This window comes from Theobroma cacao, chromosome 9 (assembly GCF_053813885.1).
Source record: "Theobroma cacao isolate CCN51 chromosome 9, ASM5381388v1, whole genome shotgun sequence".
Classification (NCBI taxonomy): domain Eukaryota; kingdom Viridiplantae; phylum Streptophyta; class Magnoliopsida; order Malvales; family Malvaceae; genus Theobroma; species Theobroma cacao.
Window position 1 is genome coordinate 37,103,386 of NC_142647.1, and position 72,089 is coordinate 37,175,474.

Here is a 72,089-nt window from a genome sequence, read left to right on the forward strand (position 1 = left end):
AAAGGAATAATGTTTGAAAGCTCAACCAAATGAGAGGTAGCCTTGCAACTTTGATAGTGGCTACTCAAGGCACATAACCAAAAATAAAGATTTGTTTGTCAAGCTTGATAGAAAGAAAAGCAGTAACATTTCTTTTAGTGATGACTCCAAAGGCATTGTCTAACAAATTAGAATAATTGGTAACACTTCTTAAACTCAAATCAAGCATGTTTTAATTGTTAATTGTCTAAAGCATAACTTGTAAAGCATTAGTCAACTTTGTGACAAAAGATTTAGAGTTTGCTTTGATTCCCATGGATATCAGGTAATTGATATCGACACTAACAAAGTTGCATTCATTGGCTTAAGAGTTGAAAACATGTATGTGATTTATCTTGATAAAGTTGAATTTCATAATGAATCTTGTCTTATGGCCAATGATGTTTGTGATAGCTGATTGTGGCATAGAAGGTTAGGAAATGCAAGCATGCACACCATTTTAAAACTTTTAAGAAAGGACTTTGTCATTGGACTTCCAAAGATCTTTTTTTTAAATGAAAAAGTTTGTGATGCATGTCATTTTGGGAAACAAGTAAAAAGTTCTTTTAAATCAAAGAATGTAACTTCAACTTCTAGACCACTTGAACTATTACAGATGGACTTGTTTGGACTTATTGATGTCACTAGTTTAGGAGGCAAGTCATATGGCTTTGTTATTGATTGATGATTATTCTAGATATACTTGGGTATACCTTATTGCTCACGAAGCTTATGCATTACCTATTCTTGTTAAATATTGTAAGAAAGTGCATTTCTAAATGGTTTTATTCAAGAAGAACTATATGTTGAGCAACCTTTTAGTTTTCAAGATTTTGAAAAGATTGATTATGTTGATAAATTGCATAAAGCATTATACGCATTAAAGCAAATTCCTAGGGCTTGGAAAGAAAGGCTTTCAAAATTTTTGATTGAAAAAGGATTTTTTAGGAGGAGTGTAGATATTACACTCTTTATTAAGAAAAGTAAAAGTGATTTACTTCTTGTTCAAATATATGTGGATGGTATCGTCTTCGATGCTACTAATGAAAAATTTTGTGAGAATTTTGCTAAGAAAATGCAGGGTAAGTTTGAAATGATTATGATGGGAGAATTAAATTTTTTTCCTTAATCTACAAATCAAGCAATGTGAGGATGGGATTTTCATCAGCCAAGCAAAATACACTAAGGAAATATTGAAGAAGTTTAGTGTGATGATTGTAAAATCAATTGAAACACCATTGCATCTTTCTACAAAGCTTGATAGAGATGAAAAAGGAAAAGGATTTGGACCAAAAGCTCTATAAAAGCATAATGGTTCACTTCTTTATTTAACACAAGTAGACTTAATATACTGTTTAATGTGTGCTTATGTGCAAGATTTCAATCATGTTGTTAAAGTTGAATACATTCAGTAGGTAATTGTACACAAATCTTATGGATTAGGCAACAATTGAATGACTTTGGCATGTTCATGCATAATGTTCCTATGTTTTGTGGCAATACAAGTGCTATTAACACATCAAAGAATCATATTCAAAATTTCAGAACTAAGCACATTGAAATTAGACATCATTTCATTAGATATCATGTGCTTAAGGGAGATGTTAAAATTGAATTTATGGATACCTTGCATCAATTAGCTGATATCTTCATAAAACCATTAAGTGAGGACCAATTTTGTAGAATTAGAAGAAAACTAGGAATGCTTGATGTGCATGAACTTGAATTGAGCTGAATTGAATACGTTTTTAATTATGTATTATGTGATATCTGGCTTTAATTCTTACTTTAGTTGGTTAAAAGGCATGTTCTAATTAGTTAAAGAAATCCTTAAAGTAAGATAGGACATGCATTGATCAGTTAAGAGTTTCTTTAACAAATTAGAATAACTTTGTGTGCCTAATGTAAACCAAAACCAGCAGTGTTTTAGTCAGTTAAAAACTTTCTTAACTGGTTTAAACAGTTCTATCTAGCTAGAGATTATGAAGTTAGTAAAACTTTAATCAGTTAATCAGTTAAAGTAGATTAGTTAATGTTTACTTTAACTGATTAAAATAGTTCTGTTCTCCTAAACTAAAGCACATCTTTTCAAGTCATTAGCATTTTAATTGATTAAGGCTTACTTTAACCAATTAAAGCACGAAAGTTAGGAGAAAAACCAACACTCATATTGATGTTATTAATTCTTTTGTGCTTTATTGAACAAATTGCATTGCTTTGAGCTTATGATTTTGCACAATGCATGTTTAACTTAAATCTTGCATGTTTCAAGTGCAAAATTTTCAAAAAGAAAGATCAAATCTTAATCAAATTATTTTCTTGCAAAACTTCTTGTTTCATTTGATTGAAATTGATCTTTTGACTTTGCTCAAATTTCATTCTTCTTCATATTTCTCTCATGACTTATGAATTTGAGTGAAAGTATTTTTTTAAGCATAATCTTAGATGTGATAGTTTGATGGCATTTTGAAACTTGTCATTCTTGAGGGTGTAATAACTTGAACAAGTATGCCTTCTGTTGAAAAATGTTGAGAATATTAGGTTAATTGCTTGTCATGCTTACCATTACCCAACATGCTTGTTGAACATTTCATACATCATATTTATGCTTCACAATGAAAATTGAGCATAGCTGCACATATTAGAAACATGATTCTTCAAATGAGCCTTCAAACTATTAGCACTTGTGAACAATGAGCAATAAAAGTCAAATTTTTGGTTCACATGTCTTCTTTGAATAATCTTAAGCTATACATGCTCAAAATGATGTTCTAAACATCGTCACTTTAAAAATTCATTTCATGTATACATAAATCCATGATTTGGAACCATTGCAATATAGCAAACATTGTCTACACTTTTTCTAGTTTTATGGTGGAGAAATTAAACATAGTTGACCCTTAAAGTTTTATAGTTGACTTCTAAGTGCTCTGAAGTTAAAATGGATAGTTTTTTAACTTTAAAATGTCTTCTTATGTCACTTTTTGTCCATTGCAGTAAATGTTTTCCTGAATATCTTTCAATGACGAGTTTTTATTCTTGAAAACATGCATTGTGAACACTCTCACGATCATTTGATGCAAATACATACTTTCCTTGTGTTTACAATGTTAAAATAAAAAATGGGGAATTATTCATGAGTGCTTGAACTTATGTACTTACATAAATAATATCATCACTTGAGAATGAAATGTTCATGTGCTTACATTGAAATATCATGTCTTGAGAATTTAAATGTTCCAATGCTTAAGTCTAAGAATAATTCTTGAAATATGTTTCATGTTTGTACTTAAATAATTTTTTCCAAATTGAATAATTGTTTAAGCTCATAAATTGATTAAGATGAAATCATTAAACTGAAAGAAATTTTTTTGTTCATCTATTGTTTTGGTCAAGTCAAATGCTTACATAACTTTTAATCTTACTTGAGCTTAATGATTGATGTCTATAACTTGACTTAAGTGATAGAATTGCTTATAGTGCTTAATTTCATAACTCAAGTCAAATTTGATCATGACATATATTGTGAGTTAACATAGTTGAAATTTATTTTGAATATGCATTTAAATGTTAACTATGTCTTCATTGAGCCTTAATGTTTACATGATCTAAAGATTTTGTGTGCATCAAACTTTAGCTTATAGGTTGCCTTGAATAACTTGACATGTCAAATGAAAATTGGCTTATAGCTTTAGTTAGCAATGAATGCCTAACGTGATTTGATTAAATATCTCTTTCTTGAATCTTAACAATTAGTATTCATTGATGATTGAATGTTCAATTTTGACATATTCATGAGTTAGAGTGCTTTATTTTCAATATTCCACACTCATGAATTATGAGAATTATTGAGAAATAGCATGTACCGCATTGAAGTTCAATGCTTGCATATTTTTGAATGGGTATATGTTTCTTCTTATAAAATTGAAATCGTGTTTGCATTTCGTTAAACAAATTAAATTCATGATTAATGAAGATAGCCAGTTTATTTCTTGTAATCATGCTTGTGTTTACTTGATCATAATATTTTCCTACATGATTGCAGTAAGTGCAAAATGCTTTGGTAATGCTTCATTAATAATGATATTTTCTTGATGTAAAAATTCTCCCTAAATTGATAGTTTCATTCATGATTTAGAGAATATGTCTTGGATTGCTTGCTAAAGAAATATTTGATGGTAATTACAAATGCTTATTGATGATATTTTTTTTCCTTGAGTTGCTATTTTCATATATGAATTAAAATTTTTTTGATAATATCTTATGATTATTGAGAATGATGCTTGATGACTAACGATACCTTAGACATGCCTAGGAACTACTTTTGAAAAATTTCTTGAAAATATGAGTATTTGATGCATATATTGAACATCTATTTAAATGTTCATACTTGTCTAGTTCCATAAATACTTGAGTATTAGATGAACTTGTTGAATATCTACTTAAATACTTATTTATTTTAGGCTCATGATTTCTCTCCTAACAATTAGTGTTTTAACAATTGAAAACTTATTGGTTTCATAATTTGTCTAAAGGGGAAGCATTTGAATTAACCTTGTTATACTCTAAACCCCTCTTTTGTTAATGACTAAAAAGGGGAGAAAGAACAAAGAATTGTTGTGTTTGTTATTGTGTTTGATGCAAAGAACTGCTGTACTTGAATGCTTAATTTTCTTAAAATGCAGCTTATAATTGTCTTGAAATGCTTATGATACTTGTGCTCATAAAATTTACTTGCATCACACTCATTAAAGGGAAGTTTTTAATATATTTTTTAATGATGACCAAAAAAAAAAAGAAGATAGGAGAAGAAATCGGATGTAATGTTATGTGTTTGTTTTTTGAACAAATTGCTGGATTGGTCATGTTATATCTATTGCTGATGATTGTTAATAAATCTCTGCACATATGTGATTAATGTTATATTTTGGTTGAGAAATCTTAAAATTTTTGTTATGTATGCACATATTAAGGGGGAGTAATCCCTTAACTGTACATACATATAGAGAATACATAGATATTACACTCTTAATCTAGGAGTGTTTTGTCATCATTAAAAAGGGAGAAAATGTTGACTCCATATGTTTTTGATGATAACAAAACATTCACATTCATTGATGTCTAATTACTTTCATTAAGTGTACTGGACAAAGTTTAAAACCCTTAATATATTTGTTGTTTGGAAGCAAGTCAAGAAGCTTGCTTAATTACATAATGAGTTAATTAGTTAAAAAAGCGAAGGATAAAAGGCTTAGTGAAAACAGAATGTTGTTAACTGATTAATGTGGAGCCTTAACCAATTAAGGCAAAACTGGGCACTATACAAAAGCAAGACAATAAAGCTTTAATCAGTTAGCATAAGGCTTAACTAATTAAGAAGGTGCTAGAAGCTAAAAACAAAGGCATGCTAATCAGTTGAGGAATTGGGATAATCGATTAGAGCACAAGACTTTAGTACCTTCAAACGCCAAAATCGAAAGTTGAAAGAAGGTTGATTGTTGAAGGGAGTTGAAATGGAGAAGTTCAAAATTTGAAGATTATTTAATTAACTAAAGCTGATTTTAATCGGTTAAAGTTGAAGAAATTGAAGTCTCAATTAGTTAAAGGAAGAGCTAATCAATTAAAGGAAGACTATTGTGTAGAGGAAAATGAAAACAAAAAGTTTATAATCGGTTGGAGTTTCCTCTAATTGATTAACACAATGTACATAACTACAAGACAATGCAAGGTAGAGAAGTTGTAATTGGTTAGAGCTATTTGTAACCAATCAACGAAATATTGTTTGCTTATTTGAAAAGAGCTGCTTAAAGACAAAATAATGGCTAAAAACTATCTCTAACGGCTAGAATCAGTCTCTTAAGTATTTAAAGGCTCTTTAATAGTCAAAAATTATATAAAGAAGCTACCAAGAATGATTTTGAGCTAAACACATCAAAAAAATCTTCTCTTAACACTTGTATTCCACTCTTATCTTTGTAAAAGTGTTTGTGTTGAATCTTGTACAACTTAGATCAGTAAGGTGATCATTTGTACATCCTTTTATCTTCTCTTTCTTGTTTACTTAGAGTGTGCAAGACACTCTAAGGGATAGTCTAAGTTAGGGTAAGCTTAGGACTTGTTGTAAAAGGGATAGAGCTTGGGTTAGAAGCTCACATTGTAAAAGCTTGGTGGAAGCTATTAATTCCACTAGTTTTAGTGAAGTTAGCTTGAAAATTCTTGATCAGGAAGATCAAGGTAGTAGATGTAGGTTCAATGGACCAAACCACTATAAATATTGTGTTTTGTCCACTTCTCTTAACCTCTCTTTTCTTGGTGTTTGCTAACCTTAATAAGGTTTCAAACTATCTATTTAAATCTTCCAAACGGATTTTAAATTTCAAGAGCTACCCTTAAAAATATTTTTAAGTATTATTTACCCCATTCTAGCAGTCTTTTTGGGACCAATAACAACTTCATAAATCTTTCTTGAATAATGAAGTGTGCTTCGATGAAAAGTTACAAAAAGGAAAGTATAGTAAAAATAAAAAGACAAGAGAAGAGAAAGAGAAATAGAGGGAGAAAAAGGTGTAGAGAAACTTAAATTAAGGTAAAGTTGAGTAGCATATGTGGGGTCATTTTATTATTTTTATTTATATTAATTATTAAATAAAAAATCATTTTGAGGGGGCCATTAAAAAAATATAATATATAAAAAATTTAAAAATTTTGGAAGGAATCCTTAAAAATATATATTGTCACGACCCGAAACTCCCCATCGAGCCCGTGATAACCGCCGCGAGGCCTCGACAGACATTCTTCACCCCGAATGCCGATCGAAACCCTGCAAGGTTTAGCATCAACTTCCGCATCTCCTCGGTGAGTAACAATTATTAAATCTCGCATTTAAAAAAATCATAAGTCATTTTCAAATAAGAACAGTAAAATATTATTTTCTGGCTCATAAGGGCATTTTCGTAATTTTTCGTCAAAAATCTCAAAACTTGTTAAAAATGTAGTAGGTAAGCAGAAAATATATATTTAATGATTTAAAAACAAAATAAGTATCTAAAACGTTCATTTGAAAGCAAATTCTTAACAACTAGTACTATTCAAAAATAATCAATAAAATATTCTATTTTCTCATAAAATAAATTTTTATAGAAATATTCGTAAATAATTTTTCGCACATGAAAGTAAAGTAAAAATTGTATGAATAGAAATACAAATAACCAAAATATAAGTTTTGATATGCAATGACACTTGGGCTCCAATTGACCAAGAAAATGTAAGACTGTGAACTCTTACTTTCTATAATGCAGTTCCGAGCTTAGTTCTCGTCCTACTCGACTATCTACAAACTGTCCTGAGCCTGAAAAATGTATAGGAAGAAGGGGTGAGATTTTATAATCTCGGTGAATAAACAGATACCATCTAAAGTATCTAAAGCCGAGTAAATGGAGACAATTAAAATAAGTCATCATATTGTAATTTCATTACTTTTCAGTTCATTTCAACCAAATAAAATCAATCCATATAAATCGAGTAATCAACTTGGCTTATGAATTTCTTAAAACTTTGGCTCGTGCCAAAACTTATACTCGGTAATACCTTGCGCAGGGCATCCAACCGAGTCCGCCAAGGCTGTTAAAATTTTGTATACACTTAAAATATATTTTTAGTTTGAGAAAAATACAACCGTTCCTTGGCGTTGGCTGAGTTCCCCTTCACGTGGTGGTTTGGCGTGAAGTGAACCCTAAGCTTTACCGTAGGAGATATCCTACGCGCCTTTCTGTTCGAGGCAATAATATAATGGAGTTTACCGTGCCCCTCTAATAGGCTGGTCCATGGAACTCCCTCTACAGTAAATAATTAATATATACTTCACCAATTCAATAAAATTCATTCTAGCATGGCATGGCAATTTATCGCAATCTAGCCTCTCAAGGCTGAATATACAATACAAATAATTCTGACATCAAAATCAGTTTAGCCATTCATGCTCATATATTGTCATAAGGCATTCGATTTAAAACCATAAATTTACAATACAAGCAGGCAGTCTCCAATTACTCTATTTTCAAAACCAGTATTCGATTTTTCAGAAAATTTATAAAATCATTTTATAAAATCACAATTTCTCTTAAAACATAGCAATTTACCATTTAAACCCATTTTCCATAAAATCACATAGTTGTATAAAACTACTCTAGATAATTAAGATGATAATAAGTTTACTCACAGTATTAGGAGTAGAAATACTCCTATCTTCTACCCTCGGGTGCAATCTCTTACCCAAAACAATTGACTCACCACCTATCCATAATCCATGACACAAAATTCAATAAATTGTGTCAATTTATCATAAATTATTTCAGGCTCTTATCTATGCGTATGCAGTAGATAGGATTTGAAATGTCTAGACAATCGCTTAATTGCGGTGTTCGACCTAACTCGCCTATACACGGTGTAAATTCCTAAAATCCCCAATTCGACTCCAATTCCATCCATTTCAATTTCAATTATCTAATTATATCCACAATACCTCAATGACTGTGAATGAGATTCAATTTATCAGTCTCGGTAGCAAATTACGAAAATACCCCTAGTGGGTAAAAAATCATATTTTTGCTCCGAAAATTTCTATTATTTTTCTAGGCTCATAATTCATCATTTCTTAACCAATTCTCCTAGAATGAAAATCAAATTTATCCTCACTCAACACATGGTAAATTCAGCCATTAATGATTGTGGGAGAAAATAAGTTCTTTTCTTGTTGTTTTGTTTCTAAATATGCTAAACTAACTTAAAACACTAACATAACTTAAAATCAAATTAATCTAACAAGTTTCTCTCTCCTAACCCATTTTTTCAGAATTGAATTCATCATGAAAACATGTAATTTCATCATGGAAAATAAAGAGAAATGCTTGGGAATAAGAAAACTCAAGCTTAATAGAAAAAATCTCACCTTTTTCACTTAATTTCCTTGAAAATTCACACTTTTTCTTTGATTTTCTCTCTCTAGGGTTTTGTTTTTGTTTTCTCTCTCTTCTTGCTGGTTTGGCCGGCCATGGGGTGGAAGATGGGCTGATTTTGTGCCTTTTAAAAAGGAAAATAATAAATTAATAAAGGCATGACATGTGGCATCATGTCATTGGCCCGTTTTTAAAACTTTAAAAATTTTGATCCTTTTTATCTCCACCACACAATTAATCAATGGTCAAAATGAGGATAAAGGAAGACCAACTGCTGGAAAAATGTCCTAGTGGTGGAAAATTACAATTTTGCCCCTGGGGTGGCAAAATTACCATTTTACCCTTTTACTCTAAATTATACCGAAATTAAAATTTTTCACTTCTAAACCTCAAATCTTACTCCAATGAGTCAAATTATACTCCAATAAGTCAAATGGGGCCAAAAAAATCTTTTCTAAAATTCTCATTTTGTCCCTAGGTGGCAAATGACCATTTTGCCTCTAGATAGCGAAAATTTCGGTTTGAATCCAAATTGATCCTCGAACTCCGAATCACCATATTAAACCATTCTGGGACTTTAAAATTCTTAATTTCATCATAAATTCTCCATTTGATCTAGTTCGAGACTTAAATCAACTTTATTGTACCTCTAGGTATAATACCGACTTTTGTAAATTTTTTGGGACTCTCCTAGCATGCAAACATGCTATCCATCACATGTATGTCATGATAAATATTTTTATAGTGTCACGACCCGGTACTCCCCTCGAGCCCGTGACAACCGCCTCGGTGTCCCGGTAGACACTTATTGTCCGGAATGTCAACCCGAAACCCCGCAAGGCTTTACTATCAGTTTCTCTATTCCCTTGTGAGCAACCATTGTCAAATATCGTGTTCTAAAATATTTTAAGCTGTTTCCAACTTTAAACAAATAAAATATTAATTTTTCATCTCACAAGGGTATTTTGGTTATTTTTTTCAAAAATTTTAAAACTGGCTAAAACGTAATATACAAGTACAAAACACACAATTCATATTCAAAATGAGTTTAAAAGTCTAAAATCTTCATTTAAAACGAACTTATGGTTATTTGAATATAATAAGAAAATAAAAAAAAATATTAAGTAAAATATTCTATTTTCTTATAAAACAATATTTATAGAGTTATACGTGAATAATTTTTATAACGTAAAAGTTAAATAAATTTATACATACTTAAATACAGTAAGCCAAAATATTTAATTTAATTTACAATAACAAGAGTGCCCCCGAATAAACAAAAGTAAAGAGGACTGTGAACCTACGGTTTGGAAAATGCAGATCCCACTGTAGTCCTCGATGAGATAAGCTATCTACAGTCTATACTGAACCTGAAATGGGTGGAAAGGAGGGTGGTGAGATTATAAAATCCCAATGAGTAAACAACATCATCATAAACATCTAGAGTTGAGTACATGGAGACAATAAAGTAAATCATCATAAACTGGGTTATAGCCTTAGAACACATTTTGTTCAAAACACGTAAAGAGGCTTATGAATCTCATAAAAATCTAGGCTTGTGCCATAAATCCATTCTCGGGGACACCTTGGCCGAGGCATCCTACCGAGACCGCCAAGGCTATTAAAATTCACATTTCACATAAATCATGTTTTTTGTTTTGAAAACATAGCCGTTCCTTGGCGTTGGCTGAGTTCCCCCTCACGTGGTGGTTTAGCGTGAAGTGAACCCTAAACTTTACCCCAGGAGATACCCTACGCGCCTCTCCGTTCGAGGTAAGAATATAATGGGGTTTACCGTGCCCCTCTAAAAGGCTGGTCCACAGAAACCCCCTACTGCAGTGATTAATTAATATATAATCCACCATATAATAAAACTCAATAACATGATATGGCAATTTTGTAATTCGTAGTTTTTCAAGGTAACCAAACAATTCGCATTTCAATACAATTGCCAACTAGCCAATCATGCTCGATTTATCATAAGCCAGTTAATTTAAACAATCAAATTGCCACAATTAACAGTCTCCGTGTACTCTATTTTTCAAAATCACTATTAATTTCAAAACAATTTATAATTTAATTTCATTGAAACTCATTTATTCATAAAACATGAAAATTTATCTTTTTAAATTCCTTTTTCCATAGAATTCATGAAAGCATTTAAAAACCACCCTAGATAATTAAAATGACAGTAAGTTTACTCACAATGTCTAGAATGCAGACTTTCGAAGCACTCTGTCTACTGGCCCTCGGATGCAATTTCCTTGCCTTTATCGGAGGACTCACCACCTTGACACAGTACAAAATCGAGAGTTTCACCAAGTTGGTACTAAATCAAAATTAAACTAATTTAGACTACCAATGCATGATATGGAATGTAAAAATGCACTGGTAACTATCTAAACCCGGTATTGGCCTAATTCGTCTTATCACCCGATTAAATTCATAACGGGTCCGTTTAAACTCCAATTTAATTCTTTTCAGTTTCTATACCTCAATTGCACCCAAATTAACTTAATGTCCCTCAGTGTGGTGCAAATTATCAGTCTCAACAGCAAATTACGAAAATACCCCTAGTGGGTAAAAATTTGTATTTTTGCTCCTAAAATTCCCATTATTTTTCTAGGCTCATAATTCATCATTCCTTAACCAATTCTCCTAGAATAAAATCAAACTCATCCTCACTCACTACGTGGTAAATTCAGCCATTAATGGTTGGGGGAGAAAATAAATTCTTTTCTTGTTGTTTTGTTTCTAAATATGCTAAACTAACTAAAAACACTAACATAAATTAAAATCAAATAAATCCAACAACTTTCTCTCTCCTAACCCATTTTTTCAGAATTTAATTCATCATGAAAACATGTAATTTAATCATGGAAAATAAAGAGCAATGCTTGGGAATAAGAAAACTCAAGCTTAATAGAAAAAACTCACCTTTTTCACTTAATTTCCTTGAAAATTCACACTTTTTCTTTGATTTTCTCTCTCTAGGGTTTTGTTTTTATTTTCTCTCTTCTTGCTGGTTTGGCCGGCCATGGGGTGGAAGATGGGCTGATTTTGTGCCTTTTAAAAAGGAAAATAATAAATTAATAAAGGCATGACACATGGCATCATGTCATTGGCCCGTTTTTAAAATTTTAAAAATTTAAACATTTTATCTCCACCACATGTTTAGTCAAGGGTCAAAGATGAAGACAAAGGAAGACCATGTGCTGGAAAAAATATCCTGGTGGTGGAAAATTACAATTTTGCCCCTGAGGTGGCAAAATTACCATTTTACCCCTATACTCCAAATTATACCGAAATTAAAATTTTTCACTTCTAAACCTCAAATCATACTTCAATAAGTCAAATTATACTCTAACAAGTCAAATGGGGTCAAAAAAATCTTTTCTAAAATTCCCATTTTGTCCCCAGGTGGCAAATGACCATTTTGCCCCTAGTTAGTGAAAATTCCGATTTGACTCCAAATTGATCCTCAAACTCCAAATTACCATTTTAAGTCATCCATGAACTGTGAAACTCTTAATCTCATCTTAAAATTCCTATTTGATCTAGTTCGAGGATTAAATAAACTTTGTTGTACCTCTAGGTACAATACCGACTTTTGTAAATTTTTCGGGACTCTCCTAGCATGCAATCATGCTATCATCACATGTATGTCATGAATAGTATTTTATAAGGTCGGGCTTTACATATAGAGTCGGGCTTGTCATCTTCTCCCCCACTTGGATCAACCATATGATCCTTCTTCTTGATTGACTTCGACATCCAGCTAAAGATTAATATTTTAATATTATTTTATTTATAAAATATTATTTTATTCTAAAAATTTTATCTTGTCTCCTTGGTACCCAAAATACCTTATTATGCCTCACTTGACTTCCAAATCGCCTTTTATGTCATAAATTCTCCTCCGATAAAATTATTATTATTTTATTATTATTTTCTCACTTGCGAAATATTTTATCCTAAACTACTCCTTTCGTCTTTTATCACTTTTAAACATTTTAATTGACCTCAATTTGCATTCGCTCAACTTTATTTATCACCATATCAAAGTATGGGGTATTTCATATATAATAAATAAAAATTTCAAAAATTTTGCCTCCAAAATTGTATTACCTTTTGCTTTTGTGAAGAGGTGTTCTTTGTGACCAATTTGGAAATTGAAAATGCGGTTGTTTGATCAAGCTTGAAATTTGTTCTACATATCGAGTAGAATTATGTGGTGTTTATTGGGGTTTGTCAATAGCGTGGGATGAAAGATGTCATAATGTGATCTTAGCTACGAACAATAAAACTGCTGCATAGGTGATTCAAATAAAAACAGATGAACCAAATGCTATTTGAAATTTGACTTTGGCTATTAAAGATCTTTTAAAAAAGGGATGGCAAGTTAGTATCATTAATGTAAATTGCAAATCCAATCATTTGGTGAATTTTCTTGCGATTCTGTTTGTATGACTGAAATACCCCATACTTTGATATGATGATAAATAAAATTGATCGAATGCATATTGAGGTCAATTAAAATGTTTAGAAGTGATAAAAGACGAAAGGAGTAGTTTAGGATAAAATGTTTCGCAAGTGAGAAAATAATAATAAAATAATAATAATTTTATCAGAGGAGAATTTGTGATATAAAAGGCGATTTGGAAGTCAAGTGAGGCATAATAAGGTATTTTGGATACCAAAGAGACAAGATAAAATTTTTAGAATAAAATAATATTTTATTAATAAAATATTATTAAAATATTAATATTTAGCAGGATGTCGAAGTTAATCAAGAAGAAAGATCATATGGTTGATCCAAGTGGGGGAGAAGATGACAAGCTCGACTCTATAAAAATATTTATCATGACATACATGTGATGGATAGTATGTTTGCATGCTAGGAGAGTTTCGAAAAATTTACAAAAGTCGGTATTGTACCTAGAGGTACAATAAAGTTGATTTAAGCCTCGAACTAGATCAAATAGAGAATTTACAATGAAATTAAGAATTTTAAAGTCCCAGAATGGGTTAATATGGTGATTCGGAGTTCGAGGATCAATTTGGAGTCAAATTGGAATTTTCGCTATCCAGGGGCAAAATGGTCATTTGCCACCTGGGGACAAAATGAAAATTTTTAGAAAAGATTTTTGGCCCCATTTGACTTATTGGAGTAAGATTTGAGGTCTAGAAGTGAAAAATTTTAATTTCGGTATAATTTGGAGTAAAAGGGTAAAATGGTAATTTTACCATTCGAAATCGAAAATTTAATTTTTTGAAAGGATTTTGATCAAATTTAATTATTTGGAGTGTGAAATGAGTATGAGGAGTGAAAATTATGCATTATGGAAAATTTTCAATTTTTGGGGTAAAAATGTAATTTTTGAAAAGTTCAGGGGCAAAAGTGTAATTTTGAAAAATTTGCTCCACCAAAACTTTGGAAAAATCTGGAAATATCACTTAAGACTTGGATAAGTCAAAGGGAATGCATGGTGAAAGAAAATAGGACAAGTGGATGGCTAGAAAAAAGAAATGAATTAATAAAATATTGAAAATATGAATAAAATAATATTATTTCATTAAACAATAAAAATGCATAAAAAAAAATCAGCCCACCCATTCTTCTTCTTCAACATTCGGCCAAGCAAGAAACAAGAGAGAGAAAGGAGAAAACAAAACCCTAGAGAGAGAAAATCAAAGAAAAAGTGTGAATTTTCAAGGAAATTAAGTGAAAAAGGTGAGATTTTTTCTATTAAGCTTGAGTTTTCTTATTCCCAAGCATTTCTCTTTATTTTCCATGATTAAATTACATGTTTTCATGATGAATTCAATTCTGAAAAAATGGGTTAGGAGAGAGAAAGTTGTTGGATTTATTTGATTTTAATTTATGTTAGTGTTTTTAGTTAGTTTAGCATATTTAGAAACAAAACAACAAGAAAAGAATTTATTTTCTCCCCCAACCATTAATGGCTGAATTTACCATGTAGTGAGTGAGGATGAGTTTGATTTTATTCTAGGAGAATTGGTTAAGGAATAATGAATTATGAGCCTAGAAAAATAATGAGAATTTTCGGAGCAAAAATACGAATTTTTACCCACTAGGGGTATTTTCGTAATTTACTATTGGGACTGATAATTTGCATCACACTGAGGGACATTAAGTTAATTTGGGTGCAATTGAGGTATAGAAACTGAAAAGAATTAAATTGGAGTTTAAACGAACCCGTTAGGAATTTAATCGGGTGATAAGACGAATTAGGCTAATACCGGATTTAGATAGTTACCAGTGCATTTTTGCATTCCATATCATGCATTGGTAGTCCAAATTAGTTTAATTTTGATTTAGTACCAACTTAGTGAATTCTCGATTTTGTACTGTGTCAAGGTGGTGAGTCCTCCAATAAAGGCAAGAAAATTACATCCGAGGACCAGTAGACAGAGTGCTTCGAAAGTCTGCATTCTAGACATTGTGAGTAAACTTATTATCGTCTTAATTATCTAGAGTAGTTTTATACAACTATGTGATTTTATGAAAAATGGGTTTAAATGGTAAATTGTTATGTTTTAAGGGAAATTGTGATTTTATAAATTTTCTGAAAAATCGAATATTGGTTTTGAAAATAGAGTAATTGGAGACTGCTAGTTTGTGTTGCAAATTTATGGTTCTGAATTGAATGGCTTATGACAATAAATGAGCATGAATGGCTAAACTGATTTTGGTGTTATAATTATGTATACTGTGTATTCAGCCTTGAGAGGCTAGGTTGTGATAAATTGCCATGACATGCTAGAATGAATTTTATTGATTGGTGGATTATATATTAATTATTTACTGCAGAGGGGGTTCCGTGGACCAGCCTATTAGAGGGGCACGGTAAACTCCATTATATTATTACCTCGAACGGAGAGGCGCGTAGGGTATCTCCTGGGGTATAGCTTAGGGTTCACTTCACGCCAAACCACCACGTGAAGGGGAACTCAGCCAACGCCAAGGAACGGCTGTATTTTTTTCAAACAAAAATATATTTTAAGTGTACACAAAATTTTAACAGCCTTGGCGGACTCGGTTAGATGCCCTGCGCAAGGTATCACCGAGTATGAGTTTTGGCACGAGCCAAAGTTTTAAGAAATTCATAAGCCAAGTTGATTTCTCGATTTTTATGGATTGATTTTATTTGGTTGAAATGAGTTGAATGGTAATGAAATTACAGTATGATGATTTATTTTAATTGTCTCCATTTACTCGACTTTAGATAGTTTAGATGGTATCTGTTTACTCACTGGGATTTTATAATCTCACCACCCTCATTTCCTCACATTTCAGGCTCAGGGAATTCCATAGTTAGCTGATTTTGACAAGGACTTTCATTTGGACTCGAATCGGTAAAAGCTGTAGGTTTCCAGCTTCCGATGCATTTTGGATAGATGTGGGCCCACGTGTCACTGTAAAAGAAATTTTATGCTTTGGTTATTTGTTTTATAGTATATATGTATATAATTATCTTTTACGCAATAAGAATTATGTATCGATAGTTTTATGAAAATTATTTTACAAGAAAATAGTTTATTTTATTGAATATTTTTATTATATTCAAATGGTCAAATTTTCACTTCAAATGAACGTTTTAGATACTTAATTTTTTTTTAAATCATTAAATATATATTTTCGGCTTACCTACTACATTTTTAGCAAGTTTCGAGGTTTTCGACAAAAATGACAAAAATGCCCCTATGAGCAAAAAAAAAATGTTATGTTATGATTTGGAAATGATTTGTAATCCTTCGTATTTTGATTATTTGATAACTATTGCTCACCGGGGAAGTGCGAAAGCTGATACGAGAGCCTTGCGAGGTTTCGATCGACATTCGGGGTGAAGAATGTTTGTCGAGGCTTCGCGGCGGTTGTCACGGGCTCGATGGGGAGTTTCGGGTCGTGACAATGACACTTTTCAAGGATCTTCCTAGGGACAGTGCTTCTATTTTACTAAGCGATGCTATTGGAATTTTATTATCACTTGTTATTTTGACATAAATTTTTTATTTTTATTTCTTTCTAAAAAAATAATTTGTTAGTTTTGAAATAGGTAAGAACTTGAGAAACATTAGGAGGAAAATTAGCAAATTAATAGGCTAGGTAGATTTTTTGAAGGTTTTAATAATTGCATCAATTCTTAAATAAATTTATTTAGTTTATCTCAAAATTGTAAATTTATCTTTTTATAATAGCAAGTGAAAAATATTGTTCCAACCTAAACTAAGTTTTAGCAAACTTAATGCAAAAGTTGTTAATATGTAAAATAAAAAATTATTTGATAATACTTTGATTTGTTTTTAATGAATAAAAAATAAAAAAACTTAATTTTATTAAACATAATTATAACTTTTCCAATGAAAGAAATAAATAACGTAATATAATTTTATATTAATTAAAATATTAAAATAAATTAAATCAGTAGAAAATTTTATGAATTATTGAAGAGTAAAATGAGAATATAGAAAAATCTTCTTAAATATTTGTTTCCACATATTAACCCTTTTCGAAAAAGTTTTGATTTGTAATATTATTAAAACAATTAAAAGGTAAAAATTTTTAAATTTTTCAAACCAAACACTTTACTTCTGGTTTTATACTAAAAAGCCTAAATGTCAAGCCCAGCTCTATAATATACTTGCCATGTCATTTATGTACTTGATAGCATGTCTTCATACTTGGATGCCTCGAAAAATTGTTAAAAGTCGATATCGTATCTAGTGGTACAATTAAGTTAATTAAAGCCTCGAACTAATCCAAATAGAGATTTTAGGATGTATTTGAGAGTTATTGAACCTTACAACGTCTTAATATGGTGATTTGAAGTTCGAGGATTGATTTGGAGTCCAATCGAGAATTTTTATAACGTAGGGGCAAAATGGTCATTTTGCCACTTGAGGGCAAAAATTGAATGTTGGAAGAGATTTTTGACCAAGTTTGACTAGTTGGAACATAATTTGAATTTGAGAAGTAAAAAATTTCAATTTCGAGCATAAGGGCAAAACGGTCATTTCACATGTCCACGAGGACGTAATTGAAATTTTTAAAATTTTACACCACCATGACACTTGTCAAGCCCATGAATTTCACCTATTATCATTTTTATATCTTGGATAATTAAGGTATTATATGTGGTGGTAAGAGAATGCTTAATTGTTAAGTTTTAAGCATGGACCAATCAAGTGGCGACACGTGTCAAGTTTGAATTTTTTATAATTTCCTTTATAAACCAGCATAAACCTTTCCCAATTCACTCTTCATTGCCGTGGAAGCAAAAGAATAAAGGGGGAAAGAATAGAAAAACTCCAAGGAGGAAAAATTGAAGAGAAATTCATTAGATTTTCCAAAAACGAAGCGATCGGAGGTAAGATTTTGCGATTTAGCTTAAGATCTATCTTATCCATGCTTTCTTTTTCATTTTCTATGGTTGAAACTCAAGTTTTCATGATGGAAGCATGCTGGCCAAATCAAGGGGGGAAGGTTTTGAGGATGGGTTTTGCTATATCTCATGTTATCTAGGTGTTTTTAGTGTTTTGTGATATTCAGTATGAAAAACAAGCAAGAAAATAACATGTTCTTCATCAAACCCTAATTGGCCGAATTTTATAGAGAATATTTTGAAGATGAATTTTGTCATATTTCATATTATCTAGCTCGTATTTAATGATTCGTGATGTCGGATATCGAAAACGGTTATCGAAAAGTATAGTTCATTTAGTAAATGACTTGAACGATAATGAGAAAATTATAGTAAATGGACTTAGAATTGATTTCTAATGAGGTATACAGACTTATTGGAGTACCGAAAGTGCAATGAATCTATTTGGAGCTTAATTGGATGTTTTGGCTAATTAAACAGTGTATAGTGCGAGTTAGGTCGAATACCATTTCAGTCCAACAACAATTGAACCTACGTAGAACACCATGTTTAAGTGATTATTCGAACACTTCTTATTCAATTTCATGCATTCATAAAGAGCCTGAAATAGTCTTATAACAGTTTGGCACAAGTGTATTGAATTACTTGTTGTGCATTGTGTATAGGTAGTGAGCCCTCTGGTAAGGGTAAGGATATCGTACCCGAGGACCAAGAGTAGGAGTACACCCGTTATTGTGAGTAAATAGATGATCATCTTTGTCAAACCCTACTTTGTAAAATAATTATGATGTTATTCACATGCTTGATAGAATGTTTGTATATTGAGGAAGCCCGGGAAATCGACAAAAGACGGTATTGCCCCTAGAGGTGCTGTGAAGTTGATTTATACCTCAAGCTAGTTCAAATGAAAAATTTAAAAGGGATTTGAGAGTTCTGAAACCCCAAAATCTACTTGAAATGGTCATTCAGAGTTTGAGGATCAATTTGGAATCAATCAGGAAATTTGACCGGTTATGGGGCAAAATGGTTATTTTACAATATGAGGACAAAATGAGAATTTTTTTTTAAAAAAAGATTTTCTTAGACCCATTTGGCATATTTGAGTATGATATGAGTATTGAAGTACAATTGGAAGATTTAGCAGTGAAAATATATGAATTTTTGATATTTTTGGAGTATAGGGGCAAAATGGTAATTTTACCACCCGAGGATGAAATTGAATTTTTTGAGAGAATTTAGATCAAATTTGATTAAATGGAGCATGATATGAGTATAAGGAGTGAAAATTATGCATTTTGGTAATTTTTCAATTTTTGGGGTAAAAATGTAATTTTTCACTTTTACAGGGGCAAAAGTGTAATTTTTAAAAATTTGCTCCACCAAAACTTTGAAAAAGTCTAGAAATTTCATGGAAGACATGGATAAGTGAAGAGGATTGAGTGGTAGAAAAAAAAAGTCAAAAAGATGGCTAGAATAAAATAAAATAATAAAATATTCAAAAGGTAAATAAAATGATAATATTTTATTAAGCCTGTTAAAAGGCCTGAAAATTCCAGAATTTTTCATTTGGAGGGTCAGCCAAAACCAGCAGGAGAGAGAGAGAAATAAGAACAAACCCTAGAGTGAGAAAATTCAAAGAAAAAGTGTGATTTTTCAAAGAATCAAGTGTTTAAAGGTATGATTTTTCAAGCTTAGCTTAAGATCTATCATTTCCATGCATTTCTCTTTATTTTCCATGGTTAAATTATGTGTTTTGATGATGGATTCAAATCTGATCATATGGGTTTAGAGAGAGAAAGTTGTTAGATTAATTTGATTTTGAACTATGTTAGTGTTTAGTGTTAGTTTAGCATGTTTATGAGTAAAACAACAAGAAAAATATTCATTTTCTCCATGAATTTCTATAGGCCGAATCTAGCCAATGGTGTGTGAGGATGAGGTTGACTTTATTTTAAGAGAATTAGATGGAAAACTGATGAATTATGAGGTTGGAAATTAAATGCGAATTTTTGGTGAAAAAAAAAATTGAAAATTTTACCCACTAGGGGTAAAAGTGTAATTTGTGGTCCGAACTGATAAATTGGACCACATTCACAGTCATTGAGGTATTGCGGATATAATTGGATAATTGAAATTGAAATGGATGGAATTGGAGTTGAATTGGAGATTTTAGAAATTTACACCGTGTATAGGCGAGTTAGGTCGACACTGTGATTAAGCAATTGTCCAAACATTTCACACCCTATCTAGTGCATACGCTTGGATAAGAGCCTGAAATAATATATATTGATTTGACACAAATTATTGAATTTTTTGTGTCATGTATTGTGGATAGGTGGTGAGCTATCTGATATAGGTAAAAGACTACACCCGAGGATCGAGAATAGGAGTATATCTACTCCTAGTACAGTGAGTAAACTTACTATCGTCTTAATTATCTAGAGTAGATTTATTTAATTGTGTGATTTTATGAAAAAAATGGTTTAATTGGAAAATTATTGTGTTTTATGGGAAAATGAGATTTTATAAAATAATTTTATAAAAGTTTTGAAAATTTAATAATGATTTCAAAAATAGAGTAATTGGAGACCTATACTATGATTGTGTTGTTTATCCATGATTTTACATTAAATGGCTTATGATAAATGTGGGTATGACTGGTTATTTTTATGATTTTAAGAATATGTGAACTGCTTTGATTTGCCTTGAATGTGTTAAGTGAGCCATGTCATACTATTGTGATTTTATTGGTTGGTGGATTATAAAGTGGGCACTGTAGTGACGGGGGTTCCGTGGGCCAACCTAATTAGAGGGGCACGGTTCCTAATTATTGAGCTTACCTCGATTGGAGAGGCGCGTAGGATAACTCTCGAGGTAGGATTTGAGTACACTTCACGCTGGCCACCACGTGAAACTGGGACTCAGCCAACGCCAAGGAATGACTGTGTTGTCAGAGGTGAAATGTGTTTATGTGTGTGACAATAAACAGTCTTGGCAGTCTCGGTAAGATGCCTCCGCGGGGTATCCCCGAGAATGGATTTTTGGCAAGGGCCAAGTTTTTGAAAAGTGCATAAGCCATGTTGAGTAATTGAATGAAATCCAATTATTTATATGGGTTGTGATGAATTATTTTAATTGTCTCTTATTACTCGGCTTTAGATTATTTTGATGATGTCTGTCTACTCACTGGGATTTTATAATCTCACCCTTTCTTCCTATACATTTTTCAGGCTCAGAATAGGTAGTAGACTGTTAATTGCATCGAGAAGTAAATTTCGGAGTTGCATCGTAGAAAGCAAGGTTATAGACTTAAACCTTCTCAGTTATTTGGGGATCCACGTGTCATTGTAATTTAAATTACATACTCCAGTTGTAAAGCCCGACCTTATAAAATACTATTCATGACATACATGTGATGATAACATGATTGCATGCTAGGAGAGTCCTGAAAAATTTACAAAAGTCGGTATTGTACCTAGAGGCACAACAAAGTTTATTTAATCCTCGAACTAGATCAAATAGGAATTTTAAGGTGAGATTAAGAGTTTCATAGTTCATGGATGACTTAAAATGGTAATTTGGAGTTTGAGGATCAATTTGGAGTCAAATCAGAATTTTCACTAACTAGGGGTAAAATGGTCATTTGCCACTTGGGGACAAAATGGGAATTTTAGAAAAGAATTTTTTGGCCCCATTTGACTTATTGGAGTATAATTTGACTTATTGGAGTATGATTTGAGTTTAGAAGTGAAAAATTTTAATTTCGGTATAATTTGGAGTATAGGGGTAAAATGGTAATTTTGACACTTCAGGGGCAAAATTGTAATTTTCCACAACCAGGATATTTTTTCCAGCACATGGTCTTCCTTTGTCTTCATCTTTGACCCTTGACTAAACATGTGGTGGAGATAAAATGTTTAAATTTTTAAAATTTTAAAAACGGACCAATGACATGATGCCACGTGTCATGCCTTTATTAATTTATTATTTTCCTTTTTAAAAGGCACAAAAATCAGTTCATCTTCCACCCCATGGCCGGCCAAACCAGCAAGAAGAGAGAGAAAACAAAAACAAAACCCTAGAGAGAGAAAATCCAAAGAAAAAGTGTGAATTTTCAAGGAAATTAAGTGAAAAAGGTGAGATTTTTCTATTAAGCTTGAGTTTTCTTATTCCCAAGCATTTCTCTTTATTTTCCATGATTAAATTACATGTTTTTAGGATGAATTCAATTCTGAAAAAATGGGTTAGGAGAGCGAAAGTTGTTGGATTTATTTGATTTTAATTTATGCTAGTGTTTTTAGTTAGTTTAGCATATTTAGAAACAAAACAACAAGAAAAGAATTTATTTTCTCCCCCAACCATTAATGGCTGAATTTACCATGTAGTGAGTGAGGATGAGTTTGATTTTATTCTAGGAGAATTGGTTAAGGAATAATGAATTATGAGCCTAGAAAAATAATGAGAATTTTCGGAGCAAAAATATGAATTTTTACCCACTAGGGGTATTTTTGTAATTTACTGTTGGGACTGATAATTTGCACCACACTGAGGGACATTAAGTTAATTTGGGTGCAATTGAGGTATAGAAACTGAAAAGAATTAAATTGGAGTTTAAACGGACCCGTTAGGAATTTAATCGGGTGATAAGAAGAATTAGGCCAATACCGGGTTTAGATAGTTACCAGTGCATTTTTGCATTCCATATCATGCATTGGTAGTCTAAATTAGTTTAATTTTGATTTAGTACAAACTTGGTGAAATTCTCGATTTTGTACTGTGTCAAGGTGGTGAGTCCTCCGATAAAGGCAAGGAAATTGCATCCGAGGACCAGTAGACAGAGTGCTTCGAAAGTCTGCATTTTAGACATTGTGAGTAAACTTACTGTCATTTTAATTATCTAGGGTGGTTTTTAGATGCTTTCATGAATTCTATGGAAAAAGGAATTTAAAAAGATAAATTTTCATGTTTTATGAATAAATGAGTTTCAATGAAATTAAATTATAAATTGTTTTGAAATTAATAGTGATTTTGAAAAATAGAGTATACGGAGACTGTTAATTGTGGCAATTTGATTGTTTAAATTAACTGGCTTATGTTAAATTGAGCATGATTGGCTAGTTGGCAATTGTATTGAAATGCGAATTGTTTGGTTACCTTGAAAAACTACGAATTACAAAATTTCCATATCATGTTATTGAGTTTTATTATATGGTGGATTATTTATTAATTAATCACTGCAGTAGGGGGTTTCTGTGGACCAGCCTTTTAGAGGGGCACGGTAAACCCCATTATATTCTTACCTCGAACGGAGAGGTGCGTAGGGTATCTCCTGGGGTAAAGTTTAGGGTTCACTTCACGCTAAACCACCACGTGAGGGGGAACTCAGCCAACGCCAAGGAACGACTATGTTTTCAAAACAAAAATATGATTTATGTGAAATGTGAATTTTAATAGCCTTGGCGGTCTCGGTAGGATGCCTCGGCCAAGGTGTCCCCGAGAATAGATTTATGGCACAAGCTTAGATTTTTGTGAGATTCATAAGCCTTTTTACGTATTTTGAACGAAATGTGTTCTAATTGTATAACCCAGTTTATGATGATTTACTTTATTGTCTCCATGTACTCAACTCTAGATGTTTATGATGATGTCTGTTTACTCATTGGGATTTTATAATCTCACCACCCTCATTTCCACCCATTTCAGGTTCAGTATAGACTGTAGATAGCTGATCTCATCGAGGACTACAGTGGGATCTGCATTTTCCAAACCGTAGGTTCACAGTCCTCTTTACTTTTGTTTCTTCGGGGGCACTCTTGTTATTGTAAATTAAATTAAATATTTTGGCTTATTGTATTTAAGTATGTATAAATTTATTTAGCTTTTACGCTATAAAAATTATTCACGTATAACTCTATAAATATTGTTTTATAAGAAAATAGGATATTTTACTTAATATTTCTTTTATTTTCTTATTATATTCAAATAACCATAATTTCGTTTTAAATGAAGATTTTAGACTTTTAAACTCATTTTGAATATGAATTATGTGTTTTGTACTTGTATATTACGTTTTAGCCAGTTTCAAAATTTGAGAAAAATGACCAAAATACCCCTGTGAGACGAAAAATTAATATTTTATTTGTTTAAAGTTGAAAACAGTTTAAAATCTTTTAGAACACGATATTTGACAATGGTTGCTCACAAGGGAACAGAGAAACTGATAGTAAAGCCTTGCGGGGTTTCGGGTTGACATTTCGGGCAATAAGTGTCTACCGGGGCACCGCGGAGGTTGTCACGGGCTCGAGGGGAGTACCGAGTCGTGACATCAGTTTTTTTATATTACAGTATGTATAAATTTATTTTGTTTTTATGTGCAGAAAATTAATTTTTGATGTTTCAAAAATATATATATATATATATTGTTTTACATTAAAATAGATTATTTTAATTAATATTTTTATTTTATTTTATTATTTTTTTTAAAAAAAGAGAGGAGTGAAAAAACTGGTACAAAAGCCTTGCGAAGTCTCGAAGGGCATTTAGGGGAAAAATGTCTGTCGAGGCTTCGCGGCGGTTGCCACGAGCTCGATGGGAGTTTCGGGTCGTGACAATCTTAACTATCTAAAGTAGTTTATACTCGTTTTTATGATTTTAAAGAATAAAAAATTTAAATTGCAAACTATTATGTTTTACAACTGAAGTATTGATTAAATGAAATAAGATTAATAATTTGGTTTGAAATTGAATCCTGGTTTTGGAAATTGAGTAAGTGGAGACTATATACTTGTGTTATATATATGTTTTGACATATGGTTTGAATTGATGGCTTATGACAATGTGATGGCATGAATGACTGGATTTGTGTTTGTGTGGAATATATAAATTGTTTTGTTTTACCTTGATAGGCTAGGTAATATCATATTAGCCATGTCATGCTGCTGAACTTTTTATTGATTTGGTGGGGTAATTGATTAGCTTATTGCAGTGGGTGGGTTTTTGTGGACCAGTCTATTAGAGGGGCATGGTAAACACCGTTATATTTTACCATAGTATGAGAGGCGCGGTGGGTATCTCCTAAGGTAGTTTAGAGTTCACTTCACGCCGAACCACCACGTGAGGGTGAAACTCAGCCAACGCCAAGGAACGATTGTGTTTTTAAATGCAAAAACATGTTTTATGTGTATATGTTATTTTAACAGCCTTGGCAGACTCAGTTGGATCCCCGGTGCAAGGTGTCACAAGTACGAGTTTTGACACGAGCCAAGTTTTAAGAGAGTCATAAGCCTTACTGATTATTTTTTATGAAATGTAATTGTTTTATATGGTTGAAATGAGTTTTAATGTTATGAATTATATTATGAAGAGATGTTTTAATTGTCTCCATTTACTCAGCTTTAGATGTTATAGATGAACTTTGCTTACTCACTAGGTTTATAAAAACTCACCCCTTTCTTTTCACCCATTTTAGGTGCAGAGCAGTCTGTAGACAGTTAATTTTGTCGAGGGTTTGCTTTTGGATTTGCGCCTTTAGTAATCGTAGGTCTACAGTCTGTTTATTTTTGTTATTTTGGGGCTCACATGTCATTGTAAAATATTTTTGTCTACCCTAGCACTGTGTGCTATTATGTATATGAATTTATTTTGTTATTACGCTACAGTATTTGTTTACGTAGAATTTTATAAATATTGTTTTATATGAAAATGAAATATTTTATCTAATATTTTTATTTAGTTCTATTAGACAAAAATTCACTTTAAATGGATGATTTAGATACCTAAATTTATTTTTAGATATGAAATGTATATTTTTCATTTATATATTATATTTTTAGCAGGTTTCGAAATTTTCAGGTAAAAATGATCAAAATACCCTTAGGCGGTAGAAATTACTTTTTGATTGTCTTTGATTTGAAAATAGTCTATATTCCTTTAAAACATAATATTTAGTAACTGTTGCTCACAGGGGAGGCAACAAATTGATGCTAGAGCCTTACGACGTTTCGATTGACATTCCGGGTAAGGTATGTCTATCGAAACATCACAGCGATTGTCACGAGCTCAAAGAGAGTACCAGGTCGTGACACTAAATGCTCAATTTGGGGTCAAAACCTTTAGGTTTTTGTTAATTTAGGACCAAATGTTTCAATTGTAACAATTAAAGGCCAAATGTTTTCGGTTCCTTACAATTAAGCGTAAAGGTGAGAGGTGTCTAATGCGTGTTCATGAGGTGGATGCTGGCTTGGATTTTTTCCTTTGACGTGGCGGGTGAATTAGATTTTTGGGAAATGATGCCATTTTGTCAAGGCAAAAATGACTTTGTTTTCCCCTATTTGATTACTCCTATCGTTTAAAACTTCCCACTATTTCGTTTTCCCACCATTGACCCAAATTACCTTTTCTCCTCTCTCATCCACCTCTCATCTCTGATCGTTTTCAGTCTCTATTGTCTCATTGTCCAACTAGGTATCTATTGCCGTCAACTTCTTAGGAGTCGCTTGTTTGTGGGTTTTCGTCACCATCATCTTTTCATCATTTGCTAAATCAGAAATAGTTAACGTAGTTTTGTTAGAAAGTCTTTTCTGTCAAGTCATAGCTATTCAAATTATGGCTTGGCATGTAACAACTAAATTTTTCAACATGACATGTACAACTAAATCTTCAACATAACATGTAACAACTACATTTTTAAATATGGTGTTTAGCAACTAAATCTTCAACATGACTTGTAACAACTAAATTTTCAACATGACGTGTAGCAATTAAATCTTCAACATAGCATGTAACAACTACATTTTTCAACATGGTGTGTGACAACTAAATTTTCAATATGGCATGCAACACCACATTTTTCAAAGCTGCCATGTCATTAGCCCATGCAATTTTTTGTCGCATATAATACATGCTCCATCCACTTGTCAACTTAGCCCTTAATTGTAAGGAATCGAAAACATTTAGCCCTTGATTGTTACAATTGAAACGCTCGGCCCTTAATTGAAACGCTTGGCCCTTAATTGAAAAGTGCCCAAACATTTGGCCCCAATTTGAGCATTTATCCTATTAAAAAGGTTTTTTAACAAGTTGAGTTAAACACCCATTAAATAACATATTTTTATTTTATATCTCATCTATAATTTATTTATATCTATACTATATCTATACGATATTAGTAAAATTTGATTGATGAAACGAATATATTTTGTCATTATATCTCTAAAATTTTATTTAAAATTTTTTATTATATATATTAAGAAGATTTATCCAATTTGTAAGTAAAAATTCTAATTGTATTAAAATATATTTCACTAAAAAATATTTTTTTTAATTCTAATAGTATTAAATAATTTTTAGATTAATATTTATAAAATTTTAATTATTTATATCCATAAATTTATACTTATAAAATATTTTATTTAAATATAGTTATTATTTAAAATTAAATAAAAAATAAGTATTCACATGCAGTGAATGTGACAACAAATATTAATATATTCAACCAAAAAAAGTATATAAAAATATAAACTCACAATATAAGTGGTAAAAGTGAATTATAAAATATCCTTCATATACTTTTCCTAAATAAATTAAATGTTGATTATTTATTGTTAAATTATTTATAAATTTAAATAGATTTAAATATGTTAAACACTTGATTCTTTTCTTTGCAAAAATTAACTTGTTGAATACTTGAATCCATTTTGGACAAAGTTTGAATTTTTCAAGTGCATGATGAAATAATCAATGAAATAAAATGAATGAAAATAGAAAAGAAAAAATAAGGTCTAGGGTGAAAACCCAAAAGGGCAGTCTAGAGTGGAAATGAGAACTTATGAAGTTACTTATGATTTTGACTGAGGTTGTAACAAGAAGCACCAGAGAGAGACCATTTCAAGGCAACTAGAATGCATTGGACACCTTTTTAAGCACTCAAGACTCTCAAACACCATTAAAGATTCAAGATTTATTAGAAAAATCAATGCTGAATTTTGAACTTTTTCTCTTTCAAAATAGTCTTGTGCAATATTAAGCTTTTAGTAACTGGTCTTGACACTTATTAAAATGCTACCCATCATGAGACTAAAAGAGTATTAGAATTGATTGTGATTTGAAATGAATCTTTTTGCAAAAAGTTGGATTCTTAAAAAAAACAAGTTTAGAAAATCATGCTTCATTTGTGAGCTTAGATGAAGAAACATTAATTCTCTTCCTTTCCCACAAAGTTGTGAAACCTTTCTTGTTAACCTAGATATTGATGCATTAAACCATCCAATCTATTTGAAAGGATAAATTGTCATTCAACTCATTTGATGTCTTTTTGAGAAGTAACCACCAATTCTCAAAGATTCAAATGTCACATGTTTTTCAAAACTTGCATATTTTACCTTTGCAACAAGGAAAGTATTGAATTGATACATTTCTATTTCAAAATTTAACTATCTTTGATTATGAAAAATAATTGTGTGGGTCAATTTTGTTATCATTTTGACAATATTCATTATGTTTCTGAAAGCAAAAGAAAAATGTTTTTCGAAAAGAAGAGTTCTTGATCTTTGTAAGGTAACTTTTGTTATCATCATATAGAGATCAAAAAAACTTTTAAATGATAAGACAAGCATTATTGTGAATCATCTTTCAAGGAAAAGTGAGAAAAATATTGTGCAAGAATAATGTTCTGGTGATCAAAAGGCTTGGAACCATTCAAACCAAATTTGAACTGATAAATGATTCTTTATTGATATCCATTTTCAAAAAATGATTTTAGAAATCTGGATCAATATGACAAGAGTGGCAAGAAGTTTTTTTTTTTTTTTTTGTGATGAAGAGATTGGCTATCGCACAAGAGCATTCCCAAAGAATGCATAAAAACAAGAAGAATGGTTTTCAAGAAGGGAATAGATCGTGCAAAACAATGGAAGTAATAAGCTTCATTTCTTCCATCATTCAACCATACATAGATGTCCAATAATACACATGATCATGCATTTTCAAAAGTCCAAACTAATGCATGAGTTTCAAGCTTAAAGAGTGAAACTCACCCAACTCAAAATTTTGAAGGTTGTGAAGCCTCAATATTGTTGAAAAAGATTTTATTTATTTGAATTTATGAACCAACCAATGAGAGAATCCAAGTGCAATCTAGTTGGCACTAAGATGATTTAAGCCTAACTAAGTTGGCATGTGAGAATTTAAGCCCAATCTAGTTGGCACCATGATGAATTTGATAGGCTTGTCTATGGATGACATGCTCAAAATACACAACGGAAAGAAAATTAAAACTTAAAACTAAACAACAAAAACATGCCTCCACCCATGGATCACCTTGGTGATATTTAACACATAAAAGAACAAAATTAGTTATTATTCAAAAAGTTACCTCGCCAAATAATTTCGTAATCACAATGGCATTTCCTGAAGTAATCCTGCAAACACCACAAGGAGCAAAAACCCTAGCCAATCAAGTGCTTGGCTTCCAATGGTAGTACACACGATTGCACATGAACCTTCAACAAAAAAAGGGAGTTTTTAACTATACTTTGTGCAAGCAAAGAGGACAACAATTATCCTTTTCTTCCTTTTCATAATGTTAGCCGAACCTCTCTTGAAAATTGCTTCAAAAGCAATTTTCTCTTTCACACAAAAAGAGTGGCGGGAAATAGAGAAAATATTTTTTCTTTTTTTACGAAAACTAGGTTTCCTTAAATTGTGAAAAACTCTCATATGTAAAATAGTTAAAAGGTGACTTATATAGTTAGGTTAGAATAACTTCAATTTTGCAATTAAACCATAAATATTATAACACATTATAATATTGGGTCCATTACTTCATTAAACTCTTTTAATTGAGTCCTTGGAAATTAAAATCAAAATTAATTTCTTTTATATTTTGCAATCAAGGCCTTTAATTATAATTATTTATAATTATGCCTAAAACTTAATTAAACTCTTTTAATGAAGTTTATAAAAGTTAATTACCTAGTATGTGATTTAAGTCTAACTTAAATCATCACTCTCCCAATTCAATTCAATTCAAATGCACTCATTGTGTGTGACCCATTAGATTCCTAACATGTTGGCAATGGAATTGATTAATGACTTATTTGATTAATATAAATTTCAATCAATTAATTTATAATCAATTTCATAGACCAAGATTGGCATCTAGCAATGCATCATTGCCACCCAATTGTTATAAGAGTCAAAGGGTCCTTTGACAACCTTTTCAGTGTATAGTCTATTAGTGTAATTCATTCATTCATCATAGATCCCAGAGATGATAAGAGTTTGGTACAGTGTCTACTCTTATTAACCTCTATATTTGTTCCCACAGTTATAGCATTAGCTCTATAGAGACTTATGAAACCATTTCATAATCTCTATGTCGTCTTGGCCAAGGATTTCAATAAGCTAATGTTAACCAAGAACTGATAGAATATTTCCTCTAAAACACTTGAGGTGATGATTCTTATCTTGACCACTCATTTGCCTTCACATGCTTCATAATATATGCAAAAGTATCCTGTTTTGGCATTTTTGGTTAAGCACCCGTAGGGATGAAATTAAAGCATAGCACTCCACATATAAAACAACATGGTGTCTCAAGTCTAGTGAGTATTTACACGACTTACACATGACAAGTGTTGCATAGACATTGGAATGTATTACTAAATGCACTTTTCATGGCGGGTCTTGTTCAGTGAACTTGCTCTCCTAGGCAAATACCTATATTCTAGTTCTAAGTATCTTTATATTTCAATATATGAGATCAATTGCTTACTTCCAAAGTAAAGAACATAGAAATATTAGTCTCTAAGCATCATTGATATCCAGTCTCAATGATACATTGACTAGGAACATTTTGAGATTATGCTTTGATGCATAAGGATCTCATAACTGCAACTTATTACAATTCATTTGCAAGGCATTTTAATATCATGGACTTTATCCAATTAAACTTATAACTCATTATAATTGATGTCTTATTGATGAAGGAAAACCTCTAATCATTCAACATAAACGATATTGTTGCATGATTGGAATCAAGCCTTAACCAATCCCAATTGGTTGCAAGGCTCATCCCAACAGAATTAAGCCAGTTAATTTGGCATGAGAGATTTCAAGCCCAATCTAGTTAGCACCAGGATGATCTAAGCCTAGCTAAGTTGGAAAATGAGCTAAGTCAAATTATTTATTTTTCAAAAGTTGCAGAGCCTTCAAAATAGAAGTTAATTATTTTTCAAATTTATTTAAAGTTGTGGAGCTTTTAAAAGAGGAGTTATTTATTTTTCAAATTTATTTAAAGTTGCAGAACCTTCAAAAGAGGAGTTTTTTTTTTTTAATTTTTGACTAGGTCAAGTACAGTGTCTACGTTTTTGCGTTATGCTTGATTCTCAAGAATGCGTAAAGAAGAGCGACTGCAAACACCTATTTTTTGTCGAGTCTCTTTTATTTTTATTTTTATTATTTTTTATTAATATCATGTATTATTAAAAAACAAAAATCAAAAAATCAGGAACAAACAAAAAAATGACCAATTGGGCAGGGTGACAAAGCCTTGCCTAGCATGAAACGCAAAAGGGTGCTAATGCACCTTGCAAGGCACAAAATTCTCATGCTTGGCAAGATGGCAACAAGCAACTAAGAGAGGCACAAATGGCTACCTTCTAGCGCTTGTGAGGACAACTATAAAAGTTGTCTTCTTTTTCCCTAACAGGAGGAAGCCATGATTGTAAAAAAAATTGAGAGGGAGGTTTTGAAAGAAAAACCCTAGAGAAGAGCATTTTCAAAGAAAAAACCTAGAGGAGCTTGCAATAGTAAAAAAAACATAAAGCATTTTCAAAAGAAACCCTAAAATCCCTAGAAATAAAAAGCCTTAAACATATTCCTAGAACTAACAACCAGTCAAATACCACAAAATCGATAGAAAACCTATTAAAAAGAATACCAAGAAAAAATAGAAAAAAAGAAAAAACTAATCCAGAGCCAAGGAGTCTCTATCGTGTTTTAGGGGATTTTGGTTTTTTGAGGCCTTGACACTAGAGAGGAAAGGAGAGTGAGGGTTTTAGCGATTCTAAGGCTACAATAATGGTGTAAGAAATGCTAAGAGGTTGTGAGGTAGTTAGGGTTTTGCTAGGTTTGAGAGAGCAAATTTTTAGAAAGAATGAGCAAGGCCTTGTGGGTAGAAAGAGAAAATGGGAAAGAAAAAAAAGGGTTGAAAGAAAAAAAAGGGCTCTTTATAGTTAAGGTGGTTGGAGGAGAATGCACCAAATGTTGCTGTTTAAGAGAAAAGAAAGAAAAGGGAAGCTAATGGTTATGAAAGTGCCAAACGATGTCATTTTAGTAGAAAATGAAAAGCCTCTCTAATTACCAAGCAGTTTGTTTATCTAAGGAAAAACTGCTGAAATGGGTTGTGTCAAGCTCACGCGAGTGCCATTGGGTTAATTCGATTTTGAACTTTTAACAGTCTAAGCTTGGTATGGATTTTCTTGGACTTTGTTGTTTAGGTCATATTATTGTGTTGGGTTGTGCTGTTTATTATATTTTGTTAGGCCATTTACCTTGTTCGTTTAGTTTTATACTAAGCTTTCATATTTCTTAGGGTAAAATACCTTTACCTCATAAGTTTTAATTATAATTTCATATGGAATGGACAATCCGCCCTAAACGTGTAAATGGGCAAACGTGAACTGTCTAAAATATACTTTTTCTTTCTCCATTCTTTTTCACTATTTTTTTTCTCAAGCCGACAAACCACGCTCCTTTACGCCGACTAGTCACCCCACGGTTGGATTTGGTAGCGAGAAGGCCAGAGGTAGAGTGGAGAGGAATTTTTTTTTAATAAAAGAGAAAAAAGTTTTAAAAATGAAAAATTATAGTTTGTATATTGTGGTAATTTTAAGAATTACTTAAAGGTAAATTTGTCTAAGAAATATTGCCACGTCATCAAACTAATGGAAACATTAACGGTTGACTAACGGCTAGATTTATGTGTCCAGTGAAAGATATTCTTTTAGGATGGATTATTCATTTCGAACATTAATGGACCTGTGTGGAATTATTATAAAAACTTAGAGAAGTCAAGGTATTTTACCCTATTTTTTATTTGTAGTTTTGGTTATAAGCTAGAGAGTAAAATGATAATCATAATATAATATTTGATTGGATCGAAGATGGAATATTTACCCAGGATGTAAAAAGTTGTAATTGTGGGTTAATTTTCTTAAGTGAGAGATTTGATCAAAACTCCACTAGTATGATGTGTGAGTTTTAATTTTAAGTCTCAATATTTCTTAATCCAAATAATATTTTAAATTAATTAAAAAAATGGAATGTTGTTGGCTTAGAATAGAAATATAAAATATTCAAGCTTAAAAAAAAGAATATTTATGCTTTAAAAAAAATACTTAATAGTATAAAACATATTATTTGGATTATATCAAAGATGGAATTTTTACTCGGGACGTAAGAAGTCACAATCCCAAGTTAATTTTCTTAAGTGAGGGATTTGATTTAAACTCTGCCAATATGATAGGATGGTTTTAATTTGAAGTCTCAATATTTTAATTCAAATAATGCTTTTTAAACTAAATATAAAAAGATATTAAGAAAATGAAAATTAATAATAATAGTAATGCTAAATATATGGCATAAAAGACAATTAAAGCCGAGTTCTCTTGAAAAATTCCCTAAATGAAGGATCACCTTTGGGTTCCATTAATATGATGGGAGGGCTTGAAGGATTTTTTTTGTTTTGAAGGTTCATAATATATTCATGATAGAGGGAAAAGTTTTCACCTCTGGAAAGAACAAGAAGATTTTGCCCTGTTATTCTTTAATTCAAGAATAACATTTCAAAATCCTTTCCAAAAATATCATCCTATTTTCTATACACAAGAAACAACTCCCAACTGTAAATAACATCCCAAACCTAGAATTAGGATGAACAAAACCCAGGCAACAGCTTTAGTAAGACTAGGGATACACCAGAAAATTTCTTGTACTTGTAAACATACTGCTCCCTGATTTTTCACTCATAACATAGTTATACAATAACAACTCGAGATAAAATCCAATCAAACACAATGTGGGCCGATCTATTAGACTTTAACTTCCACACACATCAACAGACAATCCACATCCAACAAACATATTAGGTCAACCATCTCCACATCAAGCATCAACATAGCAGCTCATTCTCACCATAACATCAATTTATGACAAGGAGAATACAATTACTCAAAAGCAAAACAAATCTTCCAAAGTACCCAACTTCCAGTGAAAACACACCCAACTAGTCATAGCCTTGATTAATGAGCACACCCAACTAACTAGCAACACATATCTCACAAAACCATTAATCAGTCCCAGGTAGCCAAGGCCACTACATCCCTATCCCTAGTTGCTTAATCCCTTTACTTGCAAAGGCCATAAGAGTAGCACCCAAACTCTTACTCTTGTTCCTGAACACTTGAAATCTCAACTAGCTGGTAGTAGCCCAAAAAACCCCACCCCACACAGACATATATTCACACTAGACTTCAAGATATCCATCAACAAGCAAGTACAGAAAAAACAAAAAATTCCAACCTTTTGCTTGCAAAAACATCCAGGAGCCATCACCGCCAAAATTTAACAAGTCAATACAAGGGTAAAAAAAGCAGCAGAAGGAGCCACAACCCCTTGACTCATTCCAAACTTGTATAAGGTCCTTATTACATTGGATTCCCTATCTCGCTAGGCCATCTACAAGTTGATTGTTTTCCTTAAAGGTATGTCTTACCTCCCACCTCTTAATATCCCTTTTCAACCTTTTAATGTGTAAAACCATTTTCTTAACCTCCATGGAACTTCAGTAGGTTGATTGACCCACTTTATAGCATTAGTTGCATCACTTCCAACAATTAAAGCATGCATCTAGCTCCATTTATAAGAGATGAACATCGGAAACATCTTTCTAATTGCTAATATCTCTACCAAATTAGAATCTCTAACCCTAATTGCCTTAAAAAAAATCATTTTAACATCACTTTTTTCGTCTTGCATTACCTTGCCTATCTTTGCCTCTCCAACGCAATCTTTAGCTGCCCCATCAACATTGAATTTCACCTCTTAGCAATTGGTACTTTCCATCCTTCAACTCTTTTGCTCTTTTTTTTTTCAATTATTAATACTACCCCTTAAAAAAGGTTTTTTATATGTATCAAGAACTACCCCATAGTCATTAAGCCATTTTGCCTTAGCCCATATTGCCACCTTTAGCTTACTTAATTCAAAAACTTGATTCCATTCCCAAGTCTTTCCCTTAAACACAATCTCATTCCTTCGTAACCATATAGACTAGGAGATGGCATAGAAAGCTATTTTTCAAACTTGTCTTTCTCCCTTCTAATAACCAACAACATTCCACAATTAAAAAAAACCCCTTAACTCTACTTAAAACAACCAATTTTGTGCCCCATTCCTCACATCATTTCATCTAGATTTTCCACAAGGGTAGCAGAAATAGATGTCTTACCGTTTCGTGTTGAATTTGGCATAATGGGCATAAAGCAAAATCTGTGTTTATCAAACCTCTACGGGTTAACTCGTATTTAATTGTAACTTTTTAAGAAGAATTTATTAGCAAAAGACCTCGACCCTATAGGGAGCAAGGTTCGACCAAGCTACCCTCTAGACACTACCATTGTTGCTCTCATTCTAATACCATTGTTTACAAAAAGATTTCACTATATACTGTCCAAACGTGGTTCTTTTTCAAATCAGTTCATCTTTCATGCCTTTGTATAAGTGGTACTCACCTATTGATGCTTGAAAAATCTACCATTGACATTTTTCCTAGCCAAATGGTTGACAGCACAATTTCACATCCTAAATCCAATTTTCACCAGCCCAACTGCCATACTTTTCAATGAGCCTTTGCTTGTTCCTTGCAAGAGCATAGATTTTAGGGAAAACCTCCTTCATGACTCTACCATCCATCCATCTACCAACCCAAAACATAATTCTGCTACCATCACTCACCGCCATTTGCATATTGGAACTAACTTGCATGAAAAATCATTAGAAAGGGATAAGGGTTTTAAAATATATTTTCACACATTAGAGTGCCTCTTATCTATGTTGACTGTCAATAATAGACTAGATGGGCTCTCACCTATCTTCTCCATTGACACCTTTTTTTATAAACTCTCCCTTTCATTACTATGCTTCCACACTTACTTGTTAAGTAAAGCATAGTTTTTTATTTCAAGATTGACAATCCCTAAACCACCATTATCTTTATAATCACATACCTTGTCTCACTCAAAGTAATGGATTTTGTGTTTCTTCTCATCCCCACCTCTAAGAAATCTCCTATCTATCTTCTCAAGCTCCCTAATAACTCCCTTTAGCATTAAAAATATAAACATATAAAATATAGAGAGGCTTGCAAGAATAAACCGTAAGAGTGTGTCTTTCTTTGCAATAGACAAGAACTTTGTCTTCCACCCTACTAGTCTAGTTTCAACCTTTTCCACCTTTGGTCTTCGCATTTGAACTAAATTAGTGTTCCTTCCCAACGACAGCCTAAAGTACACCATAGGGAAATTACCCATTCTGCAATCAATGCTTTCCACTATTTCCCTCAACATCCAATCACTTACCCTTACACCCATTAGGCAACTATTATGAAATTTAATTCTCAACTCTAAAATAGCTTGGAAGCATCGTAGAATTCTTTTGATATTTACAGGACTACTTACCTCTAATTTACAAAAATCATGGTGTCGTTTACAAATTGGATGAAAGATCCTTAACCCTTTATTTTGAATAGAAATATTCTAGAACAACCTCATAGTCTCACCTTTAACCATAAGTTGGTTGAACGTTTTGGCAATGATGTTAAAAAGAAATGGTGAGAGAGGGCACCCTTAACGAAGTCCTTGACCAATCCTAAAAGGTTCGGTAGCAACTCTATTCACAAGAATAGACACCTTGGCATTAGAAATACAACCATAATCCACCTTATCCATCTTTCATCAAATCCCATACTCCTCATGATAAATTGAAGAAATTTCAATTAACACTATCGTAGGCTTTTTTAAAGTAAACCTTGAGGAGGAACCCTCATTCCCTTTCTTTTTTCAAGAGATCGATCACTTTAGTCGTAATTAAACCACAATCCATCAATTGTTTTCCCTTAATGAAAAAAACTGTTTATCTTTGATAACTTCACCAATCATCAATCTCAACCTATTTGCTAGAAGCTTGGCCACAATTTTGTACACGTTCTTCACCAAACTAATCGGCCTATACTTAGTTATCATATTTGGATTAACAACTTTTAGAACTAATGTGATAAAAAATTGTTAATCCTCTCTTCTAGTGTACCCGAGTAACGAAAACCCTTATACTCACCATAACATCCTACTTGACCACCATCAATTGATCTTTAAAAAAACTAAGATTATAACCATCTGGCCCCAAGGACTTGTTACCATCACAAGAGCATATTGTTTCCCACACTTCAACTTTCGTAACCTTTTTTTCAAGGAAAGTTGTTGCCTTTTCATTCAGTCTTTTGAATGGATAGTTTAACCTCCTACGGCCTAACACCCTTTTCTTTTTATAAAAGTTAGGATAATAATTAGCAATCCACTTCTTTATCAATTCAGGATCATTAAGACTCATTTTTCTAATTTTCAGCTGCTAGATTAAATTGTTTCTTTTTCTTACAGATGCCATAACATGAAAGAGCTTCGCGTTTGTTGCCATTTTTTCTCTTCAACCCATACGTCTCCCACAATTTCGTTCTTATTTTAATAGCTTTATTCTGGAGATCACTTTCTTCCTCACCTTCTTGAATTTTTTCATTAATCATATGAAGTTCAGCTTCTACATTAGATATTTTCTTTTGGCTTTTTCCAAAAATCTTTTTTTACCATTCCTTCAATTTGGTTTTTAACCCTTTTAGCTTCATCGATTTCCCTCTTCTAGTTCGATTTCCCCTTTCCTCGTGTTCCCAATAATCCTTCACCGCTTGATTGAAGCTTCCCTCCTCCATCCAATAGTTAAAAAACCTAAATGGCTTTGTTCCCCAATCAACCACTCTCAACCTTAACATTATCGGGTAATCGTTAGATAATGAAAGGGGTAAACACCTCTAGATTAGCTCATTTTCTCTTTGCAGAATCTCAACATCTACCAAGAATCAGTCAAGTCTACCGTAGGTTGGCTCCTCCAAATTATTGCACCATGTAAACTTCCCACTTATCATAGGTAGATCTACGAGTCCCACTTCGTTAATAAATTCATCAAATTTTCCAAATATCCTTTTTATCTCTCCACTTCCTATCATTTCCTCCTCTTTTCTTACAACATTAAAGTCACCACTTGTCACGACCCGGAACTCCCATCGAGCCCGTGACAACCGCCGGGAAGCCTCGACAGACATTATTCCCCCGAATGCCCTTCGAGACCTCGCAAGGCTTTCGTACCAATTTTTCCATTTCTCTCTCTTTTTTTCTTTTCTTTTTTTTTTAATAATAAAATAAACTAAAAATATTAATTAAAATAATCTATTTTAATGTAAAACAATATATATATATATATGTAAATTTTTGAAACATCAAAAAATTAGTTTTCTGCACATAAAAACAAAATAAATTTATACATACTGTAATATAGAAAACTGGAGTATGCAATTTAAATTACAATGACACGTGGGCCCCCAAATAACTGAGAAGGTTTAAGTCTATAACCTTGCTTTCTAGGATGCAACTCCGAAATTTACTTCTCGATGCAATTGACAGTCTACTGCCTATTCTGAGCTTGAAAAATGTATAAGAAGAAGGGGTGAGATTATAAAATCTCAGTGAGTAGATAGACATCATCAAAATAATCTAAAGCCGAGTAATAGGAGATAATTAAAATAATTCATCCCAACCCATATAAATAATTGGATTTCATCCAATTACTCAACATGGCTTATGTACTTTTCAAAAACTTAGCCCTTGCCAAAAATCCATTCTCGGGGATACCCCGCAAAGGTATCTTACCGAGACCGCCAAGGCTGTTTATTGTCACACATACAAACACATTTCACCTCTGACAACACAGTCGTTCCTTGGTGTTGCCTGAGTCCCAGTTTCACGTGGTGGCTAGCGTGAAGTGTACTCAGATCCTATCTCGGGAGTTATCTTACGCGCCTCTCCAATCGGGGTAAGCTCAATAATTGGGAATCGTGCCCCTCTAATTAGGCTGGCCCATGGAACCCCTGTCACTGCAGTGCCCACTTTATAATCCACCAACCAATAAAATCACAATAGTATGACATGACTCACTTAACACACAGTTCACATATTCTTAAAATCATAAAAATAACCAGTCATACCCACATTTATCATAAGCCATTTAATGTAAAATCATAGATAAACAACACAATCATAGTATAGGTCTCCAATTACTCTATTTTTGAAATCATTATTAAATTTACAAAAATTTTATAAAATTATTTTATAAAATCTCATTTTCCCATAAAACACAATAATTTTCCAATTAAACCATTTTTCCATAAAATCACACAATTAAATAAATCTACTCTAGATAATTAAGACGATAGTAAGTTTATTCACTATAATAGGAGTAAATATACTCTTATTCTCGGTCCTCGGGTGTAGTCTTTTACCCGTATCAGATAGCTCACCACCTATCCACAATACATGACATAAAAAATTCAATAATTTGTGTCAAATCAATATATATTATTTCAGGCTCTTATCCATGCGTATGCACTAGATAGGGTGTGAAATGTTTGGACAATCGCTTAATCACAATGTCCGACCTAACTTGCCTATACATGGTGTAAATTTCTAAAATCTCCAATTCAACTCCAATTCCATCCATTTCAATTTCAATTATCCAATTATATCCACAATACCTCAATGATTGTGAATGTGGTCCAATTTATCAGTTTGGACCACAAATTATCCTTTTACCCTTAGTGGGAAAAAATTTCAATTTTTTTGCACCATAAATTCCCATTTAATTTTCAACCTCATAATTCATCATTTTTCCATCTAATTCTCTTAAAATAAAGTCAACCTCATCCTCACACACCATTGGCTAGATTCGACCTAGAGAAATTCATGGAGAAAATGAATATTTTTCTTGTTGTTTTACTCATAAACATGTTAAACTAACACTAAACACTAACATAGTTCAAAATCAAATTAATCTAACAACTTTCTCTCTCTAAACCCATATGATCAGATTTGAATCCATCATCAAAACACATAATTTAACCATGGAAAATAAGGAGAAATGCATGGAAATGATACATCTTAAGCTAAGCTTGAAAAATCATACCTTTAAACACTTGATTCCTTGAAAAATCACACTTTTTTTTTTAATTTTCTCACTCTAGGGTTTGTTCTTATTTCTCTCTCTCTCCTGCTGGTTTTGGCTGACCCTCCAAATGAAGAATTCTGGAACTTTCAAGCCTTTTAATAGGCTTAATAAAATATTATTATTTTATTTACCTTTTGAATATTTTATTATTTTATTTTTTTCTAGCCCTCTTTTTGACTTTCATTTTCTACCACTCAATCCTCTTCACTTATCCATGTCTTCCATGAAATTTCTAGACTTTTCCAAAGTTTTGGTGGAGCAAATTTTTAAAAATTACACTTTTGCCCCCATAAAGTGAAAAATTACGTTTTTACCCCAAAAACTAAAAAATTGCCCATAGACATATTTTTCATCCCTTATACTCATACCATTCTCCAATTTGTCAAATGTGATCTAAATTCTCTCAAAATCTCAAAATTTATCCGTGGGTGGAAAAATTACGATTTTACCCCTAAATAGTGAAAATTTCGATTTGACTACGAATTGATCCTTGAACTTCGAATTACCATTTTGAGTCATCCCTGAACTGTGAAACTCTTAATTTCACCTTAAAATTCCTATTTGAACTAGTTCGAGGCTTAATCGACTCAATAGTACCATTAGGGGCAATATCATCTTTTAACGATTTCTCGAACTTCCTAAATATACAAACATTCTATCGAGCATGTGAATGACATTATAATTATTTTACAAAGTAGGGTTTGACACCACTTAACATCCAAGTCACCCCTGACCTAGCCATAATCTATTTAATATCTTCCCATGCCCCATCTCTTTCACTTTCAGCATTTGGTATGTAAATATTACCGAAACCACACTTAATACCCGAAGCTTTAATCTACCCTATCATAATAATAAAATTTTGTTGCAAAACAATGTTATCCAATCTAAACTAAATCTCTTTCCATATTCTCAATAACCTTTCGAATCTGCTTTTAGATTTCATAGCCTTGCTGCACACCTTATCCTTTGGCCATAGGTGTTCGAACAACCCTTTATATAGATTTTGCAATTTAGTCTCCTGGATAAACACAATGTTGGGTTTGGTTTTCCTTATTAATCTCTTTAATGCAATTTTCTTTTCCCCTTGCTAATTCCTCTAATGTTCCAGGAAAAAATAATCATAACAACTTAAACTCACAATCATAAGATTATACTTGACCTTACTTGGCCTCCTCAACTTTGCCTTTTCCCTACATTAATTTCAGTATAAACCCACAACACTTCTTCCACATCATCCATGTATTCAAGCCTAAGATTGTTGCTCACTATCAATGTTGCTACAGCCTCACTCCTTATGGCCTCATTTTCAAACACTGTTTCATTTCCACAATCTAATTCCCTTCTTTTATTATTGCCAAAAAACCCTTTTTCCCTATTCTCGAAATCATAATTTTTTAATCCTTTCCTTATTTTCTCCTTCCTCATCTCTCGCATTGCTCCCTCTTTTCTCTTTCTTTCTTGTGTTTAGTTAGTTCACTTGTTTGTAGTTCAATTTCCTCACCTATTCCCTACAACTCTCAAATTTCATCCTCTATTGATACTCATCATCCCCATTTTCCTCTCAATAACCTCTTCATCTCATGGGCCACTTACCCTTCGAAGCTCTAGTGTCAACTGTTGTCTCTAACTTTTCTATTCTCTCTTTCTTTTGTTGCCTTTTTAACCTTCACTTTGGTGTTGCTTTTCTTTCTCCTTTTTTTTATTTGTCACCAACTCTCTAAGGAGAACATCACTAGATATCGATAGCCTAAGGTCTTTAAATCTCTTTTCTTGTGATTTTTTCCTTCCTTTAAACATCATCTCTTCTCTATCGTTCCTTTCCTCCATTAAGTACCAAGATTTCCCCACACTGCCATTTAGCTCACTTTTGGAAACCTCACCTACCTTAGCCTTTCTTCCCTTAAATAAAGTTGTCTCTCTTACATTGTTACTTTCTTTGTGTCTTCTTTCATGTCATTTTGTTTTAACAGCCTTTTTGCTACACTCACCTGGCCCTTCAAAGAAGAACCCACCTTGCCAGCCTATATTACCCCACTTTTTTTACCTTTAGGATTGAGGTACCCCTTATAATGGAGCTCATTACTATCATCTAAAAATTCCTCTTGAGTTGACCCATTCCCACCACTTTCATAGCCCAAAAGCCCAACTCTACTTTTGTTTTTTTTACCTTTGGGTCCACTTAGCATTTTAACGTCTTCTCTTTGACTTTTAAGAGGCCCATTTTCCTGTCTTAAGACCACGTGGTTTTGGACGATAGAGGCCTATCCCTTTTCCCCTTTTTCCATCTTTACTTGAATTTTTTGAATTTCCCTCCACTATGCGCCTTTTTCCACTTTGACCTTGTTCCTTGAGCCTATCACCCTTTTTAGGAATAGTGAGAATTGACCTCTTTTTGGTTGGCCCACTCTTTTTTGCCACTGCCTTTTTTATTTTGCTTTTTTTGGGACTGATCTCAACCCCAGTTTCCTTGACAACTGCCACGTCCCCCTCATCAACGGTGTTCTCATCATTTTTTCCACCGTTCCTATTCACCCCCTTGTTTTTCTTCCCACACAACTTAGTCACCGTCTAAGACCTCGTCGTCGAAATTTGGTAGTTTAGCTTAATCACATCTATGCCTACTACATAAGCTCTCAATGTGAATATAACCCCATTAACTTGGAACTGAGGGCACATCGGCACTTTTCTTCAACTAGATACTTCAGCCTTTATCATTGCATAGTCAAGAGGACTTCTCCTCTTAGTTGCCTAATCAACCTTAATAAACTGCCCCCAACTATCACCCAATTCTTTGAAGATTTTAATGTGCCATAGTTGAGCTGGGATCTCTTCAACTTTTACCTAGATCCTATACTTTCGGTTGTCTCTCTTAATATTATAAGGATTTAAGTATTCAAACCACGACTCGAAAATTTTCAAGTATTGTTCAAGTAGGGTCTTTATAACGCCTTTTATGACCAAAGGTGATGATAACATTGAACCCCTTTGTCGGCCTCTCAGTTGTTGTAACTCGTTTTCTAGACAAAAAGCTTTCTAACTCATTACAACATATGGGCTTACGTACGTATCTTGTGGCACTACGCTGCAGCCACCCTACTTCCTCCTCTTTAATCGGCACCCATACCTCTTCAAGTTTTCTTATTGACAGCCTTGCATTAACCCTCTTGCCTTCCCTTTCCAGTTCCATTGTTCCTTCCTTTAGATGTCTATCTTCACCATTAGCCATCACTTTTTTAAAAGATCTCATCACTCTACCTTTTGATTCCATGACCATGTCTCCCTTGGTTTCCTTATCTTCATCGTTACTAGTCTCCCTTGGCTTATTGACTTTTTTAATGCGAAGAAACCTACCCTTTAGCCTCATATTCTACCCATATTGGATTGCATTTGTAAGTTTGACTCGATATTGGCACCTTACAAAAGCATATTTTGCTACCCCATAGGGATGAAAAGGTCGACAACCACCTCGAATTGATTGAAGAACACCTTCAATTCCCTCCACATTGCCTTTCCATCAATGTTGTCAACAAAGGCCGTAAGACGTTCTTTCTCCAGCATTCCAAATCTTTTTTGACCTTCCTTACCTAACCTCTAGTATCCTTTCTCATCTCCCCCATAACCCTACCCACCCCTTTCCCTTTACGATCACCCAACCTGTCAACAAACCTAGGTCTTTCACATTCTCTCTCTTTTTTTCTTTTTGTGACTTGGAGGATGTTTTTAATAAAAGGCCTTTACTTATAGTAAGGTTTGCAATACATGAAAATGTTTTTATCTGCAAATGATTATCTCGATAAGAAGATTTGCTTGATAAGCTTACGAAAGCGAGTTTTTTCAAATAATTTCCTAAGTGAGAGAGTATCTCGTATCCCACTAGTATGATGAGTGATTTTAAAAAATATTTTCGATAAAAAGTTTTGATTTGCCATTCATTAAATCAAGATTTATACCATTCATTCCATGATTGCATATCATATAAATAAACTAAATAATGAACTTTAGCTCACAAATAAAAATTAAAAAAAATATTAATGATTAAAAAAATATAAAAATAAAATTAAAAGTTAATATTAAAATAAGATAACGCATCATTAAACCATTCGTTAAACAAGGATCACAAGGTGTCAAACCAAATTATTATTCTTTAAACAGACCTAAAATCAATTTAAAATTTCATCGAATAAAATGAATTTAATTGCAACTCTCGAATCCACACGTCACGATACAAGTCATTTCCAAAAAATTATCATATCAAATTTTAATCATAAGTGAGTCATAAAAGATGAGTATTCTTATTAAAGCTTATATTTATGTAAATATTTATAAATTTTCTAAAATTTAATCTTTGTTCTTTTTATATTTAAAATTATTAAATTAATATATGATATTGACAATACCTTTTTTGTAATGTGAAATCATCATTCTAAATTTGTTAAATAACCATGTAAGATTCATAACCTACAAAACAATTGAATGATGCTTAGGCATGGGAGTTGGGTGGTTTTGTGAATTGTTTGAGTTGAGAGGCAAAGTGAAAGTGTGATCAGTCTCAAATGGTTGAATATGGGTTTGCTCGAGGCTGGGAGGAACTCTTCATAGCATTGGCAGCAGCTGAACCCACTAGGAGATTACTTCAATCTCGAGCCATCAAAAGGCTACAAGAATGAACAACCTTATCAACCCAACACATACTTCATTTAAGAAATATATATGAATATGATACATCATTATAAAGTACACAATTCCCTTGCACTTGACTTAAATTCCTATCCATCCTTTACATTTAACATGAGATCCCAAATTTAAAATAAAAACACAAGACGTTAAAAATTAAACTAGGCAAGGAAAACATACTCCATTTTTTCCTCCCCACAAAAATTCCCACCAGTCACTGACTCAGGATACAGTCCTTCCATAGCACAGACAGGCCAGATAGAGATTTTTTGCCCATTTTTCCTACACATGAAAACAATAAAAACATATAAATCACAACATAGATTGAAACTACAATAAAAACTAATATGTTCATATAGATTGCAACTCATTTAACTATCACAAGTATAACATAATGGAAATGCCAAAAAGAAGAAAAAGAAAAAAAAAACGTACATAATCTTGCAAGACCAACTAAAACTACTTATATGGTACTCCAAACATAAGTTTTAAAACATAGAGCATTACACAAGTAACAGAACCATTACCTTAACATGTGTGCTGGGAAATTGAGATGTACGTAAAGTTTCTTGAGTTTCATCTCCAGGTTTGCGCTTAGGGATGCTTAAGATTAGAGCAGCTTGATCAGAAGTTGCAGCTGTTGATGTAATTCTATAACCATTATCCCAACGTCTATGGATACCCTCACTTGGATAGAGAAAATCAAGTTCCACAACCTATAGGACCCATCGACAATATTTAATAAGATAGTAAATGCATGTGAGAAAGGATGGAGTGAATTCAAACTATAAACACATTCAGGGCCACCACCGTAATATGTTTTTGTTAGATTACTAGCAAATTTATAAGAGAAATGGGTGGCAAAAGAAATACCTCTTTTCAGTTTTTACCTTTTCATGTTGCACCTAAAATTTTCTTTTAATTATCACAATCCTCTAGTATAATATTTAATTTTACATACCACTTCTTTTTTATATTAAAAATGTTATAAACCAATATAAAATTTTGCAGTAAAAGATTTGCATTATTTTCTGACCTATTACATATTTCATAATTTTACGTGTCAAATAATATTTAGATAAATATAAACATTGATTTTAATCAAAATATAAATACCATCTTCTAAAGTTATAATGCTCATATGGTTGTAAAACATTGGTTTTAATCAAAATATAAATACCATCTTCTAAAGTTATAATGCCCATATGGTTGTAAAACATCGATTTTAATCAAAATATAACTACCATCTTCTAAAGTTATAATGCTCATATGGTTGTAATTATTATGAAGGCACATGTTAAATAATTAATCACTGTTTAATACATGATTCACATGCAGAGCACAAAGACCTAGTATCATGTAAATCCATCTTATGCAATGGATTTATACAATTTGCCTACTCCAATCAGAATAAAGCTGGTTTTAAACAGAGAAAACTAGCTACTTTTGGGGCAACAACAGAGCTATAAACCCACATTGCTTTCAGATCAATTAAAATTGCATTTTCACTGAAAAAGCCATGTCCCACATGTAAACAAAATTGAACCAGAAGTTCAGATTTGGCAGTGCATAAAGGTTTATCACCTCAACCTCATTTTCTTGAAACACGCAAGCAAGTATTTACTAAAACCTTTATTAGGACACAGCAGTAATTGTGAGACAAGCAAATACTCAAAAGAAAAGAGAAAATAAACAGGACATTTTCAAATTCAAGAAGACACCAAGCACAAAAATGATAAAAACCAAAGGGAAGAGTGGAAAATAAAGACAATGATCACTCCTGAAGCAAAATGGAAGACATTGTTATTGACTGACTTCCAATTCAATTAGAATTCAAACAAACAAAAAGAACCATTGATCAATAGCCATAAAAAATTGGCATAAAGAATCCACTCTAATAAAAGACAATAGAAATAATTGTGTATTGCAACTGAGATCAAACCTGATCACTGAAGCCTGCATTGCGAGACATAACAACACCCCATCGGCTTCCAGCAGTTGCCATCGAGGTGACATAGAAACCCTCTCTCCACTTTTTGTTTATCCACTTGAAGGGGAAAGAGTCACTTACTTTGTAAGATTGTTGAGTGTATTGGGTGCCTAAAAAGATAATCATAATTCAGAAATCTTGAGCCATAAAAGCAAATGGAAAAAGGCAGTTGCTAATCCGATCTTATCAATCCATTAGAAGCATTTATGTAAAAGCTCCATGTTTGAATCTGCATACTAAGTGAAATGTGCCATTCAGGTTGCATGTAAAATATTTTAGCTAAGTTGTAGAACATATGGCTGAGAAAACAGGTCTTGTAAGCAATTTAGACAAATCAGAATTGAAACTGACCTTTGGACATAACAACAAGGGAGCTTCCACTGCTAGAACCAGCAATAGCGCTAATGTAATAGTTCTTCTCCCACTGATCCATGATCCACTCCTGTATATTATGAAGAATGAATCATTTCTTAATATAAAAACTTTTGTTACAATAGGAAAAGAAAATAGCAGTTACAACAATATACAATAGGAGGTCACCTTGTGCAAGAAGGAAGGTGAAAGTTCATAAACTTGGTGTGTGAAACCAGTCCCAGCATCCATAATTAATGCCCAAAGATTGGTACAAGATGCTACACAACTTATTAGCAGACCATCTGCCATTCCTTTCTCCACATGTTGAGCCAACCTTGCATCAGCCACATTGTAATGGTACCTAATGCATGATAATGACACAGTTAAAATGAAACATCACATAAAGAAAGCTAGTATGTATAAACAATTTTTTTTTCTCCTTATTATGGTCTACATGCTGATCATACTCCAGCCAAACTGAAAAAAAAAAAAAAAAAAGCAGGAAATGGACCAAGTAGGTTTTTCATCAAAGGACATATATTTTCATCACTTGGTAAAAAATTATACCACAGGATAAATCTGTAGCATAAATGGAAAGTCCAAACTAATCCAACTATATTACTTAAGATTCTATTAAATAACAAAATCATGTTTGATTATAAATGAGCTAATAGTTAAAATCTAACACATACTTAAAAGTAAGTGTTCCATTTAAAAGTAAAATCATGAATTTTGCAAATCACAAAAATTAAATTTTTGATCATTACAAAAATAATTAACTTTTCTGTATCCAAACATTTTTCATTTTTTGCTTCTTTTGTTTTTAGAAGCAAAAAGCATGTAACAACAGTAACAACCACAGTCTACAATAACTAGGGGCTATATTGAAGTGCAGTTCACAAGATAAGGCAAATCAAGAATCAAAATCAAATGATATTACTAAAGTCATTTTGAAAAGAAATGTCTCAGCATCTTTAACAAGATTACAGTACATATCAGCTTTCATTTCTTTTAAAGCTTTATACTTGTCCTCTTTTGTCCTTTTTCACAAAGCTTTAATGGAACCTTCATAAGACCCACTAATTACTGACAGTTTAAGCTTCAAATAAGGACCAAAACGATTCTCTTTGATTTGTAATAAAAAAATTTATCCATCAATGGGCTTCAGTATAAATACAGTTGCATTTCTTAAAAATCATTAGTTCTGATTGTCACAGCCCTCTAGAGACAGGTGCATTCACCTTCCAAAGCTATTTTATAGACCAACATCATTTTCGTTATAGCTGTCCAACTAAATAAGTAGAAGACAATGCAACAGCCATTCAGGATCAAAAGCAGTATAAGGCAAAATGGGAAAAAAAAATTGTACTATTTCTATTGTCTTTAATTAAAATAATATAAATCTGCAATCAAAATAAGCTATGAGAATGAAAACTACTCCAAAATACCTCTGCTTCATTGGAAGTCTTGCATTGTAGACTGAAATCCACTGCGTAGCAGGAACTCCAAGACGAACCTTCTTCTTGGGTTGACCATCTTCTTCATCTATGTTTAACCTACCTCGCTTTTGGCCTACTTGATAAATAATCTACCAAATTTTCATAATTATTATTAATCTGTCAACAGATTTTCTTTTAGAGAATCTTAAATATAGTTAAGTATACACAAAAATACCTTTTGAGCACCATCAGTGTTTATTGGTCTTATAGCTGGATTTGGTCCCATCAAACCCTCAAATAAAGATATTAGTTTGGAGTAGTTGGGCTCCTCATCAAATTTCATGTTCACCACAATCTCAAGAAACTGTCTTAGAGGTGGAGGGCAGAAGCAGCAAAGCATTTCAGGTGATGTTGCCATTTTCTTTTTGCAGACTAAGAAGGATTTGTTGTCACCCTGGCATTTGGAAAGTAAAAGAAAGAACAAGAAAACAAAGTAGAATATGAATGCTATCATATGCCTCTGATAAGCAACTCCACTATGATGATTATATCAGCCATACCTGATAGCCCTGCCACGGTAATCGACCTCGATGTAGGAATATGAGTGTATATGCAAGAGACTCAAGATCATCTCTTCTACTGGCAGTTCTACCCAAATGAGCATGAACACTTGCATATCGAACAGTTCCTCTGGTGAAAATGAAAATTACAGAACAAAAGAATATCAGCAAGAGAGTTGATCATAAACAAGTCTCCAACTAGACAAACATTAGCTCACCTAAACATATCAGGACGTTGATCATAATCAACATGCAGCCCACTGCTGCTATCTTTCCACTTTGTTGCTGCAACGTGTAGTGTAGACAAAACATAAGAAAAGAACCTAAAAGGAAAGCATAAAAAGAGATACCATAGGGATAAAATGAAATTTACTCGCCTAATCCAAGGTCAACAAGAAACAACTTTTTCTCTTGTGGTGTAGATGGCTGACCAAGTAAAAAGTTCTCAGGCTTAACATCCCCATGCACATAACTGGTATCAAACAGGGTCAACATTCGAAGCAAAAGTTAGTAGAAGCAAAAGCAAAGAGTTCAAAAAGAGATAGATTTAACATTTAAGAAAGATACTCAGATCATAGTTTTACAGAATATTTATGAAAACTGGCATTCATACTATAACTCAAAATAATGCAATCACAAACCCTTTGGAGTGCATCTTCTCTAAGATTGACAGTGACTCTACCGCTATACAAGCTACCATTTCTGCAGACATCCTGCATGTGAAATTGAGAACAAAAATTAATATCTAAGTAGATGCCAAAGATCCCATACAAAGTAATACAATTGAAATAACTTTCATACACTTTCTTTTGCCCAGAAGGGTTAAGAAGACAATTTCATAGAGAACAAGCAGATCTTCAATCAGACACACCCCCAAAAGAAAAAATCCAAGAAAATCAGAGGCTTAAATGTTCAATTATATTTTTATACCTTCTTCAATTGGTTCTTTATTTTTCATTATTTTTATAATTTTTTATTGAATGAACGGGTGAAAAAGAGGGCCTGCCAGATCATTTTTCTTAAAACTAATCCAAGAAACAACCCTAGAGGAGAGATTTAACATAGCTCCCTAGTCAATAACTAACTTAAAAAGCCCAGGCTTGAACATATACCCTGAAAGTGTTTCTAGTGCAAAAATAAAGTGGTAAAATAATAAGGGAGTATTTTGTTTCTTCAAACTGTTTATGGTGGAGAATATAAAAAATCAGTATTCTATCATGTAAGAACGAAGAGGTTTTGGACTTAATAAAGTGCTTCAGCTTATGTTATCTCTCATTTCTGAATAAGTAAACCATAGAAATAGCAAATGCAAGAAGACTGGTCACTCACGCTTGCCCTGAAGAATTCCAAACATCCCATAAGCTGGGCCCTAACATGTCCATAACCTGAAAATACATAAGTAGAAGTTAAGCCATGGATCTAGGATAGATAAATGAATAGAAGAAAAGCTGCAAATCATACCATCACATAATAGTCTCCTTGCTTTCCTTTATAGTGTACTTTGGGAACTCCATGGCTACCACCAAGAGCACTGTTCACCAAGAACTCAAACACATTGTGGTAGATAGTCGTAATTTGGAAATGTTCCAAACAAACTAACAAGGAAATAGAGCCACCTACTTGTAAACTTGCCATTCATATGGAGGACCATAATTACAACCTTTGCTGTTCCTATGCTCAAATTTCAGAGCTACCTAAACGAATGCAAAGTAATAACAAAACTTAAATTAAAACCAAGACCTGGGATGGTATAAACTTTCTATGGCTTATGGTAGTTAAAATGATTTACCTCCAGGGCTGCAGAACCAGTTGCGCGTTCATTTCCACCATTAACACGTCGTCCAACAAATACCTGACCAAATCCACCTTTACCAAGCTTTCTCTCTATCTTATATAAAGGTGATCCTCCAACTTGAACCTTACAAAGTCAAAAGGAAAACATATCCAAATAACCAAACTGAATAAATAATATCACAAAATTAGAAAACAAAGATGAGAAAGAAAGAAAAGGGGTGCAAGGAAAATGGTTTCTCACATTCCCTCTCTACCTTTCACTCGTTTGACAGTAGGAAAACAAGGAGAAGGAAGGAAAATGGGTGGATTTACACCTTTCCATTCCATCAAAATTCAGTCCTTCCACAAGTAGGAGGAAAAGATTCATTCAAACAAAATCAATCACTGAATTTAAAATTTTACTCCTAATTCTTTTCCTCCCTTCCATTTTCCATCTCTCTCATACCAAAATGAAAGAAGGGAAAACGAATTTCCTTCCCTTTTCCCTCTCCTCCATTTTCCTTCCTACCAAATGCAGTATTAGACTAGACAAAAAACCTGAAAAGTAATTGGCTCTCAACTCTCAAAACTTTCAGCAGACAGCAAACACCAAAAAAAAAAAAGTTTAATTAGATCTTCAATGACAATATGAACGCGGAACCACAGCAAAAAAAAAAAAAAAAAAACTGCCAAAACGCAAATACCAGAGAACCACAATCCTATCAATGGTAACCCAGCCGCAGAAACATTAAAAAAAGAAGAAGAAAAAACAACATCAACAAAATAACAAGGCAAAACCACAAGCATACCCTCTCTGGAAAAGGAGCAGTACTTCCCTCCTCTTCCTGTCCAGCAGCCTTGTTAGCGCTCAACCCACCGCTATCGTCCCCCATGACAGCACCCTTCTTTTCTAAATCACCTTTTACAAACTCCTTCTTCTCAATATCACTATCCCTCTCCGATATCACAATCACCGGATGATTATGATCCTCTCTCGCAGTCGCAGCTGCTACCAGCTGACGATGATCCTCCTCCTTTAATCTTTTCGCGGCCAATCTCGTCCTCGGCCTACCTCCCTCAGCAGCCGCGGCCGCGGCAGCACGTTTCCGGCCTTGATTCCGCTGCGGCGTTTGCTTTTGCTCTCGTTGTTGCTGCTGCTGCGCTATCGTGGCGCGGCCTCTACGGACTCCTTTTCGAAGCTCTGGCATTGCGTAAACCCCATGCAATTGAAACGAAACGCCAGTAATTCGATCATTGTATACTTTCTTCTACGATGCCAGCCATGAATGATTTTGTTAAAAGAAATGGGGGAATTTCAAATTCCCTTTTACTGAATAAACAAGAAATTGAGAAACCGAATCGATCAATTAAATTGGGGGTGGTTATCTAATAATTGTGAGGATTCATACAAAAGGGGGGATTTTCTCAAAGACCGCAGGATTAGGGTTAGGGTTCGGAGGGGAGGAAGAGGAAGAGGAAAAACTGGGAGAGAAATCAAAAGGGGGAGAGGAAAGAAGGTAGGGAGAGAGAAAAAGGAAGCCGACTACTAAAACTCCAAAGTCCAAGCTGTGGAGCGAATGGAATTCGGGTTTTGGGTTGCGGTGGGGCCAAACCTCAACCATTTGAGTCTATTTTCCCCGCCAGGTCAGCAATTTTTAAAGCTAAGGTCTTGACGTGGCAGCCTCTGTTTCATTTATCATTCAAAAATAAAAAAAATTGGTCATTCACACTTAGGTAACTTTAGTACTTTATAATATAATGTGATTACAAATAATATAATTGTAGGAAAGATAATATTACAGTATTTGGTATATAAGTAATATAATGATTAAAATGTAAAGAAGATAATATTACAGTGTTTGTTTTACATATACTTTACAGGGTATGTAATGTTAATTTTTAAAACTACCTTTATATATTAAAATTTTAACAGGTATTTTTTTATTGTTAATTTTTATATAATGTTATTTTTAAATATATTTTTAATTAAATATATTTTTTTTCATTTCTTGTTACAAGTATATATTTTATTTTTATTTTTAATATAATTTTTTATATTGTATATTTTATTTTAAATTTTTTCTCTAAAAGATAATATTTTATTTTTATTTCTTTATACGTTTTATATGTATGCATTAATGTAATAGCGTCCTCTCTTGTAACCAATAGCAAATTGACAATAAAATACTCATAATTCTCAATCTCCAATTAATTTCTTTTGAAAATATCATAAATTCAAAAAAACTTACTATCAAGCTAAAATAAAATATCAAGCATAACATCACCAAAACCATATATAATTGAACATCATAAATGAAGTTCCTTAATTGATGCTTTAAACCAAAAGTCATAAAGTTCTAATAAACCAAAGTTGAAGTCACCTAAATGATAGACACACCATTGTTAAAATACAAAAGAGTTCAAAGTTAATAACACAGTTAAAGTTCATCCTAAATTAATAACTAGTTCTTTGCAATAACAATACCCATAATTTAGATAGAGCCACTAAGCAAAGCCTTCACATAAATTTTCTGCAACTCCTCTGACAATGAAAAAAGATCATTTATCTTCCACATATCACTAGAGATGATATGTCCAACCTTAACAATTTCTTCGAGAGTCAAACCTTCAACTCCATGAACTATCTCAACTACACGCTTTTTCAACCTCACATCTTCAACCATAAATTGAAAACAACTTGCTAATTTATCAATTCCTTCCCTTGCACCTTGACAGATTTCTCCAATTTTATCCACACTAGATTGAAATGCATGAACAATGTTGTCACCATTACTTTTTGTCTTAGTTTTTTTGTGACTCACCTCTTTGTCACCTTGCTCTATAGTCCTTCTTCTAGCAGCAGTGGATCCCTCACTATTGGTAGCTTGAGCAAGAGAAACATCATCATCAACATTCAATGCACTGAAAGCTTCTGAAGCTACCCTTGTTGCTGCAAATGCAACTTCCTCAGTTTCTATGTTCTCCACTACATCAGCTGGTGACTCTACTCTTTCCCCAGTTGCTCTATCCTTCCCAAATATAATGGTTAATTGATCAAAGTGAGGGAAAGGCTTGTTTCTAAGTCCTGTAGCAGTTAGGTGACTCTATATATATAACCAAATACAATGCATCAAACAAACAATGCAAAACCAAATATATGCCTAACTTTATAATATAACAATGTTGTAAGATAAATGAGAATCATTACCTTAACCCAACCAATACAAACATCATCATCACAAGTAACACATTTCTTAACATCATCCCAACCGAATCCAAAAGCGGAATGCAATATCATCTCAGCAATTTCCCTATATTGTGTTTTCAACAACCTCATTCTAGAGTTAATATGGTGGATAGCCCTTATGTTGCAATTTGGGATCCTTTCTTTCATCCATTGCTCAAGTTGTTGCAAGTAACCAGGCTTGAATGTTCCATTATCTCTACCCCAACTTCCTTCATTTACAAGATCAATGCAGCTGTCAATTAAGACTCCATCCTCAGTAGGTGTCCACTGATGGGTGGATCTTTTGCTTGTCCTCCCTAATCCTTGAGGTGATGCAACTTCCATCTACAAGTATAAAACATAATATAGTAACGACATAATAACAAATATATAGTATACAATAGTTAATTAAAAATTAAAGAAGAAACATAACTTATCTAATTAAGAACAAATACAAACATGTCTCAATCAACACAAATTTAAGTTGTTACAAATAAAGCATACAACATTTGTTGAACCAAATAAAAAATTAAGTTTCATTTTTAGAAGCTATCCAATCATTCCACATTTCTTGTGCCAAGTTATTTCTCCAAGTAGTCCATGCATTTGATGTCTCAATGTATTGGATCGTATATGCATTTTCCATCGCTTTAGATTCCACATACTCTTCATCCATTTCATCCTTAAGTGGATCATGTGTCATTTCTCTCCTAATGTGATTGTGTAACAATGCACAAGCAAAGATAATTCTACATTTTGTTTTCACTGGGTACTAAGACTTCTCTCTAAGTATTACCCATCTCATCTTAAGGAATCCAAAACATCTCTCAATAACATTCTTAGCACCAGAGTGTTTATAATTAAATAGTTCTTCTTTTGAATGAGGAGTGCGATTTTGTCTCCATTCATTCAAATGATAACGCTGACCTCTATATGGAGTTAAAAATCCCTTTCCATTTGTATACCTAGCATCACATAAGTAGAAAAAACCTATGATAAAAAATTTATTTTTAGTCCATCACTCTAAACAATGTCGAGCTAAAATAGTTAATAATTGAATGTATATTTTCCTCATACCTTTTGGGACTTTCAATCCATTTCTTCTAGATATTACATCTCGAAGAACCCTAGAGTCTGAAGCAGAACCCTCCCATCCAAGTAAGATATATATGAATTGCATATCCTGTGAACATACCCCTAACACATTTATAGCAATTTCATTCTTCTTTATTATGTATCTAGGCTTATCAATTTCCAAGGCATTGACTTTAATGTAAGTTCCATCTAAAGCACCTAAACAATTATATTGTTTCCAATAGAATAATGACAAAAATTATTCTTTAGTTGCATTTTTAATAGATTCTTATACTCAAGCTATAAATGTTTAAGAAATTTTAGTTTACCTTAAACCATTTCCATCTGAAGTCAGTTGAATTTTCGGGTACAAGCTCTGGCTTCTTTAGTAGTATTGATTGCAATCTTAAAACAGAATTCAAAACTAAACCAAAATGCCTACTCACTGTCTCACCACTTCTAACAAATTCTCTCTTTATGATCCTATTCTTTGCATGATAAGAAATGATGTACAAAAAGATAGTCACCATTTCCTCAATATTCATGTTTTTTGTTGGTGTAAGCCTACTGTCACGACCCGAAACTCCCATCGAGCCCGTGACAACAACCGTGGTGTCCCGATAGGCATTCATCTTCCGGAATGCCAACCGGAACCTCGCAAGGCTTAATATCAGTTTCTCGTTTTCCTTGGTGAATAACTATTGCCAATTATTATGTTCTAAAGGATTTTGAGCTATTTTTAACTTAAAACTGATAAAATAAAAATTTTTGTCTCACAGGGCCATTTTGGTCATTTTCCACTGAAAATTTCAAAACTAGTTAAAAATGTAGTAAACACGTACCAATCGCATAATTCACAATTAAAAATAAGTTTAGGCATCTAAAACCTTTATTTAAAATGAAATTGTAATTATTTGAATATAAGAAGAAGATAAAACAATATATTCAATAAAATATTTTATTTTCTTATAAACAAAAATTTTGGAGTTATGCGTAAATACTTTTTGTAGCATAAAAACAAAATAAATTCATTCATACTGTAGCACAATAAACTATTAAATTTACAATATCAAGTGGGTCCACAGTAACTAAAATTCAAGAAGCTGTGAACCTACAGTTTTGGAAGACGCAATCCAATGAAAATCCCCGATGGAACTAGCTATCTACAGACTACTCTAATCCTGAAATGGGTGGAAAGGAGGGTGGTGAGATTATAAAATCCCAGTGAGTAAATAAACACCATTTAAATCAGCTAAAGCCGAGTAAAAGGAGACAATTAAAATATCCCATCATATTATGTATTTCCTAATTTGAAAATTTATCCTAACCCATGCAAACGGTTGTATTTCATTTAATTTCTCATTAAGGCTTATGACTTCTATAAACATTTGACTCATGCCATCAAATAGTACTCGATGACACCTTGATCAGAGGCGTACATTCGAGCCCGCCAAGGCTGTTAAAATTTCGTACACACTTAAAACATATTTTTAGTTTGAGAAAAACACAGCCGTTCCTTGGCGTTAGCGGAGTTCATCATCACGAGGTGGTTCGGTGTGACGTGAACTCTATCCATACCTCAGGAGATCCCCTACGCGCCTCTCCGACCGAGGTAAGCACATAAAAACGGGGTTATCGTGCCTCTCTCATAGGCTGGTCCACGGAACCAGCCTACTGCAGCAAGCTAAACCCACCGTATAATAAAATTTTAACAGCATGACAAGACTAATATTTTACTACCCAGCCTACAAGAGTAAAATAAAACAATTCATACAATTCATAAAACATAGCCCAGCCAGTCATGCCAACACAATAATAATATATCGAAAGCCATCAATTTCAAATCATAAATTTACAACATGCCGGAGGTCTCTAATTACTCTATTTTCAAAATCGTTATTCAATTTCAAGACAATTTTTAAAATCTTTTCATGTAAACACATTCTGTTTGTAAAACACAAAAATTTACTATTTAAACTCATTTTCATAAAATTTCACCAAAATCGATTAAAAACATACTTTAGATAATAAAAATAATGGTAAGGTTACTCACAATGTCTAGAGTGGGGATTTTCGAAATACTCAGACTGCTGGTCCTCGGATGCAATTTCATTGCCTTTATTGGAGGACTCACCACCTTGACACAGTACAAAATCGAGAAATTCACCACATTGGTACTAAATTTAAATTAAACTAATTTAGACTACTAATGCATGATATGGAATGCAAAAGGTCTAAATTTTGCCTAAACACCGTATTGACCTATTTCGGTCTTTTACCCGATAAATTGAAATACGCATCCAATTTAGCTCCAATTGATCCCATTTCTTTTTCTAATGCTTCAAATCACCAATGTCTAGCCAAATAACCCAAAAATCAGCAAAGCCACATTCATATTCCTTCTTGTAAAAATTCGGCCAAAATGGTGCATCATTGTCACAAATTTTCCTACTTGATTTTCTTTCCATAATTCATTAATTTCCATATCAAAAACCATGATTTCATAATCAAATAACCTAAAATAACATCACATTCTTCCTCACCATTGACTTGAAAATTCAGCTAAGGCTAGGTAATGGGAAAAATGAATGTTTTTCTACATATTTTGTTTACTAACATGCTAAACTAACACTAAACACTAATATATATCAAAATCAAATCAATCCAACAATTTTCTCTCTCTAGACCCATATGACCAGCCATTAAATTACCATGAAAACATGCAATTTAATCATGGAAAATAAGGAGAAATGCTTGGGAATAAGAAAACTCAAGCTTAATAGAAAAAATCTCACCTTTTTCACTTAATTTTCTTGAAAATTCACACTTTTTCTTTGATTTTCTCTCTCTAGGGTTTTGTTTTTATTTTCTCTCTCTTCTTGCTGGTTTGGCCGGCCATGGGGTAGAAGATGGGCTGATTTTTGTGCCTTTTAAAAAGGAAAATAATAAATTATTAAAGGCATGACACATGGCATCATGTCATTGGCCCATTTTTAAAACTTTAAAAATTTTAATCCTTTTTATCTCCACCACACAATTAGTTAATGGTCAAAATGAGAATAAGGGAAGACCATGTGCTGGACAAATGTCCTGGTGGTGGAAAATTACTATTTTGCCCCTAGAGTGATAAAATTACCATTTTGCCCCTATGCTCTGAAAAATACCAAGAATAAATTTTTTTCACTTCTTAATCCTCAAATCATACTCCAATAAGTCAAATGGAGCCAAAAATCTTTTCTAAAAATTCCCATTTTGCCCTCAGGTGGCAAATGATCATTTTGCCCCTAGATAGTGAAAATTTCGGTTTGACTCCAAATTGATCCTCGAACTCTAAATCACCATATTAAACCATTCTGAGACTTTAATATTCTTAATTTCATCTTAAATTCTCTATTTGATCTAGTTCGAGGCTTAAATCAACTTTGTGGTACCTCTAGGTACAATACCGACTTTTGTAAATTTTTTCGGGACTCTCCTAGCATGCAAACATGTTATCCATCACATGTATGTCATGACAAGTATTTTATAGAGTTAGGCTTGACATCTTTTCCTCTACTTGGATCAATCATATGATCCTTTTTCATGTCTAATTTTGACATCCGACTAAATATTAATATTTTAATATTATTTCATTAATAAAATATTATTTTATTCTAAAAATTTTATCTTGTCTCTTTGGTTCCCAAAGTTCCTTATTATGCCTCAATTCACATCCGACCAACTTTATTTATCACCATATCAAGGTATGGGGCATTTCACCTACCAATGCATTGAAGCATATTACATAGTTTATAAAATGCAGCTCTATCCATTCTAATATTTTCAATGCACGTTAAATCAGAATCAAACACCATTCCCCTAAAATTCAATTGCCAAATAATATGTCTCCTATAAGTATTAGTTTTGGATCTTTTACGCTTTCTAGTATACATTAAAATATGATAACATCCTTGAACCAAAGTATTAGCTAAAAGTATCATGTTGAACAACTCAATGGCTAATACAATAGTAGACACGATCGTTGCAGTTTGCTATTGAAAAAACCCTTCCATTGTATGAACTAATAATATAAAAAAATAATTAAAATAACGAAATATAAACATTATATAAAAATAGCATATAGTAAACACAAAGTTAACTTTTCAAGTACACCTTACAAATATTCAATTTAAAAACAGCATATAGAAGGATCCATTTTTGATATGCAGGGAATATGTTGGATAAATTTAATGTAAGTTCAAATGATACTATAGACCGATTTAATGGTAGCAATCAAAGGCAAAAAAAAAAGATTGCACTGCAAGAAGCAGAACTCAAACCCGAGACCAATAATACAAGCGTCACTAAGCAATTAACCACACAACCAACTAAACAAATTGTGATAGGGTGCAACCAAAAGTTGATATAACAACTAGCAGTAACAACTAAACCTTTTTACACTCTTTTCTTGCACCTTAAAATCTAAAAAAAAAAATTGCAATGGTTTCCTCCTGTCAAGACCAATTTAACCCTAAACAAAAAAAAAAAAAATGGGAGGTCAAATCTTATAAAAAAGGTAAAAAAAGAGTAAAAATTCAAATTCAGGGTTAAAATGAGGTTTTTTGGGGTCAAAACGACAACAAACCACCTTCAGCTATTTGTCAACGTGTAGACCTTGAAAAGTTACATGGATTCAAAAAAAAAAAATCACCCCGATCAGACAACCGAGCGTAAAGTTTCGACTTTTTGAAGTTGAGTAGGGGAAGAGATTCCTATATAAACAAACAAGGCATTTTTAAAGATAAGATGTTTTTACTATGTACAGAAACATGTGACACGCCATGTACAGAAATATGTGACACACCATGTAAAGGAACATGTGACACGCCATGTACATAAACATGTGACACCCCATGTACAGAACCATGCGATACGCCATGTAAAGGAACATGTGACACGCCACATACAAAAACATGTGACACGCCATATACAAAAACATGTGACAAGTCATGGTTAGGTTGTTACACACCATGTTGAAAAAAAATACTGTTGTTACACGCCATGTACAAAAACATGTTATACCCCATGGTTAAAAAAGGTTGTTGCATGCCATGTTGAAAAAAAAATATTGTCGTTACACGCCATGTTTAAAAATATTGTTGTTACACGACATATTCAAAAACATTTTGTTACACGACATATTCAAAAACATTTTGTTACACAACATTTTGAAAAAACATTTTACTCAAAGCCAAGATCCATGGATTTGGCAATGCTAGGTATGAGTTTTGCTGCTTTCAACATTTCTAATTGGATGAAGTTCTAATTGGATAGAACTTGAAAACTATTTGATCACCCATATTTTGTTGAGGGAATAAAAACCAAAAATTGCAACACCAAAAATTGCAACCAAACACGCAACATTTTATTTCATCACAATTACCTATGCCTTTTGTTGAAGATTAGCTCAGAAATCCAACCTTTCTTGTCGATCAAGGGCCAAATTGTTTTAGTGATAAACCCTAAAATACAAATAAGAAGAAAACCTAAATTAATAAAAAAAAGTCAGATTAAAGAATATAAGAAGAAGATAAAAAAAAAAGAGAAAGAAAAAGAAGAATGGGAGATTTCAACCCATAATTTCAGATGATAAAAAAGCAGAGCTAGAAAAAGGATGAACGACTTTAGCAAAATGGAGAAGAAGCAGTAGAAACCCCAAAAACAACGATTTTGCTTTGGGTTTTTGAGTAATTTTTTTAAAAGATGATGGGAAAAAATGTCCTTAAAGACATTGCAGAGTGCAATGTATTGTGATTGCATTCGTTTTGGATTGCAATCACATTACATCCATTGGCTGCAATGTGATTGCATTGCAATCTTACATTGCAGTGGTCTGTTACAAAATAAACATTGCAATGTAATTTAATTGGGCACATTGCAGGGAGTGTGACTTTACATCCCTTATACCAAACGCAATGTTAGTGCTTGTTTGGTTTTATTTTTTTTCAACTTCTTCATTAGTTCAAAGTAAAAATCAAGTCAAATAAAAATTTAGAGAAGCTCCTAAAAATAAGTAATTTTTTTTTTAAAAATAATTTTTTTTTTAAAAAAATAAATTTTTTTTTAAAAAAAGCTTTGGAAAAAGTTTTAAAGTGGAGCTTTTTCTCTTTTTTTTTAAAAAAAACATGTTTTTTAGGAGAATTTTTCTTTTTGTTTCAAAAATGGCCTCATATATTAAAAATAATTTCAACATTATTTGTTTTTATTTTTATATAATTTATTATTAATTATAAATTTAATGTTATGTAAAAAATTCTTTTTATACTTTTTATAAATAAAAAATAAAGTCAACTTTTTTCCATTATGAACAAAAGAATTTGTGATTAATAGAAAATTATTTATTAAATACCCTTTACGATAATTTTAATCAAAATTAAAACTTAGATAAATTATTTTGTCAAATAACTTATTTATAAAAAAAACTTATAAAAGTAAATTTACCAACAGATTTAATTTAATTTTAAAAATTATTATTTTTTATAAGAGCTTTATAATAGCTTTTAAGTTAAAAAAAAGTTAGGCCAAACAAGCTCTTAGAGTTCTCATTGTTGACTTAATGGTCTATGTTATGTGTTAAAATTTAACCCCATTAAATTTTGCACTTGATCGATTTAATCATTTATCGAGTTAATCATTTAGTTTTAATTGATTTAATCAATTTTTTTATTTTTAAATTTATTTAATTGTTTATTTTGAAAAAAATCTTGATATTATATCTTTTTTATGATTAATATATTTTATTTTGAGAAAAAATTTAAACATTTACTTTCCCGTTAAATAAAAGGAATACTAAGGGTGAGCAACTCGTTAAGTACATTAATTTGGTTAGAAAATCCAATTAACTGACTTTCCCTAGATTCTTAATCAAACAGATCGAATTTCCTCTCTTAATTAACTTAACTGTTAAATGATTGATTGCATCCGAGTATTTGGCTCATTGGTTGATGCATGATCCTCTTGCCTAAAAGAGTAGTATTTGAATTTCCCTTCTCCCAATTATAAAAAAAAAACCTGTTAAATGATCAATTTAACCAAAATTTTTTAATTTATTTAATAATTCTTTTAAAAATTATTAACATTTTACTTGTTTTATGGTTAATATAACATTATTTTGAGAAAAAAAATTTCTTTTTCATTTTCATAAATCGTAATCTTTTTCCTTTTAAGACTTTAATACGTGGAAAATGGTAAACTATTAAGAAAATATTAACAGTTTATCAATATATAATATATTACTAAGTTACAAATTAATAGTATATAAATAAATTACTATTTTAATAATTTGAATTCTGCTATCAACATTTAGGAGGGTTATCAAAGACTGCGATAAGAACAAGGCACTTGGTTCAGATGGTTTTAATTTAAACTTCTTCAAATTTCTAAGGATAATGGTGAAGGATGAGGTAATGAAATTTATTATTAATTTTTACAATGTAGGAAAGTTAGTGTATGGTGTCAATGAAAGCTTCATAACATTGATCCAAAGACTAAAAATCCAAGTGCTGTTTGGGAATAACGCCTAATTAGTCTAGTGGGTTGGTGTATAAAATAATCGCTAAGGTTCTAGCAAATTGACTCAAGAAAGTGATAAGTGAGGTTATAGGGGAGAACCAATTTGCCTTTTATACTAGGGCGACAACTATTAGACTCAACGTTGCTAGCTAATGAGATGGTGGATTTACTACACAAGATTCATAGTGGGGTGCTATTCTTAAAGGTAGATTTTAAGAAAGCTTATGACAGTGTGTTGGGGGTTTCTCGAATTGATAATGAAAAAGATGGGCTTTGAAAAGAGGTGGCAGAAATGGATTATTTATCGACTACCTCAATTAACATACTTATAAATGGGTCACTAACCAAACCAATAAAAATGCAAAAGAGATTGCGGTAAGGGTGTCCTTTATCTTCATTCCTACTTAATATGGTAATAAAGGTTTTCAATTGTTGATGGGAAAAGCCTTAGAAGAAAATATATGCAGTGGCATCTTAATTGATGGTCGGGGTTTGCAAGTGTCTCACCTACAATTTGCTAATGATACCCTACTTTTTTGTTAACCTAACTTGGAAGTTTTGTTGAATATGAAGAGAGTATTATGATGTTTTCAAATTGTGTTACGGTTCAAGATAACTTTCAGAAAAGTAGTCTTTTTGGTGTTAGGATTAATGTAGAGGTATTGATAATGTGGGCTACTAAAATACATTGTAAGCTAGATGCTTTACCATCTATTTATTTGGGTTTACCACTAGGGCCAATCAAGCGTACTTGAAAATTTGGAAGCTTGTCGTGGAACGTTTTGAGGCTAAATTGAATGGGTGAAAGTTATAAGTGGTTATCATGCAGAGCCTAAGTTACCTTGTTGAAATTAGTGCTTAGCAATTTGTCTATTTTCTTTATGTCTTTGTTTAGGATGCCTCAAGATATTAAGGATGATTTGGACGAATGGAGGTGTGCACCATGTTAAATGAGATGGTGTATGTAACTACAAAGAAGAAGGAAGGCTTGGTTTAAATAATCTTGAAATAAAAAATAAAAGCATTTGCTAACTAAATGGTTGTAGAGATATGGGAATAAACTAGATAGTTTATTGAGAAAAATCATGACAGTAAAGAACGACTATGATCAACTTTCAAGAAAAAAAAAGACTACGATCCACGTGCCTTGTTACCTAAAGCTATGGTTACTTGTAAATGCTTAAACACTTAGAAAAATATCATATCTCTTATAATGCCTACTAATAAATTCTTTTTGCAAGTTTTAACTAATATGAGAGTAAGTGTGGCAAAGCTGTTTCATTCTAGCATGATGCGTGGCTAGAGGATATGATTCTCCAATAGGAATTTCCAAGACTGTTCACCTTGACATTGAACAAAGAAGGCAGACTATGTGACCATGAGGTATGGATTAATAGTGGCTGTAAATGGAAAATTAAGTTAAGATATCAATTATTTGGTTGGGAATTCCAATAGTGGACTAGATTATGGAGCTATCTTCAAGGGCACATTTTCAGTGACGGTTTGAATTATATTGTCACGACCCGGAACTCCCCATCGGGTCCGTGACAACCGCAGCGAGGCTTCGACAGACATTCTTCACCCCGAATGCCGATTGAAACCCCGCAAGGCTTAGCATCAACTTTCGCATCTCCCCGGTGAGCAACAGTTATTAAATCTCGCATTTCAAAAAAAATCATAAGTCATTTTCAAATAAGAACAATAAAATATTATTTTCTGGCTCATAGGGGTATTTTCGTAATTTTTCGTCAAAAATCTCAAAACTTGCTAAAAATGTAGTAGGTAAGCAGAAAATATATATTTAATGATTTAAAAACAAATTAAGTATCTAAAACGTTCATTTGAAAGCAAATTGTTGACAACTAATACTATTCAAAAATAATAAATAAAATATTCTATTTTCTCATAAAATAAATTTTTATAGAAATATTCGTAAATAATTTTTCGCACATGAAAGTAAAGTAAAAATTGTATGAATAGAAATACAGATAACCAAAATATATGTTTTGATCTGCAATGACACGTGGGCTCCAATTGACCAAGAGGATGTAAGACTGTGAACTCTTACTTTCTATAATGCAGTTCCGAGCTTAGTTCTCGTCCTACTCGACTATCTACAAACTGTCCTGAGCCTGAAAAATGTATAGGAAGAAGGGGTGAGATTTTATAATCCCAGTGAGTAAACAGATACCATCTAAAGTATCTAAAGCCGAGTAAATGGAGACAATTAAAATAAGTCATCATACTGTAATTTCATTACCTTTCAGTTCATTTCAATGAAATAAAATCAATCCATATAAATCGAGAAATCAACTTGGCTTATGAATTTCTTAAAACTTTGGCTCGTGCCAAAACTCATACTCAGTGATACCTTGCGCAAGGCATCCAACTGAGTCCGCCAAGGCTATTAAAATTTCATATACACTTAAAATATATTTTTAGTTTGAGAAAAATACAGCTGTTCCTTGGCGTTGGCTGAGTTCCCCTTCACGTGGTGGTTTAGCGTGAAGTGAACCCTAAGCTTTACCCCAGGAGATACCCTACGCGCCTCTCCGTTCGAGGTAATAATATAATGGAGTTTACCGTGCCCCTCTAATAGGCTGGTCCACGGAGCCCCCTCTGCAGTAAATAACTAATATATAATCCACCAATCAATAAAATTCATTCTAGCATGACATGGCAATTTATCGCAATCTAGCCTCTCAAGGCTGAATACACAATACAAATAATTCTGACACCAAAATTAGTTTAGCCATTCATGCTCATATATTGTCATAAGCCATTCAATTTAAAACCATAAATTTACAACACAAGCAGGCAGTCTCCAATTACTCTATTTTCAAAACCAATATTCGATTTTCCAGAAAATTTATAAAATCATTTTATAAAATCACAATTTCTCTTAAAACATAGCAATTTACCATTTAAACTCATTTTTTATAAAATCACACAATTGTATAAAACTACTCTAGATAATTAAGACGATAATAAGTTTACTCACAGTATTAGGAGTAGAAATACTCCTATCTTCCGCCCTCGGGTGCAGTCTCTTACCCGAAACAATTGACTCACCACCTATCCATAATCTTTGACACAAAATTCAATAAATTGTGTCAATTTATCATAAATTATTTTAGGCTCTTATCCATGCATATGCACTAGATAGGATTTGAAATGTTTAAACAATCGCTTAATTGCGGTGTCCGACCTAACTCGCCTATACACGGTGTAAAGTCCTAAAATCCCCAATTCGACTCCAATTCCATCTATTTCAATTTCAATTATCCAATTATATCCACAATACCTCAATGACTTTGAATTTGGTCCAATTTATCAGTTCGGACTATAAATTACGCTTTTACCCCTAGTGGGTAAAAATTTCAATTTATTGCACTGAAAATTCCCATTTAATTTCCAACCTCATAATTCATCATTTTTCCACCCAATTCTCTTAAAATAAAGTCAACCTCATCCTCACATACCATTGGCTAGATCCGGCCTAGGGAAATTCATGGAGAAGATAAATATTTTTCTTATTGTTTTACTCATAAACATGCTACACTAACACTAAACACTAACATAGCTCAAAATCAAATTTATCTAACAACTTTCTCTCTCTAAACCCATATGACCAGAATTGAAATCATCCTCAAATCACATGATTCAACCATGGAAAATGATGGAAAATGCATGGGAAAGGTAAAGCAGAAGACAAATTTAAGAAATGTTACCTTTTTTCACTTGATTTTTGAATTTCTACCTATTTTCCCTTTAAATTTCTTGGCTAGGGTTTTATTTTCTCCTTTCTCTCTCTTGTTTCTTGCTTGGCCGAATGTTGAAGAAGAAGAATGGGTGGGCTGATTTTTTTTATGCCTTTTTATTGTTTAATGAAATAATATTATTTTATTCATATTTTAAATATTTTATTAATTCATTTTTTTTCTAGCCATCCACTTGTCCTACTTTTTCCACCATGCATTCCCTTTGACTTATCCAAGTCTTAAGTGAAATTTCCAGATTTTTCCAAAGTTTTGGTGGAGCAAATTTTTCAAAATTACACTTTTGCCCCCGAACTTTTCAAAAATTACATTTTTACCCCAAAAATTGAAAATTTGCCATAATGCATAATTTTCACTCCTCATACTCATTTCACACTCTAAATAATTAAATTTGATCAAAATCCTTTCAAAAATTAAATTTTCGATTTCGAATGGCAAAATTACCATTTTACCCTTTTACTCCAAATTATACCGAAATTAAAATTTTTCACTTCTAAACTTCAAATATTACTCCAATAAGTCAAATGGGGTCAAAAATCTTTTCTAAGAATTCTCATTTTGTCCCCTAGTGGCAAATGACCATTTTACCCCTAACCGGTCAATTTTTCGAATTGACTCCAAATCGGACCTCAAACTCCGAATTACCATATTAACCATTCTGGGACTTTAAAATTCTTAATTTCATCATGAATTCTCTATTTGATCTAGTTCGAGGTTTAACTCAACTTCATTGTATCTCTAAGTACAATACCGACTTTTGTAAATTTTTGGATACTCTCTTAGCATGCAAACATGCTATCCATCACATGTATGTCATGAAAATTATTTTTATAGAGTCGGACTTGTCATCTTCTCCCCCACTTGGATCAACCATATGATCTTTCTTCTTGATTGACTTCGACATCCCGCTAAATATTAATATTTTAATATTATTTTATTCTAAAATTTTTATCTTGTCTCCTTGGTACCCAAAATACCTTATTATGCCTCACTTGACTTCCAAATCGCCTTTTATCTCACAAATTCTCCTCCGATAAAATTATTATTATTTTATTATTATTTTCTCACTTGCGAAATATTTTATCCTAAACTACTCCTTTCGTCTTTTATCACTTCTAAACATTTTAATTGACCTCAATTTGCATTCGATCAACTTTATTTATCACCATATCAAAGTTTGGGGTATTTCATATAGGGTTATTTGGAAGGCTACATCTAGTGGCATATACTCCTTTAAATCTTTTTGCAAACTCACATTAAATTCTCATTGTGAAAATAGTGAACTATGGAAAAGATTTGGTTATGGTATGCTCCCTACAAAGTTGAGGTGTTTGTATGGTAATTGTTAGATAAAGAAGTTTGTGAAATATGCCCAAGAAGGGAAGTGAATTGAATTTTCAAGCTAAAGCTTTTACCTTTCCCTCAAGAACCTGTTAAAGTTTAAACTTTAAGCATCAATCAAGAAAGTAGAAACAAGCAAAGATAATCACAGTACATAAAAGGAGAAATGAAGATAAAAAAATACTTAGTCTTGATTTTTATAAAGGTTCAGACTTGATGATGCCTATGTCTTCTTTTTTGATATCACAAGAAGTTTGAATACACTAGAACTACTACTTTTATCAACTGGGTTTAGGCATAACCTTTACAATCATTGCCTTTTCAACGTTAACGTATAACCTTTCACATATCATTGCCTTTTCACTTGTTAAAGCACAACTTATCTACCTTTTTGCAGTGAGGTATAACAAACTTACTTTTTAAGACTCAAGTATAACCTATCTACCTTTTCAAGGAAGTATAACCTTTATAACAGTGGATTACAAGATGAAGTGCCTCTAACTAAGCTGATCGAAGGTTTTAAGTATAAGAGAATGAAGTGTAGATCAAGGAAATGAAGCTTTAGGTTAATGCTCTGTTTTTAAAGGATTTGCAAAGTGAAAGAGATATGATTTTGAGAAATGAAGCTTTACTTTCCTCTTCTTTTTTAGTTCTTTCTCTTCTTGAAATGGAGCTCTTGGAGATATATATATACACGTAGCTTCTCACAAAATTTGACTGTTAGAGAGAAATGGGATTTCAAAAATTTAAACTGTTGGAACCACTTGACTTAAGTCTGTCAATCCTCAAGAATTGAACATTGCATAATGAGAAATTGATTCTTCATGCCTTAACTTTAAGCCTAATGCTTTCTATTCTTCAAGAATTGATCATTCGTCCATCAAGAAGTCGATTTTTTTCGTCTTGCTTCAAGGTTGAGACATTTTGTTTCGTACGAATCGAACATTCCTTTCTTGACAAGTCGATTCTTTATAGTTTTTAAGCGCTGTTTTGAAATTTCAAACTTTGGTTTTCTTGCTCAATTTCCCTTTTACTTCAACAAGCTTCCATCTTTCCTTTGGCTTCTTCAAAATGTTTCCAACCTTTTTCCACTTTGCTTAAAGGAATTGATCATTAGAGGCTTGAGAAGTCGATTCTTTTTGTCACGCTTCAAGGTTGAGACATTCTGTTTCGTAGGAATCGAACATTCCTTTCTTGACAAGTCAATTATTTAGAGTTCTTAAGTGTTGTTTTGAAATTTCAAACTTTTGTTCTCCCGCTCAATGTCCCCTTTAACTTCTTCAACAAGCTTCCATCTCTCATTTGGCTTTTTCAAAACGTTTCCAACCTTTTGCCACTTTGCCTAAAGGAATTGATCATTTGAGGCTTGAGAAGTTGATTCTTGCCGTCCGATGCTTATCTCTTATACTTCTGCCTTTATAGGAATCGACTTTTCGCTTCTTGAGTGTTCGATTTTTTTGGTCTAATAGCTTTCTATTTTGTGAGAATCAATGGTTTGCTCGTTGACAAGTTGATTCCTTTCTATTGTAAATAAGAAATTTAGCTTTCTATCTTTCAAGGAATCAATACATCACTTCCAAAAATTGATTATTCTTTGCTAAAACTTGTTTTTAAAGCATTCAAATAATTTCTTTTTCCAAGAAAAGCTTTAAAAACTTTTAGCGAAAAGTTCTTCCATTTCAAGTTTTAATCTCCCTCAAATCCAATTTCTTGTAAATAGATAGCAACATCAAGTTGATACTAGCTCCCAAATCACTTAAAGCCTTGGTGAAATATAACTCACCTATAGTGCACAGAATTGTAAGACTGCTGAGATCCTTGAGTTTAGGCGAAAGCTTGTTTTGTATGATTGCAATGCACTCCTCAGTGACTGCCACTGTCTCGAACTCATCCAATCATTTTTTCTTCAATAGCATATCCTTCAGAAACTTAACATATGAAAGCATCTGCTTTAAAGCTTTCGCAAATGGGATGTTGATGTCAAGCTTTTTGAGCACCTCCATAAACTTCTGAAATTTACTTTCTTTCTATTACTTTTTGAATCGTTGAGGAAAAGGTGGTGGTAGTGTGACTTTAGCTTCTTTTTGCTCATTTCAATTGTCAGGACTTATTATCTGTGTTTCATTCTGGGTTTTTTTGTCAACTTATTCAACTTGTTGAGTTTTACCTTTAATCTCTTTACCACTTTTTAAGGTAATGGCCTTAACTTACTCATTGTCTTCCCTCATCAAATTTGCCTTTGTGTCATTAAGCAAAATCCGTTGAGCTCTATTGTTTATTAAGCTTGCCAATTGTCCAACTTGCATCTTAAGGTTTCTCAACAAAGTTGCTTGACTATGAATGAAGGAATTTATCTTGGCCAGGTATTGCATTAGCAACTCCTCCATTAATGGTTTCTTATCCAAAATAGGGGCTTTCGATTGCTATTGAAAACTAGTGGAATGTTTGGCCTTGAAACTAATGCTCTTTGATTATTTCCCCATGAGAAGTTTGGATAGTTCCTCCATTCAAGATTATAGGCATTAGAGAAGAGATTATGTTGCTATTTGTTCTCAACAAACAGAACAGTTATTGTGTCCATCTTTCTAATATTCACACATTATAAAAAGACTTTGAACGAGATTGGTACCAAAAGAATCAATTTTTTTAATTAAAATAGCTACTTTGTGTGGTTAATGCTGTGATGGCATCTACTTCGAGAACTCCAGCTACTTTCCTATGCGTAGATCGTTTCAATGGTCATTGGTAGTTTTTTATGCCATTTCTTCCAATAAGTCATATGCGTCAGCAATAGACTTCACCATGGGAGCTCCTTCAGCAGCAACATAAATGGTGGTTCGTACCTGACCACTCAATCTATTATAAAATGTTTGTACTTGGATCCATTTTGAAAAGCCATGATGAGGACAACACCTACGTAGGTTATTGTATCTCTCCCAGGCTTTGTATAACGACTCACCATCAAACTCTGTACACGAAGTATTATCGTTCCTCATCTTCGCTATCTTTGCTGAGGAAAAAATTTGGCAATGAATTTCTGGGCAAGCTAATTTCACGTTGTAAATGATCCAATGCGAAATGAGTTCAACCACATCTTCGCCTTGTCTGACAATGAGAGAGGGAATAGCCTCAAGTGGATTGCATCATCTGTGACTCTGTTATGCTTAAATGTATAACATATTTTTAAGGAAGTTTAAAATATGCACATTCAGATCATCATTTAAAAGATCTCCAAATTGAACTGATGTCTGAATCATAGTGATAATGGCCAACTTTATCTCAAAATTATGTACTTGAATGGTTGACCTTCTAATGCTTGATGGAATACCTTGTACCAACGGAACAACATAATCTCTTAACGAGCGATTTTCTTCCATTACTCTCTCTTGGACTTGTCACTCTCCCTGTTGTTTAGCCATTGTTTTAAAAGAAGTGGAACCTTGTAAATTTTTCTTTCTAAGTCTTCGAAATGTTCTTTCGATTTTTGGGTCATAAGAGATAATTTTCAAGTTTCTTGTTTTTCTCATACAATTCCCAAGATGTATGTCATAGCCCAAATATCA

The 72,089-nt window shown here is 32.5% G+C and overlaps 1 protein-coding gene and 4 long non-coding RNA genes across 6 annotated transcripts; 2 read left to right on the forward strand and 3 right to left on the reverse strand.

The window, feature by feature from the left end:
- Nucleotides 1–10,165: 10,165 nt before the first annotated feature.
- LOC148760923 (uncharacterized) lies at nucleotides 10,166–11,992 on the reverse strand. The gene is made up of 3 exons (XR_016028231.1): nucleotides 11,910–11,992; nucleotides 11,178–11,261; nucleotides 10,166–10,342 (listed from the first exon to the last, which is right to left on the reverse strand). It is a non-coding gene; the product is annotated as an uncharacterized LOC148760923 (long non-coding RNA).
- A 2,590-nt stretch (nucleotides 11,993–14,582) lies between these two features.
- Nucleotides 14,583–16,516, forward strand: LOC148760924 (uncharacterized). The gene is made up of 3 exons (XR_016028547.1): nucleotides 14,583–14,706; nucleotides 15,355–15,438; nucleotides 16,294–16,516. It is a non-coding gene; the product is annotated as an uncharacterized LOC148760924 (long non-coding RNA).
- Nucleotides 16,517–22,429: 5,913 nt separating this feature from the next.
- On the forward strand, nucleotides 22,430–26,029 carry LOC148760925 (uncharacterized). Its single transcript, XR_016028206.1, has 4 exons — nucleotides 22,430–22,515; nucleotides 23,164–23,247; nucleotides 24,083–24,148; nucleotides 25,848–26,029. It is a non-coding gene; the product is annotated as an uncharacterized LOC148760925 (long non-coding RNA).
- A 19,156-nt stretch (nucleotides 26,030–45,185) lies between these two features.
- LOC18589651 (casein kinase 1-like protein HD16) lies at nucleotides 45,186–53,098 on the reverse strand. 2 transcript variants are annotated; one of them, XM_018127949.2, is made up of 17 exons: nucleotides 52,365–53,098; nucleotides 51,572–51,700; nucleotides 51,403–51,476; nucleotides 51,244–51,313; nucleotides 51,112–51,167; nucleotides 50,424–50,495; nucleotides 50,160–50,254; nucleotides 50,001–50,067; nucleotides 49,783–49,912; nucleotides 49,458–49,676; nucleotides 49,232–49,371; nucleotides 47,970–48,144; nucleotides 47,781–47,871; nucleotides 47,382–47,539; nucleotides 45,967–46,155; nucleotides 45,620–45,721; nucleotides 45,186–45,420 (listed from the first exon to the last, which is right to left on the reverse strand). In XM_018127949.2, exons 1-16 carry the CDS (start codon nucleotides 52,761–52,763, stop codon nucleotides 45,662–45,664), a joined length of 2,124 nt encoding a protein of 707 aa, XP_017983438.1. In that variant the 5' UTR covers nucleotides 52,764–53,098; the 3' UTR covers nucleotides 45,186–45,420; nucleotides 45,620–45,661. The 2 variants fall into 2 exon arrangements, with proteins under 2 accessions (XP_017983438.1, XP_017983437.1); XM_018127948.2 differs by lacking the exon at nucleotides 45,186–45,420 and having other exon boundaries at nucleotides 45,439–45,721.
- A 12,244-nt stretch (nucleotides 53,099–65,342) lies between these two features.
- LOC148760926 (uncharacterized) lies at nucleotides 65,343–67,310 on the reverse strand. Its single transcript, XR_016028166.1, has 3 exons — nucleotides 67,138–67,310; nucleotides 66,408–66,492; nucleotides 65,343–65,538 (listed from the first exon to the last, which is right to left on the reverse strand). It is a non-coding gene; the product is annotated as an uncharacterized LOC148760926 (long non-coding RNA).
- Nucleotides 67,311–72,089: the final 4,779 nt, after the last annotated feature.

Bases quoted from the DNA above. Each gene is read 5' to 3' on its own strand.
- LOC18589651 (XM_018127949.2), bottom strand. From the start codon at position 52,763: ATGCCAGAGCTTCGAAAAGGAGTCCGTAGAGGCCGCGCCACGATAGCG. The intron at 51,701-52,364 runs GTATGCTTGTGG...TGACTTTGTAAG, and splicing joins CTGCTCCTTTTCCAGAGAGG to GTTCAAGTTGGAGGATCACC. The intron at 47,872-47,969 runs GTGACCTCCTAT...CATAATATACAG, and splicing joins CACCTTCCTTCTTGCACAAG to GAGTGGATCATGGATCAGTG.